This window comes from Cynocephalus volans, chromosome 4, assembly GCF_027409185.1.
Source record: "Cynocephalus volans isolate mCynVol1 chromosome 4, mCynVol1.pri, whole genome shotgun sequence".
Lineage (NCBI taxonomy): Eukaryota > Metazoa > Chordata > Mammalia > Dermoptera > Cynocephalidae > Cynocephalus > Cynocephalus volans.
The window spans coordinates 154,898,597-154,970,685 of record NC_084463.1 but is presented as its reverse complement, the minus strand read 5'-3'; the positions used below and the strand labels follow the sequence as shown (position 1 = coordinate 154,970,685).

Below are 72,089 nucleotides of genomic sequence, written 5' to 3'. Positions count from 1 at the left end.
TGCTTTCCCTGACAATAACACTAGCCTTTACTGCCTCTTCACAAATGCCAACAGTTTGAGAAATAGACCAATTAGAATTTCATCTTCTTTAACTCTCTCTCTCTTCCCCATAAGAGGGAAGAAATGTGAATTTTCAATGTTAAAGCCTAGCCGAGATGGACCTTCATAAGGTTGCAACTGGAAAATCAGTCCTTGGAGACTATGAATGGATTGCCCGGTGGCAACCTTGAGGTTCTGCCTTTGTCTAAACTCATCACAGGAATGTGAATCTGGCATGTCTAGTTCCTTTTCTTTTTTGTCTAGTTTTGCATTAAGATAAATAACTTTAGGCTGTTATGAGAAATCTTTCCAAGCTTCTTCCCTCCTGATAGGAATCTAGGAAGATAATCAATACGTGTCTATGAAATTTTCAGTAGCTCATGGGCCCATGTGGAATTTAACTAAACAGAGGCAAATTTCTCAATCTGAGATAGTCTGTACATACCCATTTATGTGAATTTCAGAGGCACTGACCATGAAATTCTTCTAGAATAGGATTATAGTGCAATAATGTAATAAATTACATTCATGTATTGAAAGAATAATGGGATGTATTTGAAGATGTCTTCATAATTAACTTGACATGAGACCTTGAACAAATCATTTTATCTGTCTATACTTCTATTTTCTTATATTCTAAATATAGGGGTGGACTTCATTACCCTATTTGCCTTCTACATAGTTGTCTGAATTGACATACTGTTACCTTGGTCTTTGAGTGGAAATACATCAGTGAGCTCAATTCTATAACGCTAGTTACTTCATACTGAGCACAAGCTTGGGTTATCAGTTACCTACTAACTTAAAAAGATAAATGAATGGATACCCAGTCAGTGTTGTTGGTTTATTGACAATGTATTTGAGTCTATAAATATGAATCTATGAAAAAATGATAAAGAAATCATTGGTGAAGAAGAATTGGGGAATTTTTTTCTATTTCCTTTCCAACAGTAGGAGTCTTCTCCTGAGTCTTCTCATGGCTGCCTTCATCTCGTGGTTCCTCAGAGTGTAGATCAAAGGGTTCAGCAGAGGGGAGATGACAGTGAAGGTGACAGAGATGGCCTTATCTGTGGGGAGGGCAGTGAAGGGTCGGGCATAGACATAGATACAAGGCACAAAATGCAGGGTCACCACAGTAATGTGGGTGGTGCAGGTGGAGATGGCTTTCCTCTTTCCCTCTCCTGACTGAGACCTTAGTAATAATAATATGACCAAATAGGACACCAGAAGCAAGAAAAGCCACAGAGTGGTAAGCAGTCCATTATTGGAAATCATCAGTAGTTCAAGTACAAAAATGTCTGTACAGGCGAGTTTGAGAACCTGGGGGACGTCACAGTAGAAAGTGTCAAGGACATTAGGTCCACAGAAGGGGAGAGGAAGCAACAGGGAAATCTGCACGACCGAGTGGACAAAGCCCCCCACCCAGGCAGCCACTGTTAACCCAATGCAACGGTCTCTGCTCATGATGGTAACATAGTGCAGAGGCTTGGAGATGGCCACATATCGATCGAACGCCATCACTGACAAAGAGAATGCATCCACCCCTCCAATAAGGTGGAAGAAAAACATCTGAGTGAAGCAGCCATTGAGGGAGATGGTCTTTGTCTCAGACAGAAGGTCCACCAGAACCTTGGGAGCTGTGATGGAGGAAAAGCAGATATCGGCAACAGATAAATTACGGAGCAAAAAATACATGGGTGTGTGAAGGCGAGATTCCCAGGTCACGGTGACCATGATGAGGAGGTTTCCCAGCAGGGTTGTCATGTACACCAAAAGTAGGAAAAGAAACAAGATCAAGCTCACTTCTCGATTCTGGGTTAGTCCAAGGAAAATAAATTCTGTTACTCTGGTGCAGTTTTTCATCTCCATTGAATCATCCTCTTTTTTGCTCTTTATTTTCAAGCTGTGTCATATGAAAGCACTGGGGTATTTATTTTATTGTCCTCCTAAGCACTAAGAATAGAAATCAGAAGCTTCCCCATGTGGCTGTGGCGTTTGCTATTTGTTGAGCTGTGTGTCCACAATTTTAAGATTACAATCAGTTTAGTGATCAAACTAAATTATCACATGCAAAGTCATTTGGTAATTCTTTAAATTCTTTAAAACTATTTTTGGAAAGAATTAGCATATATGTTTAACATGAGTGACATTTACATAGCATATTTAATTTAATTTATTATTTTTATTTATCATTTATCTTTCATTCCATGCACATTTTTTGAATGTCAAGAATGTCCAAAGCATTAAACACAAAATAAGTAAGACATGGTTCCAGGCATTGGGAAATGTATAGTATACTGGTTTAATATTCGTATTAGCAAACATTCTGTTGATTTCAAGAGGGTTTGCCTTGCTAAAAGAGGATACTGTCCTCTTTCTAATTGCAGTGTTGCTGTGGCATGAGTCAGTTTCCTTGCTCTTGGCTATATTATGTCAAATTTCTTAAAGATGCAGCCCATTATTCCATGTCGTAAACTTATCAGTGTGACTACTTTATACTAATCAGATTATTTGCTTAATAATTATTTGATAATTTTTAAATTAGCTATTAAAGAACAGATTGAAACAATGAGCAAAACCAAATCTCTAATAATATCATCAATTTTTTGATTGTCGCTAGAACACTTAAGATGAGGTCTATCTTAACAAATTTTTTGCTGTACAATAGGGTATTGTTATGTGTAGGCACAGTATTGCACAGCAATTCTCTAGAACGTATTCATCTCATATAAATGAATTTTTATTCTTATTGAACAACAACTCCCCATTTTCTCCTCCCATCAGCCCCTGGCAACTACCCCTCTACTCTCTCTTTCCATGACTGACTCTTTTAGAAGGGAGCTCATGTAGTATTCGTTCTCCTGAAACTGCATAGCATGTTTTAAAAAGATGCCATTACCAAAGATCAATTTGATGCATTTGGTACAAAACTTCCAATCTAATACATCTTTTCTCTGTTTATTCCACTTTAAGAAATTTTTTTCATTTCTTCTTGTCACTTAATGCTGCTATAGGGGGCAAAAGGTTCTGGTTTCCCTAAAAGCAAGTAGTAAAAGTATCATCTGAAGGTTATTTTTTATTTAACTGCTCCTGTTTTATTATGATTACTATCAGTTATTTTTCTACACCTTGCAGAAACACATTATGATAAGAAGCTATGGAAGGTCTGGAACTCTGAAAGATGATTTATTTTTTTCCAAAGGAGGAATTTCCCAGCTGGGAGAGACAGTGAGATGTAATGCAGAGAGCTCTGTATTGGGAGATCGAAGCATTGGTTCCATCTTGTCTTTATTCTGCCATCAACTGGCTGAATGATGGGGACTCTGACTTCTCAATTGTGGACTGTGTGGGATGGATACTGTGGATAATATCAGTGTAAGGCAGCAGAGAGGAGGAGGAATAGGAACCAAGGAGGAGACTCACTTCAGAGGCTGCAAGAGTGAATGAGGGTGCAGATCCCTGGGTCTGGAGACAGGAGCCCCCATTTCAGGCTCTGCCAAAACGCAGGAACCAACTGGTGATCTGCTTTCACTCCCTGTTCTGTTTCTCGTCTGCTTTTCCTGTCTTCACCATCATCAATAGATACATCTGTAGGTGGTTGGAAAAAAACAGTTGTGGAGTTTAATGTCCCCCACACTCTTCAAACCCTGAGAGTTGAAGTGTCTTGTGAATGTCTCTCTTATGTACTGCTCTGCAGAAGGGGTTTTTACTTCTTTTCTAGAGATGAAGAAATAATATTCAGAAAGGTGAGCTCATTTCCCCAAATTCACAATAGTAAAGGGTGCCACTGAACTTTACCATTGGATGTTTGGAGTTCTGTTTAGCTCCAAACTTACATTCTATGTGGTATAATATACAATCATTGTTTCAGCTTTCAATTGAACAGATTTTTCTTTTTGCATTCATTTTAGAATAAAGGTGGCAGAAAAACAGCCCCAGGTGTGTTATTTATATAAAAAGTAAAATTCCAACATTATAGTGGAGTCATTATAGGCTGAACCCAATCTCTCACACCTCTGTGGAACCATCTACATGATTCTGCCAGTATTAGCAAAGTACACATGAGTATGACCAAGTTCTCACGCTGGAGCAATTTTCAATCTGATGAAAAATACAAATATATAAATGTATAAACCAGGATGGGATGAGATACTGGCACAAATGGAGTCCTGTGGGAGCACAGAAGAGCTCTGTTTGTGGCTAGTTTGGGATGGTTTCCTAGAGGAAGTGAGTTTTTAAGTCAGTCTTGATGAATTTTCAAGAAACAGAAGCAGGGATATCTCATTCAAAGGCAAGAGCCCACACAAGGTCAGTCAGTGGTGAGAATGACGTGATTGAACACAGAACAGTGGAAAAAGCAGTGTGCTTGTCACAGAGTGGCGGAGTGTGAAGTGTAAGAAGATTTTTATTAGTAACAGAAGGTCTCTTACCCTATTAATAAAGGATTTATTATTACATTTTATAGTTCTAAGATATTATTTGGTTGTTGAATGATTGACCTAAGCCTACTGATCTTCTTGTTCTTTTATTCAGATTGTAAAACCTAAAATTTTTTTTCTTGGGGGTGTGGGCAATGTCCTTTGACTTCTTTACTCTCACTCTGATCATAACCTTTTTGAGTACACGACAGGGGTGTTCTGAAAAGTGGTGATGGAGGGCTGTGACTCTTGCTTGAGCTTGCGGGAGAGGAAAAGATAGTGACCCTCTTCTGAGAGGTGGCCCATACTATATCAGTCACACTTTCCTCTACTTGTTCCCTCTTTGTACCAAAGCTAAGTGGGTGGAGGGATCATAAGGCAGTGAGAGGCACTGCTGTCTTTAGAATAATGCATGTCTTTCACAAGCCATTGTTCATCATCCAAAAAACTTTTACAATTATTACTTGTTATACCTTATACATAACGAATGAACGTTTGTTAGTCTTTAAATGTATAGGGATAAATTGGACTACATTGTCAATGTTTATAGCCTGACAGAAGTGGATGATTTGTGTAAATTGATGAATGTCTTGCATGATAGAATGTGAGATATGTCATGAGAGAATTAGAGATAGATTTGGGTGGAAAAGAAGATGTGCTAAGGAAAATGATGGTTTTCACTAGTTAAAAATCTTTTATTTTTTGAATGCCTATTATTTCTGAATTGGTATAAAATGTTGATTAATTCTCACCACAATCTGCTAAGCATTAATGTAACGTTACCCTGTTTTTTATATGGAACTAACCACCAATCTATGTTTGGTTTCTGTGGCTACTTCAAAAAGTTCATGGAAAGATTTGCATTATCTTTTAATTGTATTTTTCCATGAGCTTTTTGAAATACCTGCATATGTATAAAATACAAGAGATGGAAATAGGATGGAAGAAAACAATTTTATTTCAATATTCTATATTAGGTCTATGTCTGTATAACAAGAGTGTTTGAAAAAGTCTGCAGATAAGCACTTGACAGAAAGGGGCAATTTGCATCAACTTCAGTCTGAGGTGGCCTCACCAGTTAGCAACTCAAAGGGTCACAGAAAATGTGTGAGGCCTTCCCTCACACCAAATAAACCACATTTCTGCAGACATCTTAACACAACATCCCTTTGCCCAATATTTAACACCCACCTTTATTATTTCTGTCACAGAATGATTATCTTGACTCTGAAGCACTTAATATACCTGAAAAAATCACAAATTGTTTATTTGTAATTAGTAATGACATCTCAATTTCAATATATATAACCTTATCCTTACCTAGCAGGTTGATGTCTTTACCTAGTTCCCTTGATTCTGGAACTTCAGATAGAAATTGTATGCTATTAGGTAAAATGTATAACAGAAGACTGTTGAAATCAATTCTTGAAAATGTTGTCTGATGGTAAAGCCTTTTGGAAGATTAAATATCTTTTTGTCTTTGCTCCATTTTCAGGAGAGAAAGGGTAGACTCAAGGAATTATGCCTTTAAAATTCTTCCACTATCTCCCTGTCTTATGTACAAATCCCTCAGCCTCAGGGTTAATGTTATTAAGAAAATATTATTGGACCAGATAGTGAAAGTAAGTGGCTGATTCCAATTTTGCTGATACAGTTTCAATGGGAGTTATTAAAATGCTGCCAAGACATGCACATATGCACATGTGTGCACATACACACATATGGACAGATTTTGGTCGGTGTCCAAATTGTTAGAGAAAATCTATCCCCTTAACCACAGTTCAATCAGAATCTCGTTAAAACTCGCCAAATGCTGTGCCCAGGAGACTTCAAGAGTCCAATTTTTACAGCTCACAAGGCTCAGAGGACACCATATATATGTAACTTTCAATAAGATTGCCAAAAGACTAGACGAAAACAGGCCTCAAATCATTTCCTATCAGTACAATTTGTAAACAAAAGACGATTATAGCTCCATGATGTTGCTATAAGCTTCCACATAGACAGAAACCCAAGTTAGATAATGTGTAATGAGTACACGTTTCCCCGGCTTTCCAACACCGTACTCATATGGAATCTCTCAATTTGGAGACAGCTGGGTTGGTATAAGTTAGTAACACTGTGCACACAAATACGGAACTTATTTAAAAATGTTAGGGAAGTTGGGAAAAGTTGATGCCTTTCAGTGAAGATAGGAAGAGGGATAAATTGAATTCAAACAAATCTCAATCTCTTTTGGAATTTTAGTAGTGGAGAATGGAGTTTCAAGAATTTAAAATTTAATTTGTAACAAGAATTAATTGTGAGAGAGCACCGAATCCTAACCACTAGACCACCAGGGAAGCTTAGAACAAGAATTAATTGTGAATAGGATGCAGGAAAGGCATTCATGTGAGACAGGGGCTTTGGGATTATATAAACTCTCTGGCATCTGTGATTTACATAAAAAATACAGTAAAGTGTAAAAAGGAATTCACTCAACAGTTATTTATAGAGAGCCAATTTATACTGAAGGCACTGAAAGTATAGCAGAGAACAAAACAGACAAATATATTTACTGTCATAGATAGTGGGAGGATACAGATAATAAATAAAGTCAATAAATAAAATATAGAAAGTATGTTGGTGATAAACAAAACAAAAGCAATTTGGCAGGGCAGTGAGATAAGGAGTGTTGAATAGTCTATAAAAGGGTGTCAGTGCGGAGATGGGGCCTGTGATTGTGACATCAAGGACAGTGTTTAAGAGAAGATGTCAAAAAGTAACTGAAGGGTTCAATTCTGGAGGAACAGTAGGCCTTTGTGAGAATTTGTTTTTATTCTGAGTGAAATTGGAGGGTATTTTAAAACTATTTTTATTTTTTCTTTATTTTTATAGCAGCTTTAGTTTTACAGAAAATTGAAGCAGAAAGTACAGGTAGTTCCCATATTCATCTCCCACCCTTGTATACAGTTTTTTGTGTTATTTATTTATTTTTGTTCTCCTATTATTGACATGCTATATTACTGTGGGACATTTGTTACAATTATTAATTAATATTGATATATTATTGTTATTATTTTTTTACCATGCGATTTTTAAAAATTGAAAGAATTGATTGTACATATCTCTGTTGACACCATGTGATTTTTTAACAGGTATTCAGGCAAGTAATGACAGTGTTTCCCAGTTCTAGTAACCATGTTATCCTATTTAAAAAAAATTCTTTTATTGATTATACATATTCATGAGGCACAGGGCAGATCGTTAACACATGTGCCCAACATGTGGTGAGCAGATCAATACTATCAGCATGCCCACCTCCTCAAATCGCAAATATTCCCCATGTTCCCCACCCAACCTCTCCCAAATCCCTCTCCCCTGCCCCTGGCAACCCTAGGTCTGTTGTCTCTCTCTGCAAATCCAACACACCATCGTGGTCTTTCTTTCCTTCCGTTTTTCTCTCTTAGCTCCCACTTACGAGTGAGGACATGTGGATTTTTTGCCTCTGTTCCTGGCTTATTTTGCTTAACGTAACTTTCTCCAAACTCATCCGTGTTGCTGTGTATGGCAGAATTTCATTTTATTTTTTATGGCCAAGTAGTATTCCACTGTGTATATTAACACATTTCCCTTATCCAGTCTGTTATTGGACATCTAGGTTGGTTCCAGCTCTTGTCTATTGTAAATAGAGCTGCTATGAACATGGGAGTGCACATATCCCTTTGACATGATGATTTCCATTGCTTTGGGTATATACCTAGCAGTGGGATTGCTGGATGATATGGTAGTTCTATCTGTAGTTGTTTGAGAAACCTCCATACTGTTTTCCATAGTGGCTGTGCTAATTTACAGTCCCTCCTCCAAAAGTGAGACTTTCTTCCCCTTTTAATATTTTCTTTAGATGTTTGTTGGTTTTTTTTCTAAAGTCACATTTATTTAGCGTGATGATTAGACTATTACATTTAGCAATCAACAGCATGGCTGCAAAAAAAATTTTTTTACATTAAATCCCTTTGTTTGAATGCTTTATACTTTCCACAGGACAGAAACTAAAATAACCTGCTATACAATCAGTCACAAATACAGTCCTTGAGTTTTTTTGCCCATACACATGAGTATTGTCTAAAACATGTCTTCTTTGTAGCAGGAGGCCCTGCCACCACTGTACTTGGCTGAGTTCACAAATCTGTTGGAAACTGTAGCTTCCCTGTCACTTCTCTGGCTCTTCTCTCCTGCTAAGCTTTGTTTCCTGGAAGTTAATTAGAACTTCCTGCCACTGACATAGCTACTGCTGCTGCTGGAGTCACCATAGCCACCTTGGTTTCATAGTTTGGCAAAATATTGTCCTTCACCACCAAAGGGACCAGAACTTCTGCCTACAAAATTTCCTCCCTTCATGGGTCCACAATTTGAACACTGTTGTAATTGCCAGAATCATTGTAGCTTCCACCACCTCCAAAATCGCTCTCATCATTACCAAATCCATTATAACCATCCCCACAGCCATCACATCCATCACCACCATGGCTGCCACCAGAGCCACCATGACCACCAAAGTTTTCTCCATAACCAAAGTTGTCATTCCCACCAAAACCACCTCCATGACCACCACAAAAGTTTCCAGAGCCACTTTGACCTCTTTGGCTGGATGAAGCACCAGCCATCTCTTGCTTCGACAGAGCTTTCCTTACTTCACAGTTTTGGCCATTCACAGGACGGTATTTCTTTTCTTTTCTTTTTTTTTTTAAAAAATTTTATTTTGTCGATATACATTGTGGCTGATTATTGCTCCCCATCACCAAAACCTCCCTCCCGTCTCTTTCCCCCTCTCCCCCCCAACAATGTCCTTTCTGTTTGCTTGTCGTATCTACTTCAAGTAATTGTGGTTGTTATATCTTCTTTCCCCCCCGTTTTTTTTTTTTTTTTGTGTGTGTGTGTGAATTTATATATTAATTTTTAGTTCCCACCAATAAGTGAGAACATGTGGTATTTCTCTTTCTGTGCCTGACTTGTTTCACTTAATATAATTCCCTCAAGGTCCATCCATGTTGTTGCAAATGGCAGTATTTCATTCGTTTTTATAGCTGAGTAGTATTCCATTGTGTAGATGTACCACATTTTCCGTATCCACTCATCTGATGATGGGCATTTGGGCTGGTTCCAACTCTTGGCTATTGTAATGAGTGCTGTGATGAACATTGGGGAACAGGTATACCTTCGACTTGATGATTTCCATTCCTCTGGGTATATTCCCAACAGTGGGATAGCTGAGTCGTATGGTAGATCTATCTGCAATTGTTTGAGGAACCTCCATACCATTTTCCATAGAGGCTGCACCATTTTGCTACATCACTCAGCATCCGGGAAATGCAAATCAAAACCACATTGAGATACCATCTAACCCCAGTTAGGATGGCTAAAATCCAAAAGACTCTGAACGATAAATGCTGGCGAGGCTGCGGAGAAAAAGGAACTCTCATACATTATTGGTGGGACTGCAAAATGGCACAGGATGGTATTTCTGAATGACAATCTTATCCATGGAGTCATGGTCATCAAAGGTCACAAAAGCAAAGCCCCTCTTATTGCCACTGCCTCTGTCGGTCATGGTTCCAATCACTTCACTTTTCCCACACTGTTCAAAGTAATCTCTCAGATGATGTTCTTCAGTGTCCTCTTTAATGCTGACAACAAAGATCGTTTTAACAATTAAGTAGGCATCTGGCTTTGAGAATCCTCTCTTGAGACAGCCCTCTTTGGTTCCACACTCTTCCATTCACTTTGCGTGGCCTTGCATTTATGGCTGCATCCACCTCCTCCACAGTGGCATATGTGACAAATGCAATGCCCCTGGAGTGCTTAGTGTTTTGATCCCTCATTACCACACAATCCATGAGCATTCCCCATTGCTCAGAATGGCTGCTGAGACTCTCATCAGTTGTTTCAAAGCTGAACCCTCCAGTGAAGAGCTTCCACAGTGTTTTGGGTTCTTTAGGAGACTCTGACTTTGACATGACAGCAGTGGAAAGAGACTTTAATCATGCTTCCTCGGCAGCATCCACAGACAGAAAAGGCATTTATTGGTTTTTTCAGGTGGTAAGATTGAGTTTCTTTTTTCTTTCTCATTAGTATTTTTTGTTTTAGCAGTGAGTTTTGTTCTTTCTTGTGTATTTGTGATAGTGATTATTGTTTTTTGGATTCCAGATGCAGGACACCCTTGAGAATTTCTTGCCGGGCTGGTTATGTGGTGATGAAAACTTGCAGTTTTTGTTTGTCTGGGAAAAACAAAATTTCTCCCTCAGTTCTGAAGGATTGCCTTCCTGGGTGTAGTATTCATGGCTGGCTGTTTCTTTCTGTATTTTGAATATGTCATCCCATTTTCTTCTTGCCTGTAGAGTTTCAGTTGAGAAGTCTGCTGTTAGTCTTATGGGGGCTCCCTTATAAGTGACTTGGTGCTTTTCTCTTGCTGCTTTTAGGATTCTCTCTTCGTCTTTGTGTTTTGCCAGGTTGACTATAATGTGCCTTGGAGAGGATATTTTTGTCAGATCTGTTAGGGGACCTTTGAGTTTCCTGGATCTGAAAGTCTGTGTCTCTCCCTGTACCTGGGAAGTTTTCTGTTATTATTTCATTGAATAGATTCTTTTCTTTCCTTTTATAAATTTTATTTTATTGATTATGCATATTCATGGGGTACAAAGCTGACCTTCACCACCTGCACCAAGGATGTGATGGTCAGATCAATAGTATCAGGATGACCATTACCACAAATTGTGATTATTCTCCATGTTCTCCATCCAGTTAATCCCAACTCCCCACCACCTCACCCATGCAATGCTCTGAATGCTCTCTCCCATCTGCAAGTCTAATGCATCACTGTGGCATTTCTTACCTTCCTTCTTTCTCTTTAGTACTCACATATGAATAAGGTCATGTGGTATTTTTCCCTATGTGCCTGGCTTATTTCACTTCACATAATTTTCTCCAAGCTTATCTATATTGCTGCATATGGCAGAATTTCATTATTTTTTTTATGGTAGAGTATTATTTGATGGTGTATATAACCACATTTTCCTTATCCAGACATCTGTTGATGAACATTTAGGTTACTTCCATGTATTGGCTATTGTAAATAGAGCTGTGATGAACATGGGAGTGCAGGTATCCCCTTCAAAAAGATGATTTCCATTCCCTTGGGTATATACCTAGAAGGGGGTTGCTGGATTGTTTGAACAGAATACCAATGCCTTTACCTTTCTCCTCCTCTTCTGGAACAGCCATGATTTGAATGTTTGTGTGCTCAAGGTTGTCTGCTAGCTCTCTTAGACTTTCTTCAGTTTTTAAAATTCTTTTTTCCTTTTTTTTTTTTTTTTTTTTTGTTCACCTGGGTTATTTCATAAAGACCCTCTTTGAGATGAGTGATTCTTTCTTTTGCTTTGTCTAATCTGCTGCTTACACTCTCAGTTGTTTTTTCTTATTTAACTGAATGAATGCTTCAGTTCCAGGAGTTCTGCTACATTCTTTTTAAAGGTATTAATCTCTTTGTAAATTTCATCTTTCATATCCTGGATATTTGTTTTCATTTCATTGTGTTTTCTGAGTCTTCTCTTATCTCACTGAGTTGCCTTAAGATTGTTACTTGGAATTCCTTTTCAGTAATTTTAAGGGTTTCCTGTTCTGTAGGTCTGGTACTTGAGGATTACTATATTCCTTTTGATATATTATTATTAATTTAATTTTATATTATGGCTTCTTCTTTGTGTTGTGCAGTTCTAATGGTTTTGTGTGATGCATAATGTCATGTATTAACTAGTACATATTGTACAGAATAGTTTTGCTGCTCTAAGAATCCTGTGCCATACCTATTCATCCAACCCTCTCTCCTTCCTTATCCCCTGAAATCCTGCTAACCATTTTTTATTACCTCAAACAGTAATCATTTCTTTGTGTTGGAAACATTCAAGATCTTCTCTTCTAGCCAATGGAAACTATACAATAAATTGTTCTTAATTATAGTCATCCTATAGAGCTATAGAAGATGAGATATCATTCCTCCTATCTAGCTCAACTTTTTCATATTAAGCAATCTTCCACTATTCCCAATTCCCCATACTTTTTTCAGCCTTTGGTAACTCTCATTTTACTCTCTACATCTATATGATCAAACAACTTAGCTTCCACATATGAGTGAGAACACGGGGTTTTCCTAGCTCTCTTCACTTAACGCAGTGTCTTTCCATGCTCATCCATGTTGCCATGAATGACACGATTTCATTCTTTTTTATGGTTGAATAGTATTCCACTGTGTATATATACCACATTTTATTCCTTGTCTTTTTTTTTTATTGATACATAATGGGTTATATATATTTGTGGCATACAGAGTTGACTATCAGTACTTGTTTACAATATGTGATGATCAAATCACGATAGTCGGCATATTCGTCATTAGAAAACATATTGATTCATTGTGTCCGTTAACCAATTTCTCCCTACCCCTCTCCCCTTCCCCCTATCTAATAATCACAGATCTGTTCTCCCCTCTGAAAATTCAATGTATTAAATGTATTATTCATTTATTTCTCTCTCTCTCTCTTTTCCACTTATGAATTTGGGCATACAGCATTTCTCTTAAGTGCCTGGCTTATTTCACTTAACATAATTTTATCTAGGCTCATCCATGCTGCAGAAAATGGCAGAATTTCATTTTTTTATGGCTGAATAGTATCCCATTGTGCACATATACCACATTTCCTTTATGCAGTCATCCATTGGTGGGCATTTAGGTTGGTTCCAACTCTTGACTATTGCAAATAGAGCTGTAATTAACATGGGAATGCAGGTATCCCTTCAGCATGATCATTTCTTCCTTTGGACATATATCCAGTAGTGGGATAGCTGAATCACGTGGTAGTTATATCTATAGTTGTTTGAGAAAACTCCATGCTGTTTTCCATAAAGGTTGTACTAATATACAGCCCGCCGATATTGTAGAAGCTTTGCCCTTTGCATTCTTGCCAGCATTTGTTATTCTGTCTTTTTTGATAATAGCCAGTCTAATTGAGGTGATATGATATCTCAATGTGGTTTTGATTTGCATTTCCCTGCTGATTAGTGAAGTTGAGCAGTTTTCATGTATTTTTTGCCCATTTTATGTCTTTTTTGAGAAATGTCTGTTCAGCACTTTGCCCATTTTTTAATCAGATTTCTTTTTTACAATTTAGTTGTCTTAGTTCCTTGTATATTCTGGATATTAATCACTTGTTGCATACATAATTTGCAAATATTTTCTCCCATTCTGTAGATTGCCTATTCACTCTGTTGTTTGCATCCTTTGCTGTATAGACGCTTTTTAGTTTGATAAAATACCAGTTGTTTATTTTTTTTCTCTTTTTGCCTTTGCTTTTGAGGTCTTATTTATAAAGTCTTTTCCCTGTCCTACATCCTGAAATGTTTCTCCTGTGTTTCCTTCTAGGAGTTTTATAGTTTCAAGTCTTATATTTAAGTCTTTAATCCATTTTGAGTTGATTTTGGTATATGGTGAAGTGTATTGGTCTAATTTCTTTTTTTTTACATTTTTATTTTTTTTTAAATTTTATTTTAACTTCTCAATATATATTGTAGTTGATTGTCATGACCATTTACCCATTCGTCTTTCCCCAATCTCTCTCTCCCCTCCCACCCATTACATCATTTCTATTCACTTGTCTTAACAAGTTCAAGGAATTGTGATTGTTGTGTCTCTTCATCCCTCTACTATTTATTTGTTTGTATATTTACTTATTTATTTATTTTTAGCTCCCACAAATAAGTGAGAACATGTATTTCTCTTTCTGTGCCTGACTTGTTTCACTTGATATAATTTTCTCTAAGTCCATCCATGTCATTGTGAATGGTAGTATTTCATTCTTTTTTAAAGCAGAGTACTATTCCATTGTGTAGATATACCACCTTTTCCTTATCCACTCATCTGATGATGTACGTTTGGGCTGGTTCCAACTCTTGGGTTTTTTTTACTCTTGTTGTAAATAGTGCTTCAATAGACATGGGCATACAAGTATCCCTTTGGCATGATGATTTCCATTCCTTTGGGTATATTCCTAGCAGTGGAATAGCTGGGTCATATGGTAGTTCTATCTATAATTGTTTGACGAATCTCCCTACCATTTTCCATAAAGGCTGCACCATTTTGCAGTCCCATCAACAGTGTATGAGAGTTCCTTTTTCTCTGCAACCTTAACAGCATTTACCTTTCTCAGTCTTTTGGATATTAGCCATCCTAACTTGAGTAAGATGATTTCTCGAAGTGGATATATTCTGGATATTAATCCTTTATCAGATGTATATTTTGTAAATATTTTCTCCCACTCTGTTGGTTGTCTTTTCACTCTGTTGATTGTTTCTTTTGCTGTGCAGAAGGTTTTTAGTTTGATATAATCCCATTTGTTTATTTTTCCTTTGGTTGCTTATGCTTTTGGGGTCATGTTCATGAAGTCTGTACCCACTCCTACTTCCTGGAATGTTTGCCCTATGTTTTCTTTAAGGAGTTTTATTGTTTCTGGATTTCTATTTAATTTTTTAAAACATTTTGAGTTGATTTTGGTATATGGGGAGAAGTATGGGTCTAGTTTTATTCTCCTACATATGAATATCCAGTTATCCATGCACCATTTGCTGAAGAGGCAGTCTCTTCCCCAGTGTGTAGACTTGGTGCCGTTGTCAAAGATTAGATGGCTCTAGGTGTATGGGTTGATATCTGGGTCCTCTATTTATTCCATTCATCCATCTGTCTGTTTTTATGCCAGTACCATGCTGTTTTGGTTATTATAGCTTTGTAGTATAGTTTATAGTCAGGTAGTGTTATGCTTCTAGCTTTATTTTTTTGCTCAGGATTGCTTTGGCTATGCCTGGTCTTTTGTTATTTCATATAAATGTCTGGATAGTTTTTTCCATTTCTGAGAAAAATGTCTTTGGAATTTTGATGGGGATTGCTTTGAATCTGTAGATCACTTTGGGTAACATGGACATTTTCACAATGTTAATGCTTCCAATCCAAGAGCATGGGATATCTTTCCATTTTCTTGTGTCCTCTTTAATTTCTCTCAACAGTGGTTTGTAGTTCTCTTCATAGAGATTTTTCACATTCTTGGTTAACTTTCTTCGTAAGTATTTCATTTTTTTGATGGCTATTGTAAATGGGTTAGCTTTCTTGATTTCTTTTTCTGCATCTTCACTGTAGGAGTAAAGAAATGCTACTGATTTTTGTTTGTTCATTTTGTATCCTGCAACTTTGCTGAAATCATTTATCAACTCCAAGAGTTTTTTCATAGAAGCATTAGGCTGTTTCTCATTTGCTTATTTGCTGTTCCAGTGGGTTTTATTCTTTCTTGTGTATTCATGGTGGTGATGAACTGTTTTTTGATTCCAGATGCAGACTCCTTGAAGTATTTTTGTAGCACTGGTTGTGTGGTGGTGAACTTCTGCATTTTTTGTCTGTCTGGACACTATTTCTCCTTCATTTGTGAAGAATAGCCTTCTGGGAATGGTATTCTTGGCCAGTGGTTTTTTTCTTTTAATATTTTGAATATATCATCCTGTTCCCTCCTGACCTGTGATGTTTCTGCTAAGAAATCTTCTGCTAGTCTGATGGTGACTTTCTTATAGATGACTTGGCACTTTTCTCTTGCTGTTTTTAGATTCTCTTTGTCTTTGACTTTGACAATTTAACTACAATGTTAAACTATCAAAGGTCTTAGAGAGGACCTTTTTGGATTGAATCTGATTGGGGATCTTTGAGCCTCTTGGATCAGGTAGTCCATATTTATCCCAATACCTGGGAAGTTTTCTGCTATTATTTCATTGAATAGGTTTTGAATACCTTTCCCTTTCTCTTCTTCCTGAACAGCCATAATTTGGGTGTTTGCATGCTTAAGGTTGTATGACAGCTCTTGTAGGTTTTTTTCATTTCCTTTTTCTTTTGCCTACCTGGGTTACTTCAAAAAACATGTTTTCAAGGTCAGAATTTCTTTCTTCTGACTTCACTAGTCTGTTGCTTAAGCTCTCAGTTGTATTTTTTATTTCATTGAATAAATTCTTTATTTCCATGAATTCTGCCACGTTCTTTTACAAGATATTCATCCTTCAAATCCTGAGGTTTTTAAATTTATTTGTTTTCATTTCATTGTGTTGTCTACTTGAAGTTTCTTGTATCTCATTGAGTTTCCTAAGATTGTTGCTTGAAATTCCCTTTCAGTCATTTCAAATGTTCCCTGTCATTTGGGGTATGGTAATGGAGAATTATTGTATTCCTTAGGATTGTCATATTTTCTTTCTTTTCCTCCCCCCATATTTCTAGTATCTCTACATTGATGGCTGGGCAACTGACTGAGCAGTTGCTTCTTCTAATACTCAGGAGTGGCTTCTGATGAGGGAGACTTCCTCCTGTGGATGTGTTTTATATTGACCATTGGGTTGTGTGTTTTAGTTTTGTTTCTGTGTAGAAACAGTAGTGTAGACTGTGTGTGGTTATGACTGTATTCTATGTGAGAGTTGTCTGTGAGTGCCTCCTGGCCTATGTGCTGGGGCACTCAGTATTTTCTTGCTGATGTTGGGAATACTGGGTTGGGTCATCAAGGTCATGGGCAAGAACTTGGGTTCTTGTTAGAAGTGCCTGGATACCTTTTTACTCCTTGGCTCAGTGGGTGACCCTTGCTGGCACCCTGGTTAGTATACTATAACCCTGATAGGTGCTCTGGGGTGACCTGAAATTACTCAGCTTAAATGAATGACCTTGGGCAGGGTTCCTGTGGATTGAGATTAGGACCTTAGGCTTTGAGAGGGGATAATGGGGTACTTAGCAACCACTCAGCTACAGTGGGTGACTCAGTGGTGTCATTGGGTTCGGGGCAGAGGTCGATAACCCCCAGGGGAGGTGTCAATGTAGTCTGTAGCTTTGCTGTTGAAGTGAGTGACACTGAGCAGGGTCAGTTGATTTCTGTGTGGTGTCCTGTACCCTCAGGAGAGACACTGGAATGGTCTGAAATACCACTGTTGAACTGGGGTACTCACAATGAGGCATTAGCAGTTTTGGGTGGGAGTCTTCTCCCTCAAGAGGGATGATGGGGTCCTCAATAACTATTCAGCTAGAATGGTCACTTTTAGTGAGGCCGCTGCAGTTGTGGACAGGACTTGTGACCCTAAGAGTGTTGCTGGGACACTCTGAATCTGCTCATCTGGGGTGTGATGTCCTACATGAGGTTGCTGGGGCTGTGTGTAGGCTTCTTTGCACCCAAGAGAGCTACTGGATTTTTCTGCAGCCTCCTTGATGGGGCGGGTTGACTTGGGCAGGCTCACTGGAGCTGTAGTTATGTGTCTGTGCCTGAAAGAATCCTTCACTACCTCCTCATGCCTGCATGAATTACAAGTGTGCCTCACCAAAGAAGGAGGGGTTGTCAGGAGTTCCCAGTACCAGGTGCATGGCCATAGAGTCTGTTGCTCAGAGAGGTATATTTGTTCTCCTTTCCCTCCTCATGGTTCTAAGTATTGTAGGAACATCCCACTAAAGTACGCAGGGTCACCAACCACAGGCAACAGACCTGAATTAGCTGTTTTCAAGATCTGGAGCTTGTGCACACTGACCCCCTCTGTCCTGAAGGTGCCATCCTTGCTGCACTGGACCAGCCTTTCCCAGGATGCAGGGCTGAAGCCAAGTTTTAATGCCAATTCCTAGCTCACTGTAGCAGTCTGGGGCCTGGGGGGTGGAGGAAGCTCTGCATGAGTCCTTCCCCAGGCCAATGCAGCCACACACATGCCTGCAGCAGTTCCTGACACCAAGTGCATGGCTGCACGAGTGGCACAGACTCCCCCACGGGTTGGGTCACTGGTTCTTTCACCTTTCTGTCACAAAATTCCAGAATCCCCATGTAGAGCTAGAGATAGGGTGTGGTGCTCACAGATCCATTGAGCCCATTCATAAACCCTTCACATGCAGGTCTGTGAGCTAGGTAACTGGCAAAGTCCAAAGGAAAACTGAAACTGAGCAGCTGCCAGCAGAGTAAACATGTTCTATTTTTAGATGCTTAGCCATGAGCTCTGAGGTCAGCACTGCTTCACAAAGTGAAGAACACACAAAAGCAATTAACTAGAAAGATACATGGGTGCACATGCACACTAACTCCACCCACACACAAGTTGCTTACAAGAAATGTGCTGCTCCATCCCCCAGACAGACCTGAGCCAAGGGAGCCTGACGAAATTATTCTATTTTCCCCACACCCCACTACTCTGGGTTGAGGAATGGGGTGGTGATGATGGAGAAACTTTTCAATCTCTTTGTGGCTTTCCTGAGTTTCTGTACTCACCCAAGTCTCTGCTACTGCCTTCCTGTGCTCAAGCTCCCTTCTTTAGTTTTTCTAGTCCAAGTGTAGTTGCTCATTTGCTGCATTCTCCATCTTTGTGGGAGAGAGGAGTACTGTCTCTTAGTCTGCCATCTTGCTCTGCCTCCTGATTCCATATCTTGGCTACTGTGAATAGTGCTGCAATAAAAATCGAAGAGCAAATATCTGTTCAATATACTGATTTCCACTCCTTTAGATATATACCTAGTAGTGGGATTGATGGATCATATAGTGACTCTATTTATAGTTTTATATATTTTATAGTTTTTTGATTCTGTTTTCTGTAAATGTTTACTAGTTTACATTCCTACCAACAATGTATAAGAGTTCCCCTTTCTTAGCATTCTTGCCAGCATTTGCTATTTTCTGTCTTTGATTATAGCCATTCTCACTGGAGTGAGGTGATATCTCACTGTGGTTTTGATTTGCATTTCTTTAATAATTAGTGTTGTTGAGCATTTTTCATATACTTGTTGGCCATTTGTACATCTTGAGAAATGCATATTCAGCTCATTTGCCCATATTTTGATGAGATTGTTTTCTTGCTATTGAGTTTGCTATTATCAGTGTCTTGCATTTTTGTTATTCTGGTGGTATTTCATTATGGTGTTAATTTGCATTTTAACTAGGGTTTTATGGTTTCTTATTGTTGGGTCTGCCACCGGCTGACCCGAACAGCCCTAGCCTCGTTCCTTTCAGTGGGCGAGCGAACGGCCCGGGATTCCTCTTTCCCTCCTGTCCCCTTTGGAAGGAGACAGGGGAAGAGAGCTGTGAAGAGAGGTGAGCACAGTGCCATCCCCAACCCAGCCCAGTTAAAGGACACTCAGATGCAGCGGGGGTTCTGTCAAGCAGTTCCGTTTATTATCACACAAGCACTTGCTTTTATAGGCAGATGGGGAAGGGAGGTTTTAACATAATCCTATCAGCTTAAAAGTCAAGGGCATGCATCCTGTCTCAATACCTAGCTATTGCAACCACGCAGTGTTTACGAGTGCAGAAGCATGTATTTGGCCAATAAGGGCTAAGGCAAGTTTCCCACAGACACTCCCACCCTACTTCCTCCTGGGGCCGTCTTACGCTGCCACGTCAATATGCCCTTGTGGGCCCATAATGGCGCCGCTTGTAATGTCACTTAAGGTGGTATTAGTTTTTAAGGCTTGACATCTTACTGGGGTTTTGATTTGAATTTCCTTGATGATTAGTGATGTTGAGAATTTTTTCATATAGCTGTTGGCTATTTGTGTGTCTTATTTTGAGAAATGTTTATTCAGGTATTTCCCCATTTTTAAAAATTGGATTGTTGGCTTTTTTGCTGTTAAGTTGTTTAGGTTACTTGTATATTTTGGATATTAGTCCCTTGTTGAATGAATAGTTTGCAAATATTTTATCCCATTTCACTAGTTGCCTGTTTGCTCTGTTGACTGTTTCTTTTGCTGTGCAGGAAGCTTTTCAGTTTGATATAATCCCATTTGTCTATTTTTGCTTTTGTTGCCAGTGATTTAGAACTCTTCATCTTCTCCATAAAATTTTTGCCCAAATCAATGTCCTATAGTGTTTCCCCTATGTTTTATTCCAGTAGTTTTATAGTTTCAGGTCTTACATTTAAGACTTTAAATCATATTGAATTGATTTTTGTAAATGGTGAGAGATATGGGTCTATTTTCATCCTTCTGCACATGGATATCCAGTTTTCTTAGCACCATTTATTGAAGAAGCTGTGCTTTCCCCAATGTATTCTTTTTGGGGGCATAGCTATTGTAAATGGGATTGCTTTCTTGATTTCTTTTTCAACTTGCTTCTTATTGGTATATAGAAATGCTACTAAGTTTTGAATGTTGATTTTGTATCTTGCAACTTTGCTGAATTTGTTAATCAGTTCTAAGAGTTTTTTTTTGTGTGTGTGTGTGTGTAAATTCTTTAGTTTTTCTCTCTATAAAATCATGTTGTCTTCAAACAGGGACAATTCAACTTCCTCGTTTCTAATTTGGATGCACTCCATTTCTTTCTCTTGCCTGAGTGCTCTGGCTAGAACCTCCAGTACTATGTTGAATAATAGTGGTGAGATTGGGCATCCTTGTCTTATTCCTGTTCTTAGAGGAAAAACTTTTAACTTTTCTCTGTTCAAGATTATGTTAGCTGTGTGTTTGTTATATACGTCCTGTTTTGTGTTGAGATACTTTCCTTGTACACCTAATTTGTTAAGAGTTTTCATTATGAGGGGATGTTGAATTTTATCAAATGCTTTTTTTTCTGTATTTATTGAGTTGGCCATATTGTTTTTGTACTTCATTTTGTTGATATAGTGTATCACATATATTGATCTGTATATATGGAACCATCCTGTATCCCTGGATGAATCTTACTTGATCATTGTGGACAATTTTGTTGATATGTTGTTGAATTCTGTTTGCTAGTACTTTGTTGAGAATTTTTGCATCAATGTTCATCAGGGATATTGGCCTGTAGTTTTCTTTTATTTTATCTTTGTCTGATTTTGGTATTGGGGTAATTCTGGCCTCAAAGAATGAGTTTTGAAGCATACCCTCTGCTTTGATATTTTGGAATAGTTTGAGAAGAATTGGTATTAATTTTTCTTGAAAACTTAGGTAGAATTTAGCAATGAAGTCATTTGATTCTGGGCTTATTTTTGATGAAACACTAGTAATTACTGCTTCGATCTCATACTCGTTATTGGTCTGTTCTGGGTTTCTTTTTCTTTTTGTTTCAGTTTTGGTAGGCTGTATGTGTCCAGATATTTATCAGTTGCCCTCAGATTTTCCAATTCGTTTGCATATTTTTGTTGATAATAGTCTCTTATGGTTATTTGTATTTTTATGTTACCAGCTGAAAGGTGTCCTTCATCCCATTTTATTTTATTTTTCAAACTGAGTACATGTGTTCCAGGATATATTTACAAGAATGTCATATAGTAATTAGCTGTGTAAGAGCCCTAAAGTGGGAACAAACCCAAATGCACATCAATAAAAAGGACCAATAAATTTAGTATATTCATATAATGGAATAGTATCGGAGAGTGAAAACAACATGATACATCTCAAAAAACACATAATTTTGAGCAACAGAAGGAACAATACATGTAGCATGATTCTAAAGATAAAAATAGGCAAATTCAATGAATATTTTCAGGGATAAAGGGAAAACAATAAAGAAAAACAAGGAAGTGAACTATTACAAAGGTGAATATAGAGGTTACATTTAGGGAAAAGAGAGGGTTTATGATCAGGAAGAGGCATTTGGGTGATTTCTGGACCTTAAAAAACTGTATAGCTTGGTCTAGGTCTCACAGACCCTTCGAGCCCATTTACAAACCCTTCACACACAGGTCTATGAGCTAGGTAACAGGAAAAAGGTCCTCGGAGTTGTAGGTGAAGAAATAATAGGCCTTTTTTCTAGATGCAAGCTCTGCAGACCAGCAGTTCAGAGCTGTTGCTTCACACACTCTGAAGAAACACATAGGAATAACAACAAGCTAAAAATACACGGGCACTCATGCACACTAACTCCACCCCCCCCACAACTTGTTTACAGAGAATGTGCTGCACCACCCCCAACTAGACGGGAGGCAACCTAGCCTGATTAAACTACTCTATTTTCCTCACAAAAACCCTATTTCTTTTTTTTTTTATTTATTAAGACATAATTGATTGTACACAACTGTGGGGTACAGCATTGAATATCAATACCTGTGTTCAAACATATGTCGTGCTCAAATCAGGGTAATTAGTATATTCAACATTATACAACGTAATAATGTAATCATTTTTTCTGATTCTTTACCAATTTCTCAATAACCCCCTCCCCCTTCCTTTTTCCCACCTCTGGTAGCCTCGGTTCTGTTCTCTCCTTTTGAAAGTTGAGCATATTATTGCGATTGTTGTATCTTTTGTTTTTTATTTGTTTATTTTTTTAGCTTCCACTTATGAATGAAAATATGTGGTATTTCTCTTTCTGTGTCTAGTTTGTTTCACTTAACATAATTTTCTCTAAGTTCATCCATGTTTCTATGAATGGCAGAATTTCATTTTGTTTTATGGCAGAGTAGTATTCCATTGTGTATATATACCACATTTTCCTTATCCAGTCATTTGTTGATGGATTTTTAGGTTGATTACAACCCTTGGCTATTGCAAATAGAGTTGTGATAAACATGGGCATGCAGGTATCCCTTTGACATGATGATTCCCATTTTGGGGGGTATATACCCAGCAGTGGGATTGCTGGATCTTATGGCAGTTCTATCTGTAGTTGTTTAAGGAACCTCCATATTATTTTCCGTAATGGTTGTACTAATATATAGTTCCACCAACCGTGTAGGAGGGTTCCCTTTCTCTGCATCTGTGCCAGCATTTGTTATTCTCTGTCTTTTTGATAATGGCTAGTCTAACTGGGATGACATGATATTTCAATGTGGTTTTGATTTGCATTTCTCTGATGCTTAGTGATGCTGGACATTTTTTCATGTACCTGTTGGCCATCTGCATAACTTCCTTTGAGAAATGCTTTTTCAGGTCCTTTGCACATTTTAAAATCAGGTTACTTCTTTTTCTACTGTTAAATTGTTTGCGGTCCTTGTATATTCTGGATATTAATCCCTTGTCAGTTGAATGGCTTGCAAATATTTTCCCCCATGGAATGTTCTTCTTTACCTCTAGTAAGATTTCTTGTCTTGAAGACTTACTTTTCTGATATTAATATAGGTCTTCCAGATTTATTATAATTAGTGTTTGCATGGAATATTTTTATTATTTTTAAGAAATCTATGTGTCTTTCTTTTTTAAAAAATTATCTTAGGAAATAGTTTATAACTGGGACTTAATTTTTTATCCAGTCTGACAATCTCTGCCTTTTAATACTTTCCTTTTAATGTACTTTTTAAATAATACTTTTAGATTTACAGAAAAATTGTTGAAATTGTACAGAGACTTCCCATACTTCCCCTATTATTAACATCTTATGTTTGTGTGGTGCATTTGTCTCAATTAATGAAGCAATAATCAAACACATTTATTAACTAAAGCCCATACTTTATTTGGATTTTCTTAGTTTTCACCTAATGTTTCTTTTTTTCTATTTAAGGATCCTGTGCATGACACCACATTACATTTAGTTGTCATCTCCTTAGACTGCTCTAGACTGTGACAGTTTTTCAGATTTTTCTTGTTCTTTATGATCCTGATGATTGAGGGGTCCTGATCAGGTATGTTGTCCAATGTCCCTCTACTGGAATTTGCCTGATGATTTCCTCATGGTTAGACAGGGATTATGAAATTGGAGGAGGAACACTACCTCGGTAAGTTGCCATTCTCATTACATTATATCAAAGGGCACATGCTATTAACATGGCTTATCACTGATGATGTTAATCTTGATCACCTTGCTGAGGCAGTGTTTGTCATTTCCCCATTGTAAAGTTACTTCCCACCCCTTCCATCCATACCATACTCTTTGGAGGAAGTCACTGTATGCAGTGAACATTAAATGACTGGAGAGCTATTCTCCACCTCCTTAAGGATGTAGTATCTACGTAAATTATTTGGAATTTTTCTCCACTAGCTTGACACTCTCTTCCATTTGTTTGTTTATTCAATTGTTTATTTATGTCATCATCTCATGGATATATATTCTGTACCTTACATTATACTCCAACATGATATTATGTGTTTCCTTGCTTGAATTCTTTGAATTTTGGCTACTAGAAGCTCTTTCAGTCTGCTCCTTGTCCTTTTGACAACCCTCACTCTATCACTTTGCATTTTGGCACTAAAAGCCTGTAGATGCTGCAGGCTTATGTTGAATATCCTCTGTGGTAACCCTACAATCCTCCACATCTCTAAGGAGCCCTCTTTCTTTTTATTGGAGAATGATATTAGATAATCAATATTTGGGCATGAGATCTGGTCGCTGCCACAGGAATGTCATTGCTTCTAGATTTTCTCAACTCCACTGACAGAACAAGGAAAGAATATGTATATATAGTATATGTAAATACATACTAACTCATGCATATACACATATCTATAAATATTACACATAACCATCTGTCTTTATATTAAGCTTCATGATTTCATACTGATGTTTCCAACTCTAATCCATTACCCATAGGTAATTTTTGCTTTCTTGTCTTGCTGTGTGTAAACTCCCATTACAACAGTAAGAAATCTGTAACATAATTTCTAATGTTGTTGTGCTTACTTCTACCAATTTGCTATCTTTTTAAAAAATGTCTCCATCTATTCTTGGATCTTTTTTCTTCTTTTCCTGCCTTCTTTTGGAGTAATTCAATATTGTTTAGTGTTCCAATTTATCTAATGCATTGGATTATAAACTATATGTTGTAATTTTATTCTTTAGGGTTACTAAATGCATCTTTAGTTTACAAATATGCATCTTTACATGTGCGTATTTAATTCACACCAGATGGCCTTTGTATATATCATATTATATCACTTCATGTGTAATATGAACCTTACAAAAATACTTATTTTCCCATTTTTGTTTTTTGCCATACATTTTACTTTTACATTTAACTAAAAACAATCGCAATTCCTTGAAGATGTTAAGACAAGTGGACAGATATGAGGTTGATGGGGAGGAGGGGGTAGAAAGTGGGGGGAGGGAGGTTTTGGTAATTGGCCACAAAAATCAACCACATTGTATATTAATAAAATAAAATTAAATAAAAAAAAGAAAGAAAGACACAACAATCACAATAATACATTGAACTCTCAAAAGGAGAACTAAGGTTATCAGAGGTGGGAAAAGGGGAGGGGGTGAAGAAAGGAATTGATAATAGGCAACAAAAAATGATGACATTGTATATTGTTGAATATACTAATTATCCTGATTTGAGTACCACATATTGCACACAGGTTGCATTAGTCCATTTGTGTTGCTATCACAGAAATATCTGAGACTGAGTAATTTATAAAGAACAGAGGTTTATTTGGTTTATGTTTCTGGGACAGCAGCATCAGGCTGCTTCTGCTCATGGTGGAAAGTGGCAGGCAGCGAGTGGGTACAAGCAGATCACATAGCAAGGGGAAGTGAGAGAGAGAGAGAGGAGGTGCCAGGGTCTTTTAGACAACCAGCTCTCATGGGAACTAACAGATTGAGAACTCACTCAGTAATCCCCCCACCTAAGGAGAGCATTAATCCATTCATGAGGGATCTGTCCTCATGACTCAATCAGCTCCCAACACTGTCACACTGGGGATCAGATTTCCACATGAGTTTTGGTGTGGGCAACACATCCTAACTCTATCATTTTGCCCCTGGCCGCTCAAAACTCATGTCTCTCTCACATACAAAATACAATCATTCTATCCCAACAGTCCCAAAAGTCTTAGCTTGTTCCAGCACCAACTTAAAAGCCCAAAGTACAGAGTCTCATCTGAGACCAAAAGCAAAAGTCCTTCCAGCTGTGAAACTGTAAATATCAAAAACAAATTATCTACTGCCAAGATACAATGGTGGAACAGACATTGGGTACGCATTCCCATTTCAAAAGGGAGAAATAGGCCAGAAGAAAGGAGAAACGGGCCCTAAACAAGTCCAAAACCCAGCAGGGCAGACATTATGTCTTAAAGCTCCAAAATAATCTTCTTTGATTCCAAGTCCTGCATCCTGGGCACAACTGGGAATCCAGGCCCCCAAATCCTTGGGCAGCCTCACTCCTCTGCCAGGTGCAATGCTGGTGCCTGTAGCTTTTCCAGGCCAGTGTTGCACGTTGCCAGTGGCTTTATAGTTTTGGGGTCCTGGCAGCAGCCCTGCTGCCTTGGCTGTACTAGACATTTCCCTGGTGGGGGCTCTGACTTCACTTTTCTGGTTGGCATTGCTCTAGTAGATGGCCTCTGGGGTGGCTCCAGCCCTGTGGCAGGTCTCTGCTTGGACCCCAAGTTTTTCCATGCATCTTCTGAAATCTGAGTGGAGGTTGCCATTCCTCCACTGCTCTCATGTCCTACTGGTCTGCAGACTTAACACAATGTGGATGCCACCAAGGTTTCAGGCTTCTACTCTCCAGAATTGCTGCACAAACTACACTTGGGGCTGCTTGAGGCAGGGCTGCTCCAGCCAGATCAGCTGGGATGCAGGTTCCTGAGGGCAGCTGTGCTCCAGTTCTGTCCTCCGGGACAACTCAATCCTTCTAGGCCTCAGGGTCTTTTATGGTAGGGGCACCCTTTCAGTCTTCTGAAATGCCTGTAGGGCTTTTTTCCCATTGTCCTGGTTATTAGCATCTGGCTGCCTCACTGCCAAGCTAATGTCTTTAGTAACCTGTTTATCTGCTTCACTCTTGCATTTTTTTCCAACTCTCTGCTTCTCTACCACCTGGCCAGGCTGCAAATTTTCCAAATCTTTACACTCTGCTTCCCTTTTAAATTCTGGCTTTACATCATGCCTTTGCTGCTATAACTCAGAATAGGCTGTTAAAAGTAACCATGCAGCTTCCTTAATGCTTTGCTTCTTGGAAATTTCTTCTGCCAAACATTCTGGTTCACAGCTCTTAAGTCCCACCTTCCACAAAGTTCAAGGGTATGGACACAATGCAGCCAAATTCCTTGCTATGGTGTAGCAACAGTTATCTTTTGTCCAATTCCCAATAAGTTCCTCATTTCTATCTGAGACCTCACCATCCACATGGTCTTTACTGTCCACGTTTCTATCAACATTCTGGTCACAACCATTTAAACAATCTCTAAAATGTTTCAAACTTTCCCTCATCTTTTTGTCTTCTTCTAAGTCCTCCAAACTCCTCCAACCTTTGCCCATTACCCAGTTCCAAAGTTGCATCCACATTTTCAGGTATCTGTATAGCAACACCCCACTCTTTGGTACCAGTTTTCTGTATTAGCCCATTTGTATTGCTATAACTGAAATACCTGGACTGGGTAATTTCTAAAGAACAGAGGTTTATTTGGCTTATGATTCTGGGAATACGCAGGCATTAGATGTAATCAAATTATCACATTACTGATTGTAATAATTTTCTTTGTGATCCAAGCAAGTGACATTGTGATTACAAAGCGATTTCTTTGTGATCGCAAAGTGGCTACTGTACTTGACCTTATGAATACTACAAGAGCTTGAAGGTGGGGTGGCTACTTCTAACTACATTGAATAATTTACATTAAAGAAATGACAAGCTTTGGGTTTTATATTGCTCAGCTGGAGGTAAAGTCTGAGAACTAGAGAGATACTATAAAAGTCTTAAACTACTCACTCATTTCTTGTTGTTACAGGCTGACCTCATTGAGGTAAGACAAATAATATAATTGTGCAGTCTTCTGAATTACTTCAGTAATTGAATTTGCAGTTTTACCGCGTCTCTCTTGTGAAAAGCAAGTAATTCAATTCGCAGTTTTCCTGTGTCTCTCTTGTGAAAAGCTGAGTACTATTGTAAGGTTCATATTACATATAAAGTGATTGGAATGAATACATAGGGTAGCACGTTAATGAATTGCTTATGTTTTACCATTACATAGTTACCATTATAGACCCACGAAAGACTCCACCTTTATATAATATGTATTTCCTTTTGTCTCTATTTACCATTCTCTTTTCCTGGAACTCAGAAACCATTAAGGGAACTCTGGACTAAGAGGTTAAATTTCCACCCACCACAAATTAATAAGAGCTTGAAATGAAAAATGAGTTGTAAAAAAGTAAAAAAATATTGTTTCTTTCATACATAGCAAGAAGAACCCCTGGTATCTGTGAAAAAATATGGGCTAAATGACTAAGGACATGATTGCAGAATTGTGTGAATAACACTTTTCTATTTTATGCAAAGCTTTACACATGTATGTACATGGTGTAAAGTAGCTTCGTGAATTTTTGTCATTTATAGAATCTCACTGACTACAGTGCTTCAGATAAAAGACAACATTCAATCTTTTACCTATTTATTCAACAACTTTTTGTAGAAGTCTTAGTATGTTTCAACTGGTGTACCAGTAAATAAAACATAATCCTTGCCCTTGAACACCTTACAGCCCAGTGAGTAAGAGACAAGACAATAGGAAATTTCAAAACAGAATGCTAAATACAGTACTAGAACTAAACCAAGAGTTCTGAGGGAATGTGGCTGTGGTGGCCAGTGAGCCTGGATTCAAGTAAAGGTAAAGTAATTAATGACCTTGTCCATCATAACTATTATTTAGGGTATGTTTACCTTATGAAAATAATATAGAAAACCAATCCTCAAACTCTGTTATGTTTTGGATATATTGTCACTTTCCTTTCCTTTTATAAAAGTAGAAAGATAATGATGATGTCTGAATACACTTACATTAATTTTCCTTTAAAAATTGGACTGCAAAATCACGTACATATTTGCTAACAATTTTTCCTCTCTTTTCTGGACCATGAAGACTCCATTTAAGTAATTGATATTTCTGCCAATTAAATGCTAATAAGAAGCTTTACTGGGTATATATACCCAATATATAATATTATAGTATACATATGATATTATGTTATAATATTATATACATTACTAATAAAAATAAAGAAAATGCTTAGAAATAATGAGATAAATATATTTGATAGGCAACATTTCCAAAACCTGGAGTCCATGGTAGAAAACTCCGAAAATGAAACGTTGGTGGTGAAGAAGAGGGAGACACTGTTTTATTTCCATTCAGAAGTTCTGAGTCTTTTTGTGACCAGACACTTGAACTATCCATAACCTGTTAACTTAAAAAGAAACGTAATAAGTAGAGTTGGCTTATTGACAGTATACTTGAGCATATGACTATGAATCCATTGGAAAAATAATAAAATGTGCCCTTGGTTTTGAAGAGTTGGGTATTTTTTTTCTATTCCCTTTCAGAACACAGAAGTCTTCTCCTGAGCTTTCTCATGGCTGATTTCATCTCATGATTCCTCAGAGTGTAGATCAAGGGATTCAGCAGAGGGGAGATGACAGTGAAGGTGACAGAGATGGCCTTATCTGTGGGGAGGGCAGTGAAGGGCCGGGCATAGACATAGATACAAGGCACAAAATGCAGGGTCACCACAGTGATGTGGGAGGTGCAGGTGGAGATGGCTTTCCTCCTTTCCTCTCCTGACTGAGACCTTAGTAATAATAATATCACCAAATAGGACACCAAGAGCAGGAAAAACCACAGAGTGGTGAGCAGTCCATTATTGGAAATCATCAACAGTTCAAGTGTGAAAATGTCTGTACAGGTGAGTTTGAGGACCTGGGGGACATCACAGTAGAAAGTGTTGAGGACATTAGGTCCACAGAAGGGGAGAGGAAGCAACAGGGAAATCTGCACGATGGAGTGGACAAAGCCCCCCACCCAGGCAGCCACTGTTAACCCAATGCAACGGTCTCTGCTCATGATGGTCACATAGTGCAGAGGCTTGGAGATGGCCACATATCGATCGAATGCCATCACTGACAAAGAAAATACATCCACCCCTCCAATAAGGTGGAAGAAAAACATCTGAGTGAAGCAGCCATTGAGGGAGATGGTCTTTGTCTCAGACAGAAGGTCCACCAGAACCTTGGGAGCTGTGATGGAGGAAAAGCAGATATCGGCAACAGATAAATTACGGAGCAAAAAATACATGGGTGTGTGAAGGCGAGATTCCCAGGTCACGGTGACCATGATGAGGAGGTTTCCCAGCAGGGTTGTCATGTACACCAAAAGTAGGAAAAGAAACAAGACCAAGCTCACTTCTCGATTCTGGGTTAGTCCAAGGAAAATAAATTCTTCTACCTTGGTATAGTTTTTCAACTCCATCGAATCATCCTCTCTGTCCCCTCCGCCCCCCAAGCGGTGTCATATGAAAGCACTGAACTATTTATTTTATTGTCCTCTTAAGCACTAAGAATGGAAATCAGAAGCTTCCCCTCGTGGCTGTAGAGTCTGCAATTTGTTGAGTTGTGTATCCACATTTTTATGATTGCAGTCAATTTGGTGAGAAAATTTATCATATGTAGTGTCATTCAATAATTCTTTTCCTATAGAACTGTTTTGGAAAAGAAAATATGTTAAGTAGTGACATTAGCATATTTTAAAAAGATACTACTACCAAAGTTCTGTTTGGTACTTTTGGAATAAAACTTCAATGTAATATATCTTTTTCTGTTTATTCTGCTTTAAGAAACACTTTTCATCTCTTCTTGTCACTTATGCTGCTTTGGGGTTCAAAAGGTTCTGGCTTCCCTAAAAGCAGAAAGAGAAAGGATTATCTGCAGGTTCTTATTTTTGTTTTAACTGCTGCTGGTTTATTATTATTATTATTATTATTAATTATTATTATCACCATCATCAGTTATTTTTCTACACTTTGCAGAAGCACATTATAAGAAGCTATGGAGGTTCTGGAAACCTGAAAGGTGATTTATTTTTCTCCAAAAGGAAGAACCTCTCTTCTGCGAGAGACAATGGGATGTAGTGCAGAGAGCTCTGTATTGGAAGATTGAAGCATTTGTTCTTTTTCTTATTCTGCCACCAAATAGCTGAATGATGGTGGTTCTGACTCCTTAACTATGAACTGTGTAGGATGGATACTGTGCACAATATCAGTTTGAGTCAGTAGGGAGGAGGTGGAATCTGAGACAGTAGGGAGATTCACTTGAGAGGTGGTAAGACTGAATGAGGGTGCAGATCCCTGGGTTTGAAGGCAGGTGCCCAATTTCAGGCTCTGACAAAAGGCAGCAACCACCTGGTAATCACATTTTTTCCCCTTCTGTCTGTTACTCTTTCCCCTTTCCATGTCTCCACCATGAGTAGATTCATTTATATGTGGTTGGGAAAAACTAGTTGTGGAGTCATGATGTCCCCTGCAGTCTTCATAGCCCAACACATAACGTGTCTCGCGAATGGCTCTCTTATGTATTCTTGTGAAGAAGGGGTTTTATATTTTCCATACAGTTGTAGACATGATGTTGAGAATGGTGAACTCAATTTCCAAAACTCACAACAGTAGTAAGTGGTGGAACTGAACTTCACATGTGATTCTGTTTACCTCCAAAGCCTATCTTTCACATGCTACCACATACAATCATTGTGTTCAATTGATTAGAATTATTTCTGTTTTTAGATTTGGGTGGCAAAGGAAATAGGATAGGAGATATGATCTTTTATGGCAGCAATAAAACTACTTTTTAAAGTTTTTTGCATGTGTAAAGTGGAAAGAGTTGATTTATTTAATTCTTGCCACCACCTCCTAGTAAGCACTATTGTTAATAATTTTTTTATATGCAATATACCATGAATCTGTGTTGGGTGCAAGGAAGAATATATCATATGGAATAGATGGAAACAGGATGGGCGATATAGTGTTCATCTTATTTTTTCCTTCATATTCAATCTATGTAAGTTCAAATTTTGTACTGCAGTAGCATTTGAAAAAGCCTTTCTGAAGATAAACATCTGGCAGATAGAGGCTCTGAAAACGCTTTTCACATTGACTTTAGTCTAAGCCACGCTCACCAATAAGCAAATCAAAGGGTCACAGCACATGTATAATACCCTCTCTCACACCAAATGGACCACATTTCTGCATCCCTGTTAATACAACATCCCTCTCCCTAGTATTTAACACCCACCTTTGTTGTTACTGTTACTGAGATGATCGTCTTGTCTCTGAAGCATTTAACATACTTGGAAAATACTCAAAGTCAAATTAGTTACACATAATCAATAACAACATCTCAATTTTACTATGAATAACCTTAACCTTAGATAGCAGTTTAATGTCTTTACCTACTTTCTTTGATACTGAAACTCCAAATAAAAATTGCTTGCTGTTAGGTACAGGGCGTAACAACAGTTGACATTAATTCTTAAAAATTCTGTTTCTGAAGCTAAACTCCTTTGGAGGATTAACTATTTTAGTGTCTTTGCTCCATTTGTAGGAGAGGAAAGTCAGATTTGAGGAATTACATCTTTAAGGTTCTTTCACTGTGTCCTGTCTTACATCCAAATCCCTCAGCCTCCAACTTAATATAATAATTGCAAAGGTAATAATATTGGGCAATAAAGTGAAAGTCAAGTGGCTGATTCCAATTTTGGTGAGACAGTTTCAATGGGAGTTATTAAAATGTTGCCAAGACATGAACACCTACACATGTGTGCACATACATACATATGGACAGATTTTGGTTGGTGTCCAAATTCTTTAGAGGCAATAGAAGAAATCTATGCCCTTAACCATGGTTCAATCAGAACCTTGTTAAAACTTGCCAAATGCTGTGCCCGAGAGACTTCAAGAATCCAGTTTTTACAGCTTGCAAGGCTCAAAGGACACCATATACATATGAGTTTCAGCTAGAGGGCCAAAAAGCAGACCTTACATTGTTTGCTACCAGTTCAATTTTTAATTAAACACAGGATGATTATAGCCCATGAATTGCTGTAAGCATCCATGTAAACAGAATCATGAGTTAGATGATGTTTGGGGAATGCACATTTTTTTCTGTTTTCTAACATACTACTTATACAAAATCTCTCAGTTTGGACACAGCTAGGTTGGTATAAGTCAGTAAAACTGTGCACACAAATACAGTACTTATTTTAGATTAACTCAATTCGATGAATGGTTTGACATTATGGAAAACCCGCTTTCACTGTTTCCAGAATGATGATGAATTTAGATTTACTTGTGTTTTCATTTTGTTTTAGTACATTAAGCTAGTTTACAAAGATAAGAACAGCATGAGACAGGTCATGCATGTTGAAATGGGTAATGCTTGGTTTTGCCTTTTCTGGGACCAAGTACCTGGTGCTGGAGCAGATTGAAATTTTGCCTCCATCCTCTTGTGCTCAGTCACCAGGGTCTGACTTCAATGAGCAGCAGCAGATATAAGGAAAGAAATAGGACCAAAGAAATGAAAGGAGCAAGGATGTGCTTGACCTAAAATCTTTATGGCTGAATCGTGTTAACATGTATGGAGACTGTTGATTCAGACATATCAAATGGGCAGAGAATCTGAGAGAAGTTTTAGTGAAGGCAGTGAGAAGGATGAATTGGATTCATACAAATCTGAATCTCTTTTCTAATTTTATTAGTGAGAAATGAAGTTTCAAGATTTGAAATTTAATTTGGAGCAAGAATTGATTGTGAGTAGGATGCAGGAACAGCATTCATGTGAAATAAGTACATTGTGCTTACATAAGCTCTCTGGCATCTGTGTTTTCTATCAAATATACAGTACAGTATAAAAAGCTATCCACTAAACAGTCATTTCTCGAGAGTCTGTTTTATACCCAAGGCACTGAAAATACAGAAGTGAACAAAACACTGTCCTCAAGGAGCTTGTGTTCTAGTGGGAGGATAAAGATAATGAATAAAGTAAATTAATACAATATATTTGCCTTTGTTGGTGATAAACAGAATGAAAACAACTTGGCAGGGCAGTGAGATAGGGAGCACTGGGCAGAAGCTGCAATTCATAAAACGGTGTTATAGGGGAGACGGGACATGTTTTTGGAACATCAAGGAGGCAAGTGTTTAGCAGATGATGTCAAAAGGTAACTGGAGGATCAGATTTTGTAGGAACGTAGGCCATTGTGAGAACTTTGGTTCTTATTCTGAATGAAATTGGAGATTTTAAGCACAGAACTGACATAATTTGTCATACAGAATCATTCTTGTGGCTGTTTAGACTGAAGAGAAGCAATGGAAACCTATGTAACCCTATCAAGATATGTAAGTGTTAATATTTTGACAAGCAATTTCAGTTCCATTTTAAAAAGTCAATTTTTTAAAGTTATAGTAAAGAGGGATTCTTTTGTGTTTTACTTTTTTCTTATGTTCTTGAGATTCATCCATGTTGTTGCATGCATTAGTTCCTGTTTATTGCAGAGTCGTGTTCTACTGAATAGATGTATCACAATTTTTCAATTATTGACGAATATTTGACTTGTTTCTAGTTTTTAGCTAATATGGGTAAATGTGCTATAGACATACTTGTTCCAGTCTTCTTTGTGGACATAGATTTTCTCTTGGGTAAATACCTAGAGGTGTCAGGACAATTATATGATAAGTATATGTTTAACTTTATAAGAAACTGCCAAACTATTTTTCAAAGTGATTTTACCATTTGAAAGTCCTACCAGCAGTGTTCTAGTTGCTACATTTTCTCCCTGACACTCGATACTGTCAGTGTTATAAATTTTAATTATTCTGATGGATATGTAGTGATATCTCATTATGATGTTTACTTACATTTCCCTGACAACCATGTAGTTATTAAATTATTTTGTTTTTGTGTCCATTCAAATTTGTTGCCATTTAATTTTTTTTTCTTCTTTTTAGTTTTAGGAATTTTTTTCTAAGTAATAGATTTTATTTTTATAGCAGACTTAGGTTATAGGTTAAAAAAGAAATAAAGCATAAAGCACAAATAGTTCCCATACTCCCACCTCCCCCCAACAGTTTTTCCTGTTATTCACATTTTACATTAGTGTACATTTGCTACAATTATGAACCAATATTGGTATATTATTATTAACTCAATTTTTCATTAGAGTTCCCTCTTTGTGTCGTACAGTTCTATGGGTTTTGTGAAATGCGTAATGTCACGTAGTCATCACTATAGTGTCATTCAGAATAGTTTTGCTGCCCTAAAAATCCCCTAAAAAATCTTTATTCCTTAGCGATTCTCTATGTATTTTATATACAAGTTCTTCATTAGAAATATGTATTTGAAATTGTTTTGCCTGGTCTACAGCTTGTTTTAATTTTCTTGATGTATTTTGAATGGTAGAAAATTTATTTATTTATTTATCTGTCATTAAAACTACTTATAATTTTTTATTCATTAATTTTTTTTTTTTTTGCCAGAAGATAGTTCTTTATTTTATTTTTTTGGCAGTTTCTTATAAAGTTAAATATACACATATTTAAATTTATTTATTTTTCTATAGATTTAGAATTTTTTTATATTTTAAAGTTTTGATTGATTATACATATTCGTGGGGCACAGAGCTGATCTTCAGCACGTGTGCCTAAGATGGGATGATCAGATCAATACTATCAGCATGTCCACCACCTCAAATTGCAATTGTCACCCATTTTCCCCACCCAACCTCTCCCAGACCCCTATCTCCTTCCCCCACTGCACCCCCAGCAACCTTAGGTCTCTTCTTTCCCTCTGTAAGTCCAAAGCACCACTGTGGAGTAAGACATCACATGTCAAAAATTACTTTCACCGCGAATGGATTAAATGCCCCAATTAAAAGATGCAGACTGGTTGAATGGTTAAAAAGCATGACCCAGCCATATGCTGCCCTGAAGCAACACACCTAAACCTAACCTATAAAAACACACATAGACTCAAAGCAAAGGCATAGAAAAAGATATCAAACATGGAAAACAAAAATGAGAATGATCAGTTATACTTATAAATATTTAAATCAATATCTGTACAAAGAGATATTTTTTACAGAAGAAGGGCATTATATAATTTAAATAAAGGGATCAATACAACAAGAGGATATAACAATTAAAAATATATAGGCACCCAACACTGGACCACCCAGATATAAAGCAAATATTATCAGCTTGAAAGAGAGAGACAACCACCCGACTCTCAGCACTGAACAGATCATCATACAGAAAATCAATGAAAAAAAATCAGATTCAAATGACATCATAGATCAGATGGATCTAGCAGACATTTACAGAACATTTCATCTAACAGCTACAGAATACACATTCTTCTCATCATCACATGGACCATTCTCCAAGACTGACCTTATGCTAGGCCACAAAACTAGTCTCAACAAGTTCAACAAACTTGAAATCATGTCAATTATTTTTTTCTGACCACAACAGAATAAAACTAGAAACCAATAACATGATGAACTTCCAAACTACACAAATATATGAAAATTATACAACATGATCTTGAATATTATGGTGATACTAAAACCAAGCAAGGACACAACAACAACAGTGTCTCTCTGATGAACATAATTCAAATATCCTCAATAAAATACTAGGAAACCACATCCAACAGCATATAAAAAAGATTACACACCAAGATCAAGCGTGATTTATCTCAGGGTTCCAAGATAGTTTCAACAAATGCAAATCAATAAATGTGATACAACAAATCAACAGAATGAAACAAAAAAACTATATGATCATTTTGATATATACAGAAAAAGCATGTGAGGGATCCACCCCCATGACTCAATCTGTTTCCAACACTGCCACATTGGAGATAAAATTTCCACATGAGTTTTGGAGGGGACAGCACATCCAAACTCCATCAGCTGGTGAGGAGGCAAAGAAAGGGGGACTCACATATTGTTGGTGGGAATGTAAATTAGTACAGCCATTATGGAAAATAATATGGTTATTTCTTTAAAAACTACAAATGTAACTACCATATAATCCAGTAATCCCACTACTTGGTATATATACAAAGGAAAGGAAATCAACATATTGAAGGGATGCCTGCACTCCCATGTTTATCATGGTACTTTTTACAATAACCAAGATATGAAACCAACCTAAATGTCCATCAGCATATGACTGGATGAAGAAAATGTGCTGTATATATGTACACAATGGAATACTACTCAACCATAATAAACAATGAGATTCTGGCATTTGTAGCAACATGGATGAGCTTGGAGAAAATTATGTTAAGTGAAACAAATTGGCACAGAAAGAGAAATACTGCGTGTTCTCCCTATACATGGAAGCTAAAAAAGTTGATCTCATGAAAGCAGAGAATAGAATGGCAATTACCAGAGACCAGGGAGAATAGGAAAGAGAGGGATATATGGACAGATGTTGTTTAATGGACACAAAATTGTAGTTAGATGGGATGAATAAGATCTAGAGTTCTATAAGGGGGACTACCGTCAACAACAAATTATTGTATAACTTTAAGTAGCTAGTAAAGAGAATTTTGATTGTTTCCAACACAAAGACATGACAAATGTTTGAGGTGCTGGATATGCTAATTACCCCAATATGATCACGGCACATTGTATAAATGTACCCAAATGTCACATTATACTGCATAAATATATTCAATTTTCATGAGTCAATTAAGAAAAAATAAATTAAATAGAAAAAAGAGGTTAATATTCAGAAATGATAAGGATCTCAAACAAATTTATAGCAGAAACAACAAATAAACCTACTGAAAATGGGAAAAAAGACCTGAGTAAACATCTCTCTCAAGAAGATAAACATCTCTGCACCAGCCAGCAGCCAAAAAAAAAAAAAAAAAAAAAAAAGAAAAGACAAACAAGTGGCCAACAGGTACATGAAGAAATTCTCAGCATCACTAACCATCAGAAAAATGCAAATCAAAACCACAGTGAGATACCAATTTTCCACTGTTAGAACGGCTGTCATTAAGAAAACAAAACATAATAAATGCTGGAGAGGATGTGGAGAAAGGAGAACTCTTACATGCTGTTGGTAGGAGTGTAAATTAGTACAGTCATTACGGAAAACAGTATTAAGAATACTTATGAAATTGAAAATAGAACTACCATATGATTCAGCAATCCCAGTAATGGGTACATATCCAAAAGAAAGAAAATCAGTATGTCAAAGAGATATCTGCACAACCACGTTTATTGCAACAATATTCAAGATATGCAGTCAATCTACATGCCCATCAAAGTATGAATGCATAAAAACCAAAACGTGTCTCTGGTTCTTTGAGATTTATCTTGAGGTTGTGAATTTGAAGTCTTTCTATTCTTTTGATGTAGGCTCTTATTGCAATAAACTTCCCTTTTAGTACTGCTTTTGCAGTATCTCAAAGGCTTTAGTAAGTTGTACTCGTAATTTCTTTCGTTTCAAGGAATTTTTTGATTTCCTGCTTTATTTCTTCTTTGACCCATTTGTTGTTCAGGAGCATGTTGTTTAATTTCCATGAATTTGCAATTTCCAAAGTTTTGTTTGTTGTTAACTTATATTTTATTCCATTGTGGTCTGAAAATATACTTGATATGATATCAATCTTTTAACATTTGTTGAGTCTTAATTTGTGACCTAATGTGTGGTCTCTCCTGGAGAATGATCTGCGTGCTGTTGAGAAGAGGGTATATTCTGTCATTGTTGGATGAAATGTTCTGCATATGTCTGTCACATCCATTTGGTCTAAGGTGTTGTTTAAATTTAATATTTCTCTGCTGGCTCTTTTTCTAGATGATGAGAGTGGCATGTTAAAATCCCCAACTATTTCCGTGTTGGGGTCTATTGCATTCCTTAGATCCAATAACAGTTGCCTTATATATCTGGGTGCTCCAATGTTGGGTACATATATATTTATAAATGTTATATCTCTTGCTGCATTGATACTTTTATCATTATATAATGTCCTTCTTTGTCTCTTTTTATAGTTTTTGGTTTGAAGTCTATTTAATCTGATATAAGCAACTCCGGCTTGTTTTTGGTTTCCATTTGCCTGAAATATCTTTTTCTATCCATTCACTATTAGTATATGTGTGTCTTTATTGGTGAAGTGAGTTTCTTGCAGGCAGCATGTAGTTCGGTCTAGTTTAATAATCCATTTAATCAGTCTATATTTTAAAGTGGGGAATTTAGTCCATTCGCATTCAGGTTTGTCATTGAGAGGTATGGCCTTACTCCTGCCATTTTGTTAATTTTTCTGTGGTTGTTTTATATTTCTTATGATCCTTTCTCTGTACTCCATAAATACATATAAATAAAAGTTTGCATAAAGATATTTTAAAAATATGGTATATGTAAACAATGAAATATGATTCAGCCATAAAAAAGATGAAACCTTGTCATTTGTGACAACATGGATGAACTTGGAAGACATTATGTTCACTGAGATAAGCCAGACACAGAAAGACAAATACTGCATGATTTCACTCATATGTTGAATCTAAAACATTAGATTGTACTCCATAAGTATGAAAAATCACAATGCGTTAATTAAAATTAGAAAAAAATATCTCAGAGAAGTTGAAAGTAGAATGATAGTGGCTAGAGACTGGGGTGAACAGGTGAGAAAGGGAGATTGCGGGACGTTGGTCAATGAGTGCACTTATAAGTACATTCTGGTAATCTATTGCATGGTAGGATGGCTATAGTTAACAATAACATATTGTATATTTCAAATAGCTACAAGGGAAGATTTTGAATATTCTCAACACAGAAATAATAAATATTTAGGTGACAGACATGCTAATTATGATCATTTGATCATTACACAATGTATACCTGTATGAAACATCACACTGTGCCCCATTAATATGAGTATGAATGATCATTATGTGTAGGTAAATAAATAAATAAATAAATAAATAAATAAATAAATAAAACAATAAAATCTAAAAAAAAAAAAAGAAAAGATATAGCCATTCTTGCCACATGGTGAAGAAACAGTTAACTAGGTAAGATGATGGATTTGTTAACTGGCTTAACTCTAGTAACCATATACTACATATATGTATCTTCATAACATCATGTCATATTTCTTAAATATATACATATTTATTTTGAAAAAAGATTAAAAATCACTTAGAGTGTGTGGTTTACATCATGACTTCTATTTGTTAATAGTAGATATAGTTTATGTATTCTGATATGAAGATCTTTCCAACATGATTCAGATATTTGTGCAGTTAAGGTTATCTGCTATCTCTCACATTTTCTTCAATTTTCAAAATTCTTTTTTCTTTTTCTTTTTTGGTCCACCTGGGTTATTTTGTCAGCACCACACTCAGCCAGTGAGCGAACCGGCCATCCGTATATGGGATCCGAACCCGGGGCCTTGGTGTTATCAGCACCGCACTCTCCCGAGTGAGCCACAGGCCGGCCCACCTGGGTTATTTTGAAAAGGCCATCTTCAAGATCAGAAATTCTCTCTTCTGCTTGTTCTAACCTGCTCTTAAGCTCTCTGTTGTATTTTTTTATTTTGTTGAATGAATCCTTCTGCTCCACAAGCTCTGCTACATTCTTTTTTAGGACATAAATTTCTTTGTTCATTTCCTCCTTCAGGTCCTGGATACTTTTTCTCATTTCGTTGTGTTGTTTAACCAAGTCTTCTTGTATCTCATTGAATTTCTTTAGGATTGTTGCTCTAAGTTCCTTTTCTGTCATTTCAGGGACTTCCTGTTCTATAGGATCTGATATTTGAGAATTATTTTATTCTTTTGGTGATGTCATATTTTTTTTTCATATTTCTAGTATCTCTACATATCATACAGTTTAGTCATCTGATAAAGCAGTTGCTTTTTATAGTACTCTTGAGTGGTATTTGCAGAGAGGGAATTCCTCTTTTAAATGTGTTTTATGATGATGGTCGAATGGGGTATTTTAGTATTGGTTCCAGGTAGATGCGGTTGTATAATCTATGTGTAGGTACTTCAGCTGAATTCAGGGCTGGAGCTGTGTCAGAGTGCCTTTGCGACCTAGTCCCTAGGACACTTAGTATTTCTTTGCTGAGCTTGGTGACAATATGTTGGTTTGTCAGGCTGTGAGCAAGCTCTCAAATTTTGGGGTGTAGCATCTTGGGTTCTTGTCATTCTTAGGTTATGGTGGGTGTTCCTGGGTGGGACTGTTGGCACCCTGGCTAACTCCCCTAACCTTGATAGGTGCACAGGAGTATACTAGTGATCCTCAATTTGAATGGGTGACTCCGGGTGGGTTTTCTCTTTCTTTTTTCCTCTTTCTCTGGGCTCTGCTGGTGACACTCCTTCTGTCTATGCTGATGAGTGGTCAGCAGGTCACCTGTGAGGTAGCGATGGCTGCTGGTGAGGCAGTGAGCCATCCTTGTGGTGGCAGTTGTTGTGGTGGTGGCTGTCATGGCCCACTCATTCCACACTGGTGTCTGTACCAGTGGCAGGGAGTGTTGCTGATGGCATGGCTGCCTGTTTCTCTGTCAGGGTCCTGGCATAGTTAATCAGGCTCTTGGGGGTGGGGCTGATTGCCCAGGTCCTGTGTGGCTGCTTGTCACTCTGGCAGGGCCTCAGTGGGCGCTGGGTTGGGCTCTTAGCAGTGGGTCCCACTTGCTGGGGTCCTGTGTGGCTGTCTGTCACTCCAATGAGGCCTCAGCCTAATTTAGTTTATCTTTATTTTATTTTATTTTTAAAATTTTATTTACTTATATTTATTTATTTATATTGGTTATGAATATTCATGGAGTGCAAAGCAAGTTGTCACCACTTGTGCCTAAGATGTAATGGCCAGATCCGTACTGGCAGCATGCCCATTACCACAAATTGTGATTATACACTGTGTCCCCCACCCAATAGTTTATTTTTAATTGCAAACATATTTATGGGGTACAAAATGGTATTTTGACAGATGTGAATACAATGGAAATATCAAGTAAGAGTAATCAGCATATCCATCATCTCAAATATTTATTATGTCTCTGTGCTAAGATTGTTTAAAGTCCTCTTTTTTATTTTGAAATTTATAATACATTAATATTAAATATAGTCACCCTGCTGTGCAATAGAGCATCAAAGCTTATTCCTCCTATTTATTATTTATTTTATTTGAACCCACTGACTAATATCTTCCCTTTCCCCATTCACCATCCCCTGTAACCCTGCCTCTGGTAAACCTCACTCTACTCTCTACTTCTATAACTTTGACTTTTTCAGATTCCACATATAAATGAGGTCATATTGTGCCTGGCTTATTTCACTTAACATAATGTCCTCTGGTTTCATTTGTGTCATTGCAAATGGCAGAATTTTCTTTGTTTTAAAATGGCTGAATAGTGTTCTGTTGTGGATATATGTCACATTTTAAAAATTCATTTATCTGTTAATGGACACTTAGGTTGATTCCATATCTTGGCTATTGTAGATAATGCTGCAATGAACATGGAAGTGCAAATATCCCTTTGGCATGCTGATTTCATTTTCTTTGGATTTATGCCCTGTAGTGGCATTGCTAGATCATATAGTAAATCTACTTTTATTTTTTTTGAGTAATCTCTGTACTATTTTCCATCATAGCTGTACTAATTTAAAATACCATCAAGGTGTTTAAGCATTCCCTTTTCTCCACCATCATTGGTCATCTTTTATCTTTTTGATAGTAGCCAGTTTAACAAGTGTGAGGTGATATCCCATGGTTGTAATTTGTATTTCTATAATTAGAAATGTTAAGCAATTTTCATATATATGTTCGCCATTTGTATGTCTTCTTTTGAAAAATGTCTATTCAAGTTCTCTGCCCATTTTTAATAGGGTTTTTTGTTTTCTTGTTATTGAATAGTTTGAGTTCCTTTTATATTTTGAATACTAGTCCCTTATCCGATGTATATCGTTTGAAATTATTTTTTCTCAGTCCATGGATTGTCTCTTCACTTTGCTGTTTCCTTTGCAATGCAGGAACATTTTAGTTTGATGCAATCTCATTTGTATGTTTCTGCTTTTGCTGCTTGTGCTTTTGTGGTCATATCCAAAAAAGTCTCCAAATATGAAATATGACCAGAGCAATGTCATGAAATTTTTCCCCTGTTTTCTTCTACTAGTTTTATAGTTTCAGGTCTTATATTTAACTGTTAAATCATTTTGAATTGATTCTTATATAGGGAATGGGATGAGTCCATTTTCATTTTTCTGTGTGTGAATACTCAGTTGTGAAGGCTGGATATCCACATACCATTTATTGAAGAGACTGCCCTTTCCCCAATGCATGTCTCTTGGCACCTTTGCCAAAAACAATTGACCACAGATGTGTGGGTTTATTTCTGGGATGTCTATCCTATTTGTCAATGTGTCTGTTTTTATGCCCGATACCATGCTATTGTGGTTACTATAGCTTTGTAATAATATCTTTTTTTCCCAGTAATAGAGTTTATTTTTAGAGAACTTTTAGGTTTACAAAGAAATTGATCAGACAGTACAGATAGCTCCCATATTACCATACCCTGTAGCAGTTTCTCCTATTATTAGTCCATTACATTAGTGTGATACCTCTATTGAAATCATGAACCAATGATGATGTTATTATTAACTCAATTTTACATTAGAGTCCTATAATATATAATGAAATCTGAAAGTGTGATGCCTCCAGCTTTGTCCCTTTTGGTAAGGTTGTATGGCTATTTGGGGACTCTTGTGTTTTTATACCAGTCTTAGAATTGTTTTTCCTATTTCTGTGAAGAATAACATTGGTATATTTTTATGGATCACATTAACTCTGTAGTATGCACATTTTAACAAAACTAATTTTTACAATTCATGAACATGGGATATCTTTCCAGTTATTTGTGTCCTTCTTAATTTCTTTTATTAATGTTTTGTAGTTTTTGGTATACAGATCTTTCACTTCTTTTGTTAAATTTACCCCTAAGTATTTTATTTTTTGTGCTATTGTAAATGGAATTGTCTTCTTAATTTCTTTTTCCGACAGTTCATTGTTAATGCATAGAACCTCTACTGATTTTTGTAAGTTGATTTTTATGTTGAAATTTTTCTGTTTGTTTATCAGTTTTAACTGTTTATGGTGGAGTCTTTGGGATTTTTTTGTATATAATATCATGTGGCCAGCAATCACTTTATCTTTTCCTATTTGGGTGCCTTTTATTTCCTTCTTTTGCCTAATATCTTTGCCTAAGAATTCCAGTGCTATGTTGAACACAAGTGGTGAGGGTGGGCATCTTTTTCTGCTTCCTTATCTTAGAGGAAATGCCTTCAGCTTTTCACCACTGAATATAATATTAGCTGTGGGCTTGTCATACATGGCCTTTGTTGTGTTGAGGTATGTTCCTTCCATGCCTAATGTGTTGAAAGTTTTTATCATGAAAAGATGTTGAATTTTGTCAAATACTTTTTCTGCATGATCTTGTGTTTTTTGTCTTTCATTTTGTTAATGTGGTATATCACATTTATTGATCTGTGTATGTTGAAGTAAAATCACATCCCAGTAATAAATCCTACTTGATCATGGTGAATTTTCTTTTTAGTGTACTGCTGAATATGGTTTGTTAGAATTTCATTGAGGAATTTTGCATCTATGTTCATCACTGATAATGGCCTGTAGTTTTCTTTTCCTGTGTCTTTGTTTCTTTAGTATCAAGGGTGATCTTGTGTTAAAAAATGAGTTTGAGTGCATTCTCTCTTCAATTTTTTGGAATAGTTTGAGAAAAAATGGTATTCCTTCTTCTTTCTTTACTTATTTTTATTTTGTCAATATGCAATGTGGTTGATTATTGTAGCCCATTACCAAAATCTCCCTCCCTCCTCCCTCTCCCCACTCCCTCCCAACAATCTCCTTTCTGTTTGCTTGTCTTATCAACTTCAAGGAATTGTAATTGTTGGGTTTTCTTCCCTCCCCCTCTGGTTATTTGTGCGTTTATTTATTTATTTTTTAGCTCCCACAAATAAGTGAGAACATGTGATATTTCTCTTTCTGAGCCTGACTTGTTTCGCTTAATATAATTCTCTCTAGGTCCATCCATGTTGTCACAAAAGGCAGTATTTCATTCTTTTTTATAGCCGAGTAGTATTCCATTGTGTAGATATACCACATTTTCCATATCCACTCATTGGATGATGGGCATTTGGGCTGGTTCCAACTCTTAGCTATCGTAAAGAGTGCTGCAATGAACATTGGGGAACAGGTATATCTTTGACTTGATGATTTCCATTCCTCTGGGTATATTCCCAGCAGTGGGATAGCTGGGTCACATGGTAGATCTATCTGCAATTGTTTGAGGGACCTTCATAACATTTTCTGTAGAGGCTACACTATTTTGCAGTCCCACCAACAATGTATGAGAGTTTGTTTTTCTCCACAACCTCGCCAGCATTTATCATTCACAGTCTTTTGGATTTTAGCCATCCTAACTGGGGTGAGATGGTATCTCAGTGTGGTTATGATTTGCATTTCCTGAATGCCAAGTGATGTTGACCATTTTTTCCTGTGTCTGTTAGCCATTCTTATATCTTCCTTTGAGAAATGCCTACTTAGCTCTTTTGCCCATTTTTTAATTGGGTTACTTGTTTTTTTGTTGTAAAGTTGTTTCAGTTCCTTGTATATTCTGGATATTAATCCTTTGTCCGATGTATATTTTGCAAATATTATCTCCCACTCTGTTGGTTGTCTTTCAACTCTGTTAATGGTTTCTTTTGCTGTGCAGAAGCTTTTTAGTTTGACATAGTCCCATTTGTTTATTTTTCCTTTGGTTGTCCATACTTTTGGGGTCATATTCCTGAAGTCTGTGCCCAGTCCTACTTCCTGAAGTGTTTCTCCTACGTTTTCTATGAGAAGTTTTAATAATGTTTCAGGGTGTATATTTAATTCTTTAATCCATTTTGAGTTGATTTTGGTATATGGTGAGAAGTACGGGTCTAGTTTGATTCTCCTGCAGATGGATATCCAGTTATCCCAGCACCACTTGCTGAAGAGGCAGTCTCTTCCCCAATGTATATGTTGATGCCTTTGTCAAAGATCAGATAGCTGGAGCTGTGTGGGTTGATTTCCGGATTCTCTATTCTATTCCACTGATCATCGTGTCTGTTTTTATGCCAGTACCATGCTGTTTTGGTTATTACAGCTTTGTAGTATTGATTAAAATCAGGCAGTGTTATGCCTCCAGCTTTATTTATTTTCCTCAGGATTGCTTTGGCTATGCGTGGTCTTTTGTTATTTCATATAAATGTCTGGATAGTTTTTTCCATTTCTGAGCAAAATATCATTGGAATTTTGATGGGGATTGCATTGAATTTGCAGATCACTTTGGATAGTATGGACATTTTCACAATGTTGATTCTTCCAATACAAGAGCATGGGATACCTTTCCATTTTCTTGTACCCTTTTTAATTTCTCTCACCAGTGTTTTGTAATTCTCATTATAGAGATTTTTCACCTCCTTGGTTAACTCAATTCCTAAGTATTTTATTTTTTTTGGTGGCTATTGTAAACGAGCAAGCTTTCTTGATTTCTCTTTCTGCATGTTCACTATTGGAGAATAGAAATGCTACTGATTTTTGTGTGTTGATTTTGTATCCTGCTACTTTTCTGAAATCATTTGTCAACTCCAAGAGGTTTTTCATAGAGGCTTTAGGCTGCTTGATATATATGATCATGTCATCTGCAAAGAGGGACATTATGACTTCATCTTTTCCAATCTGTATGCCCTTTATTTTCTTCTCTTCTCTGATTGCTCTGGATAGTACTTCCAACACTATGTTGAATAGAAGTGATGAGAGTGGACATCCTTGTCTAGTTCCTGTTCTTAAAGGAAAAGCTTTCAGCTTTTCCCCATTCAAGATGATATTGGCAGTGGGTTTATCATATAGGGCTCTAATTATGTTGAGATACTTTCCATGTATACCTAACTTATAGAGAGTCTTTATCATGAATGAGTGTTGAATTTTATCAAATGCTTTTTCAGCATCTATAGAGATGATCATATTGTCCTTGTGTTTGATTTCATAGATATGGTGTATCACATTTATTGATTTGTGTATGTTGAACCAACCTTGCATCCCTGGGATGAATCCCACTTGATCATGGTGTATAATTTTGCATATGTGTTGCTGTATTCTGTTAGCTAGTATTTTATTGAGGATTTTTGCATCTATATTCATCAAGGATATTGGCCTGTAGTTTTCTGTTTTAGTTGTATCTTTACCTGGTTTTGGTATCAGGGTGATGTTTGCTTCATAGAATGAGTTTGGGAGAATTGCCTCCGTTTCAATCGTTTGGAATAGTTTGTAGAGAATTGGTGCCAATTCCTCTTTGAATGTTAGGTAGAATTCTGTTGTGAATCCATCTGGTCCTGGGCTTTCCTTTGTTGGGAGCCTTCTGATAACAGCTTCAATCTCTTTTTTTGTTATTGGTCTGTTCAGATTTTCTATGTCTTCTTGGCTCAGTTTTTGTAGCTTGTGTGTGTCCAGAAATTTATCCATTTCCTCCAGATTTTCAACTTTGTTGGCATATAGTTGTTTATAGTCGTCTCGAATGATTTCTTGTATTTCAGGCATATCAGTTGTAACATCACCTTTTCATTTCTAATTTTTGTTATTTGCGTTTTCTCTCTTCTTTTCTTAGTTAGCTGTGCTAATGGTTTGTCAATTTTATTTATCTTTTCAAAAAACCAACTCTTTGATTCATTGATCTTTTGTATTGTTTTTTGGGTTTCAATTTCATTAAGTTCTGCTCTGATCTTAATGATTTCTTTCTGCCTGCTAACTTTGGGTTTGGATTGTTTTTGTTGTTCTAGTTCTTTAAGGTGAAGTATTAGGTTGTTTACTTGCCATCTTTCCATTCTTCTGAAGTAAGCATTTAATGTCATAAATTTCCCCCTTAGTACTGCTTTTGCAGTACCCTATATGTTTTGGTATCATGTATCATTGTTTTTATTAGTTTCAATAAATTTTTTAATTTCCTGTTTGATTTGCTCTTGGGCCCATATGTCATTAAGTAGAATGCTGTTTAATTTCCATGTGTTTGTATAGTTTCCAGAATTTCATTTGTTATTGATTTCTAACTTTAATCCATTGTGGTCTGAGAAAATACATGGGATAAGTCCAATTTTTTTAAATTTGTTGAGACTTGATTTGTTACCTAACATGTGATCTGTCCTGGAGAATGATACCTGTGCTGATGAGAAGAATGAATATTCTCAGGTTGTTGGATGGAATGTCCTGTCGATATCAGCCAAGTCCAATCGGTCTGGAGCATTGTTTAGATCTTGTGTTTCTCTGCTGATTCTTTGCCTAGATGATCTGTCCAATATTGACAGTGAGTGTTCAGGTCCCCTGCTATTATGGTATCAGTGTCTATTTCCTTCTTTAAGTCTAATAGTGTTTGCTTTAGAAATCTGGCTGCTGCAACATTGGGTGCATATATATTTATGATTGTTATGTCTTCTTGATGGATCAATCCTTTTATCATTATGTAGTCGCCCTCTTTATCTCTTTTTATGGTTTTTGGTTTAAAGTCTATTTTATCCGATATAAGAATAGCTACTCCAGCTCGTTTTTCATTTCTGTTTGCGTGGTAAATCTTTTTCCATCCTTTCACTGTTAGTCTATGTGAATCTTTATAGGTGAGGTGGGTCTCTCGAAGGCAGCATATAGTTGGGTCCTCCTTTTTAATCCAGTCAGCCAGTCTGTGTCTTTTGATTGGGGAATTTAATCCTTTTATGTTAAGAGTTGTTATCGAATAGTGTTGATTTGCTCCTAGCATGTTTTTGATTTTAGTTTGGATGTCTTAAGCTTCTTTTGTTCCTTTCTTTCTGATTTACTGCTTGTTTTCTGTATTTGTTGGTTCCTTGGGTTGTACATAAACTTTTTTTTCTCTTCATTGTAGGCATTGTTTTTTTACTAGTGGGTTTTGCTTTTTCCTGAGTTTTTATGGCAGTGGTAGTTATTTTTCAGGTACCAAACCCAGTACTCCCTTGAGAATTTCTCGTAAGGGTGGTCATGTAGTAGTGAACTCCCACAGTTTTTGTCTGTCTGAGAAATATACTATTTGCCCTTCATTTCGGAAGGATACCCTTATGGGGTAGAGTATTCTTGGCTGGCAATCTCTGTCTTTTAGTATTTTGTATATATCATCCCATTCCTTTCTGGCTTTTAGGGTTTGTGATGAAAAGTCTGATGTTAGCCTGATTGGGGCTCCCTTATAGGTGATTTGACACTTCTCTCTTGCAGCTTTTAAGATTCTCTCTTTGTCTTTGAGTTTTGCCAATTTGACTATAACATGTCTTGGAAAAGACTTTTTGAGTTGAATACGTTTAGGGATCTACGAGCTTCCTGAATCTGAAGATACGTGTCTTTTCCTATACCTGGGAAGTTTTCTGGCACTATTTTGTTGAATATGTTTTCAATGCAATCTCCTTTTTCCTCCCCTTCTGGAGTACCCATGACTTTGATATTTGAGTGCTTAAGGTTTTCTGATATCCCTCTTAGATTTTCTTCAATGTTTTTAATTCTTTGTTCTTTTTTGTTGTCTACCTGTATTATTTCAAACAGCCCATCTTCAAGGTCAGAAGTTCTCTCTTCTGCTTCTGCAAGCCTGCTGGTTAAACTCTCTGTTGTGTTTTTATTTTGTTGAATGAATTCTTCAGCTACATTCTTTTTCAGAGCATTGATTTCCTTGTACTTTTCTTCTTTTAGGTCCTGTATACTTTACCTCATTTCATTGTGTTGTCTAGCTGAGTTTTCTTTTATCTCATTTAGTTTCCTTAGAATTATTACTGAAAATTCCTTGTCAGACATTTCAAGGGCTTCTTGTTCTATAGGCTCTGGAGCTTGAGACTTATTACTCTTTGGTGGTATACTTTCTTGATTTTTCATATTTCTGGTATCTTTCCTTTGATGTTTAGTCATTGTGGCAGGGGATTTCACGGTCCACTGGTTTTACACTATTGTCTGGGTAGGATGCTGCTGGGACTGCCAATTTGGTATGGCTGCCTCAGTGTCTGCTTGGTTGCCCACTAGTGCTTTGGGTGCATGGTTGCCTTGGATCTTGGGCCTCTCAGGGGAGCCGCCTCTCTGGTCAGCACACACTTGGCTGGGCTGGGGATGGAGTCGGGCGGTGGTCTCAAGGTCTACCTGCTGGGTTACTCTCTGGTAGCACAGGGCATGTGTTCTCCGCAGATCTTGGGCTTCTTCTGCTGGGCACCTCTCTGATCTGTGCACACTCAGCGGGGCTGGGGATGGAGTCAGGCGGCGGTGATGAGGCGTACCTCCAGGGTTGCACACCGCCACCACAGGGCATGTGGTCTCCATAGATCTTGGGCTTCTCCAGCTGGGGGCCTCTCTGATCTGCACACACTTGGTTGGGCTGGGGATGGAGTTGGGTGGTGGAAATGAGGCCTACATGCTGGGTCGTGTGCCGGCACCGCAGGGTGCATAGTCTCCGAGGATCTTGGGCCTCTCAGGCTGGTCTCCTTTCTGATCAGTGTGCACTTGGCAGGGCTGGGGATGGAGTCAGGTGGTGGCAGCGAGGCCTACCTTCTTGGTCATGCACTGGCACTGCAAGGCGTGTACTTTCTGAAGATCTTGGGCCTCTCTGGCTGCTATTCCTTCTTCTTTAAAAGTTTGATAGAATTCAGCCAGGAAGCCATCCAATCCTGAGGTTTTTTCTTTCTTTTTCTTTTTTTGGTGGGAGACATTTAATTACTGATTTCATCTTTTTACTCTCCTCTATATTTCTAGTTTCTTTGTGACTAAGTCTTGGTAGGAATTTATGTAATTCTAGGAATCTATCCATTTCTGTGAGGTTGTCCAATTTATTAGCATATAATCATTTATAGTAGTCTCTTAAGATACTCATATTTCTGTGTTATCAGTTATAATGTCTTCTCTTTCATTTCTGATTGTATTTATTTTAGTCTTCTTTTTTATGAAATAGTCTATTTAAGGACTTCTCAATATTGTTTATCTTTTCCAAAAACTAACATTTAATTTTGTTGACCTCTTCTGTTGTGTTGGATTTTCTATGGTACTGAGGGTCAGGTCTCTGGTACTCGGGTCCTGCCTCCCTAGACACACAGGAAGCCATCATTTCTGAGGTCTTGCATGGCCTCAAGGAATAGACCATAGAGTATGCTCCAGACCCACCTGTGCCCAGAAATTGCTGACTGTGACTTCTTTCTCTCCTCAAGGAACATGCACATCCCTTGATCTTAAGGTGCCTCCTTCCTTCTACCATTCTTTCCTCCAATTCCTTTTTTACAAATTACTTCCTTCTACAGGCTCAAGGGTAGAGTGGAAGGAACAAGGGTTTTGGGGGTAAGCACAGACAAATACTGCCCTCTTCACACTCTCACTCTCTTGTTCTTTCTCTCTCGTTTCCCTCCTCTTTTCTTCTGTTTTTTCTCTTGTTCTCTCATACTCACTCTCTTTCTGTGTTTCTTTTAGAGACCATTGCTATAAAATGTTCTTTTAAAAATTATTTTTAATATTCAGTTTTCTCAGTACCTTTACTGAAGAGGCTGTCCTTTTCCCAATGGATGTTCTTGGTGCCTTTGTTGAAGATCAGTTGTCTGTAAGTTCCTGGGTTGATTTCTCTGATGTCTATTCTGTTTCATTATTTCATGTGTCTGTTTTTCTACTAGTACCATTCTGTAGTAACTTTGTAGTATAGTTGGAAGTAAGGTAGTGAAATGCCTCCAGTTTTATTTATTTTTTTTGCTCAGGATTGCTTTAGCTATTCTGGGTCTTTTGTGGTTCCAAGTAAATTTTAGGAACATTTTTTTTTCTATTTCTGTGAAGAATGCCATTGGTATTTTGATGCGGATTACATCGAATCTGTAGATTGCTTTGGGTAGTATGGACAGTCTCACGTTAATTCTTCCAGTGCATAAACAAGGAATGTCTTTCCATCTTTTGTTGTCCTATTTAATTTTTCTCAGTAGTGTTTTGTAGTTCCCATTTTAGAGATCTTTCAACTCTGGTTATCTACATGAAGAAGAATGCAATGAGATCCATACCTCTTGCCACATACCAAAATCAACTCAAAATGGATTAAAGACTTAAGTATAAGATCTGAAACTATAAAACTCATAAAGAAAACATAGGGGAGACACTTCAGGATGTAGGAGTGGGCAAAGACCTTATGAAAAAGACCACAAAAGCACAAGCAACAAAATGAAAATTTAAAAAAATAGGATTATATCAGATTAAATATCTGCTGCACAGCAAAGGAAACAATCAACATAGTGAAAAGACACTACAGAATGGGAGAAAATATTTGCAAACTATACATCCCACAAGGGATTAATATCCAGAATATACAAGGAACTCAAAAACTTCACAGTAGAAAAACAAATAATCCAATTAAAAAATGGACAAAGGAGCTGAATAGACATTTTTCAAAGGAAGGTATACAAATGGCCAACAGGTATGTGAAAAAAATATTCAACAAAATTAATCATCAAGGAAATGCAAATTAAAACCACATTGAGATATCATCTCACCCCAGCTAGACTGGGTATTATCAAAATGACTGAGAATAACAAATGCCGGGAAGATGTGGAGAAAAGGGAACTCTTATATGCTGTTGGTGGGACTGTAAATTAGTACAGCTATTATGGAAAACATTGTAGATGTTTCTGAAACAACTACAGATAGAACTACCACATGATTCAGCAATCCCACTACTGAGTGTATACACAAGTAAGTGGAAATAATAATGTTGAAGGGAAACCTGCACTCCCATGTTCACTGAAGCTCTATTTACAATGGCCAAGATGTAGAACCAACCACCGATGGATGACTGGATAAAGAAAATGCAATATGTATGCAGAATGGAATCCTACTCAACTATAAAGAAGAATGAAATTCTGCCATTCATAGCAATATGTATAAGCTTGGAGAAAATTATTTTTAATGAAATAATCCAGGCACAGAAACAGAAATATGACGTGTCCTCACTCTAAGTTGGAGCTAAGAAAGAGGGAAAGAAAGAAAGAAAGAAAGAAAGAAAGGAAGGAAGGAAGGAAGGAAGGAAGGAAGGAAGGAAGGAAGGAAGGAAGGAAGGAAGGAAGGAAGGAAGGAAGGAAGAAAGAAAAAGAGAAAGAAAAGACCACAACAATATGTTGAACTTTCAGAAAGAGAGAACAAACCTAAGGATACTGGAGATGGTGAGGAGGGAGGGAGGGTGTTTGGGGTGTGATAGTTTGTGTATAGGGCATAAAGAAAAATCACAATTTGCAATAATGAATAATAATGAAAAATAAAAAGGAAAATTATGAGATAGAGAGAGGGAGGGAGGGAGGGAGGGGGAGAGACAGAGAGACAGAGAGAGAGAGAGAAAGAGAGAGAGAGAGAAACCATAATAAAACATTGAACTTTCAGAAGGAATGAACAGACCTATAGTTAATAGAGGGGGGTTAGGGAATAATCGGGTAGGGAAACAAAGAATAATTCTGATCGTAATAGTGAACATGCTGATAAAATTGATTTGCTCATCACATCCTGTACACAAATACTGACAGTAAATTCTGTACCCAATTAATTTGTAAAATCAGTGATGTTTAAATTCAAAAAATAAATTTAAAAAATTATGTTAAATAATTATACATTTAATTTTATGCAATCTTTGGTTTTATTTTTATTGGAATACAAATAGATGCTCAACAGTAAAATAGAAACTAAAAATTGGTGAAGAAAAGAATAGATTGTGCAGTGTCCCGGGTTTTTGTCATTTCTCTACATATAGTATCTATTGGCATGTCTGATTTCAAAAATACAATCACCTTTATGGCCCAATCTGCCTGGGTTCTCAGAGACCCTTGGAGCCCAGCCTCCGGACTGGGTCACAAACCCTTCACATGCAGGTCTACCAGCTAGGTAACAGGCGAGGGTCCTGGGAGCTGTGGGTGAAGAAACAATAGGCTTTATTTTTAGATGTGAGCTCTGCTGACCAGCAGTTCAGAGCCGCTGCCTCACACACCCAAGAGCACACAAAAATAGCAACCAGCAAAAAGGTAGACGGGTGCGCATGCACGCTAACTCTACTCCCACACGACTTGCTTGCAAAGGATGTGCTGTATTATACCCAGCCAGACCTGAGGCAAGGGGGGCCTGACCAAACGACTTCATTTTCCTCACAGTTCTAATCACAAAAACTGGCTTTCTAAATGGTATTTAATGTCAGTGACACTGCCTGAGACAGATCACTTGGTGGGGACAACTAAACACAATGACACCAAGAATCAAGGAAGCCAGATTCACTTTTCTCTACCTAGCTGTTCCTGTGTTCTGTAAACGGTCACTTCCATAGTCTTACTTCTGTCTTCCTTATAGCAATAAGAATATGTGCCCAAATGTTATTCTTACTGAGGTAAATGCACCACCTCTTTGTCACCGTCCTGAGCACCTCTTTGATGTCCTTGTTCCTCAGACTGTAGATCAGAGGGTTTAACATGGGAACAAATATAGGATAGAAAACAGACAGCACCTTGTGCCTCATGGAGTGGTCAGAGCCAGGATGCATGTACACAGAGAGGGCTGTGCCATAGTACAGTATCACGGCAGCCAGGTGGGAGGCACAGGTGTTCAAGGCCTTGGCAGTTCCTTTAAGTGAGGATATTTTCAGGATGGAAGCTGCAATGAAACCATAGGATAAGAGGATAACAAGCAAAGATCCCAACCCCACAAAAATAGCTACCAGAAAAACCATCATTTGGCACATGAAGGGATTGGAGCAAGACAGAGAAATAATCTGAGGTATGTCACAGAAGAAATGTTGAATGATATTTGGCCCACAGTAGGACAGATGAAAGCAAGGGACTGTTTGAACTAAGCTGCTGAGAAAACCACCACCATAGGCCACAGCAATCATCTTCCAACAGCGGCCAGGGACCATGATAGCTGAGTACTGCAGAGGGCTACCGATCGCAACATATCTGTCATAGGCCATGGTGGCCAAGAGGCAGCACTCAGCCAGACCCATCCAGGCAACGACAAAATACTGAGTGGCACAGGCCATGAAGGAAATTGTTTTCTCATCGCATAAGAAGTCTGAGAGCATCCTTGGGCTGATGGAAGAAGAAAAGCAGATGTCTATAAATGACAGTGAACTGAGAAAAAGGTACATGGGTGTGTGCAGGTTAGAGTTAATCCTGACGAGAATGATAAGACCCAGGTTCCAGATCAGGGTCACAAGGTAGATGCCCAGGAAGACTGGAAAGAGGATGAGCTGCAGCTCTTTCTCATCTGAAAGTCCCAGGAGAATAAACATGGCCACAGAGGTATGGTTTTCAACCCCTTCCATAGATGTGCTTGGTGCCACCTGCTGAGAAAATGGGGAGAGAAAGAAATGATTTCATTCCCCAAAAAGAAAAGAAAAAATAAATACACTTAATTTTTCAGTCAGGCTGCTTGCTAAATGTACAACCTTAAATCATCAAAGTTGAGTTAGTTTGTGGTGTCCATGTATGTTCACCAACCATAACTAAAAAATTCTCGTTAATAAATATTATCATTCTGTCTATGTGGACAAAAGACTTTAAATCATCATCAATATAATACCACATAAAATGTCTTAATTTTATGTTTCCCATGCCAGATTTTGCAAATATAATAGACTTTGGAGATAGGCCAAATGAAGAAAATACTGTCATTTCTCTATATGGTGAAATAGGACAATACTGCTCAGGCATGGAACTTCTATTCACTCGTGCTTTGTGACACCACTGAATTGTGCTGGGCCTCCTGTGTATAATGAGTATGCTCTTTAAAGTATCTTTGAGAACTAATATTCAATTAACTGATAATCAGGGAGTATTGATAATTCTCTAAGTGCCTTTCTGCTTTCATAAAGCTGGGAGAGATACAAGAATAATGTAGCAGGTGGGTGGGAAAAGTCATACATCAAGAAACGGCTTTGAAATGGATGTGACTTAACCAACTAAGTGTCTCTAGGAAAGCACCTGAAGAAGTTAAATAAGAGACTGTTGAAAGAGCCTTTATGCTCCTTCCTTGCAGGTACATAGTTTTCTTTTCTCAAATCCAAGATATTTATGAGGTAAACTTTCTAGGACAGTGATTCTTAATCTTCTTTGCATCCATGTTACTTATAAAAAGCTTTTGTAAACTCTGAACCCTCTTCCCAGAAAACTGCAACCACTTATTATCTTTGCATACAGTCTTTTTTTTTCTTTTCTGGATTCTCAGTTACCCTCAAGTCTATCCTTGGTGCCCAGGTTAAATATTTTACTCCTACAAAGGTGGGTGACTTGAACTCATAAAAAGTTTAAGATACTTATGTAGTTACATGGTGGTTAGGAAACTGAAGCAGGATTTTGGGAAGTTTGTTTCTTTTTTCATTTTGAAGCCAATCTAGGGAAACAAAGCACTAAGTCTTCAGGCCAAAAGAGTATTTTTATATCAGCCACTGTCTGTTTTCTTGAAGATACTGTAGCTGTCATTCTTTCTAGGTAGTCATTAGAACATCCTCTAACCCAAACACATTTTTATTCAGATCAACTCAAGTTACAAAGAAAATTGTGAGAAGCCTTGAGAGGTGGAAAACAGCTGTCAAATACAGCCTGGGAGTTGTGTTTAAAGGTAGAAGTAAAAGTCTTGAACATTTTTCTTGGAAAAGGCTGTGACATTCATGGAATAAAGTATGTCTATGAACTATAATGCCAGCATAAGCCATCCAAAATGTCTTCCTTTTCTCCAACCATTTCCCAGTCTCCTATTTACAAAAATGAGTAAAAAGAAAAAGTCCCCATAAAAACTTAGACTATATTCAGAAAAGTAAAGTCATAGTGTTCTTTTTCCAAAATCAGATCACTCATTGCTTCCTGGTGCACTTTCTGAGACAAATTCTGAAGTAACGAGGTGATTAGTCAAAGAACAAGGTGAAGGTGTTTGCTGTCAACATGGAAGGGCAGAACAGTAGCAGACAGGAAAATCATTTACTATCCCAGAATGAGGGGATGATTCTGTCCAGAGTGAGACTGAATAGAGAGAATCTTGTGGAAAGAGAGCAGGTAATCTTATTTATTATTTTTCTCATCATCATCACCAACAGCCATGACAACAAAATATATTTATTGAGCAGCAACAATCTATACTGATTTATCCTTGTAATCACAAAGATATGCACAACTTACTCTAATTTCCAGTCATTCAATATGGTAAACCTAGGCCTGGTGGGCTGTTTACCAAACAAAGTATTACTGTTCTGAAAATTGCCTGTATGTTTCTATTATATGTCTCTGGAACCAAAATTAGATGTTTGTTGGATCTTCTTGCTCTATCCTACACATCACTAAAACATCCATTATTTATATTTCTCTATTGTGTTCTGTTTTATTTTCACAGATCTCTCTTCCAATAATTTCATTCTATCATAAGTTGTGTTAATTTGCCATTTAACCCATCCGTGTGTTTCACATTTTAATAATAATGATTCATTTTCTCTTCCAGAATTTCCATTTTGTTCTTTTCCAAAATAGTCAATTTTGAAAGTCTCTTGTTCTTTTATCACATTTTCAACAGCAGTCTTTATTTAAACATTAAACATAACTATTTAGATTATCATTTAATAATTAAGTAACTATTTTTGCAAATTTGATTGTACACTTTAACATTACTGATTATTGTTCAAGGTGCACTGTTTATCTGTGTGTTTAGTGAATTTTGATCATAATTTCATGTTCCTTTGAACCTTATCTGCAGGAAGCATTGAAACTTGAGTTTAAAATGGGTTCCTCCAGAGATGAGTTATTTTACATCTATCAGGTACCATGGGGGCAATACCAACCCAGAATCCCTTTAAACAAAAATTTTGAATTTGTGTTTTTCAGGGTCACTATAGTAATAAGATTTAGGCTATGTGTCTAAATAAGAAGAGGTTTGAGGTTAAGAATTATCAGGAGATTTTTTTTTCTTTTTCTCTGTTTCTCATCTAAGGCTGAGAGAGCTGTGCACATTCCTGTCTCATTTTGTGAAGCAGTCTTTTTCTATTTTTTCACAAGAGTGTCACCTTTTGGGATCCCCTGTTTCAGTGGTGTGGGGGGTTGTCTCATCCAACCACACATACTGTTTTGTCACCCACCTCTTATAAACATGCCCATTAAAACCCACCTTAGGCCACCAGAGTTTAGTAGATCCCTCCTGGGAAAATGCTGGCCCCAGTTCACTACCTTCTGGAGTTTGTATTTTCTTATCATCTTTGTATTTCATGAATTTGTTTGATTTCTCACTGCCTGAGACATTAAAAATATGTGTTTTAGATTTTTACCTAGCTTTCTTTTTATTTATGTATTTTTCTTAAAGTTAATTTATTATACGTATATGCTGAGTACAAAGTTGACTTTCAATAGTTGTGTTTAATGTGTGATGATCAGATCAAGATAGCTTATTCATCATTCCAATACATAATCCTTATTTGTGTCTACTAACAAATTTCTTGCTTTTTTTAGTGGTTTCTGTGAATGTATAATCCATAATATTTCCATAAACCTGTCTACAGACCATATTTTTAGTACAAGTCTTGGTAATTCCATTTTATCAGTGGCCGGTTTTTCTAAAAATCCCAAGCTCTTTGATTTGCTTATATATTTTTTGTTCCTAATATGATTAAAGTTGCCTTAAAAGCAAGGTATGGTATTAGATACCTAACATTTATTGAGCGCATAGTCTATGACAGGTAATATTCTGAATCCTTTTATACTTCATCTCCTTTTAATTTGGCCAATAGCCCTATGACGTACGTACTCATTATTCTCCCTTTAGTGATAAGGAGACTGCGGGTCAGAGTGGTAAATGGCACAAGGTTACACAACCCATGAAGGACAAACCTAAGATTCAAATACAGAGGCTCTCGCTCCAGAGCCACGTCTTAAAATACTGTTTTATACTGCCTTACTAAAATATATTAATTGTTGCATTGATCTCATTATTAACCGATACAGAGTACAAAGCACTATATTTGGTGGTTTGCATGAGGCAAAGTGTCTCATAAGGAACCTATAGCCCAGTGAGATGAGAAATGTGCCCATGGAGACATAATACAGCAAGAGATGATGTGTGGAATGAGAGAGACAGAGATAAAATCCTGTGGGAGATCACCAATTGGATGTAGGCAGGGAGTCAGAGACCAGAGAAGGCTCCTGCACATTGTTGGAATCAATTTCTTACAAAGGTCTCTGGAATGGCAGAGTCTATTTCAGAGACATTATTGTACAAATGAACATGGAAAGAACAATGTAATTGAAGCTGGTGACAATAACGCAATCACCACATTTCTTTACATAGATGTTCTTTCAGGAAATGAACAGAAAATTGGTAATGCTGACTGCTTGCTAAGGAAATTAGACATATTGAAGGAGAAACATCTTCCAGGAAGAAAAATGATGAAGAATTAAAATGTTTTCCAAAACGTGCGGGTGTAGCTAGAGACAGGGGAATCTCAGCATGTAGATGGAAACCACTGGAAAGCTTGCTCCTACGGATGCCTAAGAGACAGACTTACCACAGCACAGCCTGCCATACAAAAAGAACTATGTTAATCCAATGATACTGGTGAGAATCTTACAGGCACCTTTTAATTGCCCCATTGTTTTTCTCAACCATTCCAGATCCTACCACTTCTGATTAAACCTTATTTTTGGTTGCCTTTTATTTATCAAGAACTCTTCAGCTTTTTTCTCGTGTTTTGGGAAAACGTTTATTCTGGGATAGACTTTATCTTGCTCTCTTTCTTCAGCTTTTTCTCACACCATCCTTGGTATCATATATTCCTTCTCCCCATGCTTACCTCCACTTAACCTTGCTTATCAAAGGATAAAAGAAGAAAAGATAACATTAAAAAGTGGCCCCTTTGACATACTCCTTTCCTTTAAAATATTTTATCTACAGCAAGCAAAATCTGAAGAGTTTTGTCTATCAGGAACAATGTGGACAGGATTCTTCTCAGAAGACCAAGTATTGCCTTTATTCTTGACTAGCAGTTTCTCTTTTCCTTTAGAACCTGACATGTTCATCAAAGCTGTATTGGATGCGCTCAATTCAGGAACAATACCCTCCAGGGAATCTTCCATAAACTACTTAAATTTAACTTTTTAAATGAAGCAAATCAGGTAGTACAGACCCCTCAGAAGTAATTCACAACTCTTCTTCTGGGTCTATGCTGTCTCACTTTAAACACCAATCGAATTTGTCACAGGTTATTCAGTCCCTATTTCTGCCACTTTATGCTAAAGTGTATTGACACAGCCTGCATATTTACGTCATCCTTCTACAGATTTGTTTTTCAAGGTAAGAAAATTGCCGTGGGAGCAGAAAGGCTATAACCATGGACAAGGCGACTACTCCTCTTACTCCAGCTCCTACAGCTCCCCAGGAGGTGGGGGTGGCTTGGACTGCAACTAGGAGAGCCAGTTCAGCTACAGTAGCAGATGCCAAAGCAGCGAGAACAACTATGTCTCATTAGAGTTGTCCTACAACCCTGGGTCACAGGAGGATTAAGAAGGAGGTTCTGGAGGTGGCTCCTTATCCCAAGCCAAATAAGGAGGCTGCTGGTCACAAACCAAGTACAACTCCTAGGATCTGGCCAGAATTACAGCTGCCCTACCAGCTCTTACCGGTCCTTACAGGGCAGGGAAGGCAGAAATGCAGACCACAGCATGAGATACCAGTACAAATAAAGCCCTCCAGTGTGCAAATATTTGTATTTTCTGCATTTACTCCTCACCTTTTGTTTATTCAGCTCTATGCACCACAGGTAACATATCTGGGCCCTGCAGGCCCTTGCCCCCCATACCATGCACAGTCCCATGTTGTAAGGTGCAGTGAGTCACTACCTGACCTGCCCTGTGACCAATATTTATCGTGTTTGGTACTCTGTGTCTTCAACTGTTTGTTGGTTGTCATTACAATTTTAAGTAGAGTTTTTGAGTTCTTGCAGGTCAATATCCCTCTATTTACAATTGGTGTTAGTGTTAACTCGCTTTTTCTTTAAATAGTTTTGGAAGGGAGAAGTCTTCTGTTAATGCTTTTGCGAAGTGACTTAAATGAGATTTCTGTATTTAAAAATAATTAACAAATAAATAAACAAGCTGCCATGGAAAAGCATCCCTCATTGAACTTAGACTTCAAGGATGATGACACTGAGCTATTTGTGAATCCATGACAATCTGCTTGGATCCTAGGCCTTTGACATCTTTTAGAGCAGTCTGTAGTGACTCACCTAAGAGTTCTGAGAAAGATTTCCTCTCCTGTGATCCAACTCCTTTCACTTTGTGGTGTATCCAGGTGATCAGAAGTAAACAGTTTATTTCAGTTCAGGCTCCTGAGAGTGTTTCACTCCATCATACCCTGAGAGGAGAACACAGTCTACTGTTAGCGATATTTGAAACTCAGCTCCTTCAAAAATCATGTAGCTATACAAGAGGAGGGCCTTAACTGCTTACAGGCCTTTTCCATCACATGTAAGAGAGGACTTGAGAGCACAACCCACAACAAAGAAGGAGGAATTAAAACTGTGCAAGCTGTAAATAACCTCCCTCCTGAGTGACAGAGGGGAGACCAACTCTGTTAATTGGTCCCTTGATTAGGCTCCAAGATATCCCTCGATGGTTTTAATCTTTAGAGACATTTTGATATCAAGAAACCCTCTTTTTACCTTGGAATAATCATGAGGCTGATATAGAGATTACTTCCAACCTTGTTATCCATGAAATAAATTATGTCACCATAGCATGGGAATGATCCTCAGAGACCTCTGTCTGGGAAAAACACCAGGAAGCAGCAAACTCTTGTCAACTCAGAATCAGGCTCTCTGCAGCAGATGGGTTCTCAATTCTCTGCTTTCTTATTCTGGATCAATTCTTTTTTTTTTTTTTTAACATTAGATGAGACTCCATGGATGGATCATGTTCAGAAAGACCTTACAGAAATTTGGAGTAGGGAAGAAGAAACATAAACAGGTCCCTTCTTCTTTCTCATGGCTCCAGCTGCTTAGGTTAAAGGAATAAAAGAGTAGGAGAGAGAGAAGGAGAGAATGATCATATAAAGAAGGGCAGAGAGAAAGAGGAAAAGAGGAAAAACTGGGCAATGTGTGCAGGAAAGTTTGAAAAAATAAATATTATTCAATCTCTCCAAAACAAACAAGAAGAAGGATCCTTTCCACCTCCCCCCACTCATAGAGTTTGGATGTGTTGTCCCCCCAAAACTCATGTGGAAATCTGAGTCCCAATGTGACAGTGTTGGTAGGTGTTTGAGGCATGGGGGTGGATCTCTCATGAATGGATTAATGCTCTCCCTAGCTGGGTTGATTAATGAGTGAGTTCTTGCTCTATTAGTTCCCATGAGAGCTGGTTGTTTATAAAACCTGGCACCTCTCTCTCTTGCTTCCTCTCACCATGTGATCTGCCTGTACCCACCAGCTGCCTGCTGCTTTCCGTTATGACTAGAAGCAGCCTGAGGCCCGCACCAGATGCAGCTGTTCCAGAATCGTAAGCCAAATAAACCTCTTTTCCTTATAAATTACCCAGTCTCAGGTATTTCTGTTATAGCAACACAAAACAGACTAATACACCTACTCTACCGCAATATCTTCTCTCTCCAGATTGAACAGAATGAGAAGCAATTTTGGTTTTGCTGTCCAAGACACTAACAGTGATTAAGCCCATGTCCTGTGGTCCTTCAAGGTCTGGCTTTTCTTTTAGTAAACCCAGTGGACACTACATGGAAAGAACATCCTCAAAAAAATAAGAGGTCAGGCTGTGGAGAAGACCAAACAGCCTTTTAAATACACAAGAAAATATGTTCTCATGTTTCTAAAGTGTCTTTAGTCTCCATTTTTATCCCTATCCAAACCTCTTACCACATGTTCTCACTCATAACTGGGAGCTGAATCTATAAATAAACAAATGAACAATAAAGAAAGACAGAGAGAAAGAAAGAAAGAAACAACAATCACAGTAATTGAACTTTTAGAAAACTAGAGGTGGAAAAGGGGAGGGGAGGGGTGGGGTAGAGGGAGGGGGGCTAATGAGGAATTGGTCAATGGACACAAAGAATGATTGCGTATTACAATGATGAATACGCTAACTATACTGATCTAACCACTACACACATTCTACACAACTACTGAAAATCAATGTTGTACCCCACATGTATGTATAATAATAATAAAAAATTTTACTTAGCTGTATTATAATATTTTTGAAATATTTTCACCTAATATTTCCTTCCCTGAATCTCAGGCTATTCTCTTCTTTTAGGCAAGTAAATTGTTAGGTTCTCAAGCCTCACAGAAGATATCAGATAGCAAAGGTAGTTGAAACAGAAGTGATAAGGTCAAAAACATAAGTGATTCTGCAGAGTGTCTTATAGACAGAGCCCAAGAGACACAGCATAACTGTCACATAAGTTTGGAGACACCAAAAGCAGACAGGCCCTAACTACGTGTAGGGTCTGGTTGGCAGGCAGAAACTTGAGAAAATATGGTTGTGTTGGCGGGCGGGGTCGGGGTCAAGCTAGATAGCCACTGGGCAGTGAGAGTTTGAGTTCTGCGGTTTCCTGTGGCATAGTTAAGGATGGAAACAACAGAACAATTCTCATTTAACCAAGAGTGGCTGTGAGTATCAGAGTCTCAGACCTAATAGGTCTTGAGGATAGGATTACATGGAATTCAGCAGCAACCCACCTGTGATTTGACAGCTGGGGATCTGAGGAGGCAATAGATAGTTCATGAATTGCTGATAGGGAAAGGTCAAGGACCAAATGCCCACAGTGCTTGCCATCATTCACACCCTGTAGAATGTAGACATAAACCTGGGGAGAAGAGGGCAGGATCCTGAATTGGTTACTTTTTCCCAGTGGAGAAAAGGAGAGCATACAGTAGAAATAGACTTATGGAATGATAAGGATTGTGTTTCTTGAGTACCAGAATTGATTGTCAAAACACTTAAGTGCACTGTAAGTATTATTTTCCCTCAGATGTATTATAATAGACCAACTGACTATACCTCAATATATTTAACCATTTTATTCTATTTTTATTTTAAAGCCACAGAGTTTGGTAGTAATTTGTTGCACAGCAATACATAATTAATATACCGAAAGTAGAAACCACTTATTCAAAAGGAGTCATATTTTTGTGATTCTTGACACATATTACAAAACTATTTTCAGACTCAGGAATCTTTCATCTTTAATAGCAGGAAGAAAACTCAAATTGGCTGAAACAATAAAGTGAATTCATTGGCTCATGAAGTGGAAATAGTCAGAGAACATTTAACTCAGTGGCTCAAGCAATTTACCAAATGTCAAATTTCTTTCTTTTTTTTATTTAGTATGCCTTGTGCAATAATTCCATCTGTAGTGGTAGCAAAACTGCTATACAAGTTACAGATCTCACAGTCTCATTTCACATCATCCAAAGGAAGAGAGCATCTCTTCTGGTAGCTACAACAGATGAAAGGTTTTCTTTCCCAGAAGCTCCAGCAAATATCTGCTTTAGTCTTTCCGGCTTTGATTGGTCAATGTCTTCCACTTCTTCCCCAACCTACTTGCAGTGGGTATTGGATGATATCTACTGATTGGCTTAAACCAATCAGGATTCATCCCAGAACCCAGAGTTGGAACCAACCCTACTCAAACAATGATGGCTGAGAGCAGAAAAGGACATCTGCCTCCTAACCCCCCAAAATCTCAAAATACTTCCCTGAGAAAGAATGAATATGGATGCTAGACAGCAAAAATAAATAAACAAATGAACCACCAATTTTTGTAGTTTAACTCTCAATGTAATAAATACCAATTTGTATTTATTGTAAAAAGACAAGTAGTTTCAATACATATAATGAAAAAAAATCTGATTCTATCCCCATTCTTACTCCTTACATAGCACCCTGTTCTTGTTTTAAGAACACAATATCTTCTTTAATCCAAATATATTAACTTTGGAGTTTTATTTTTCACACATTCTTATGCTTCTTGTATCATCTTTTTGTCATCTGACTTCTTTTTTGTTGTTGTTTGTTTATCAAAGAGGATTAGTCTGGTGATCCCTGACTGTTCTTTCACATTGCAGAGTGAGACATTAAAAAGTAAGACCTGAAGCTTGCTGTTCATGATCAGGAATGGTCCTCTGGTGGGATTTTGGCCAGGTGATCCGGCAAGGACTTCACAATTGCTCTGATGGAACCCTGCTGTAATCAGCAGTAGTTACGTTCTCTGGGGAAGGTTTTTCTCAACATTAAATTCTTCAGTCTCCTGCCTAGGAGATGTCAACCCAGCTAAGAGTGTGCTGAGAGCTGAATGAGTGAAAGGAATAGGTGTGTGGTGGAGGGAGGTTCTCAAGCAGAGAGAATCTCTCCTATCAGGATGTAGACATATTCTTAATCTATTTTTGGTTTCCCCCCTTAGATATGTCTGATAGCCCTGAGCTCATAGCACTGGTGCAATTCTCCAGAGAATGAACCTGCAGTCTTCTGCTAGAGAGGGAGAGGGATAACGGAGAGTAGGAGTTGCCTGGATACAAGAGGAGAGAAGGGGTTGTTTTAGGAATCTAGTTGTTTCCTAATAGCTTTTCAACCAAACTGCTGGTTTTAAGCCTCACTCACTCGTGCAAGAACTTAGTGCCTTCAATTTCTGACCCTTTCTGGGGCAGTGTGGTGGGAATCAACTTTGTTCTTCCCGGCCTTTTCTTCCCACCCTATCCAGGGTAGCTTCTCATTTATTGATTTTGGGTTGGTTACTGACCGTACATCTGCTTTCCAGCTTCCAATTTTTGTTGTCATTTCTCCTGTTCTCCACATCTTTGTGGTTTTATAATTTTTTTTTAAACTTTTATTTTCATTTTAGGTGGGCTCCAAAAGGGAGTAAAGACAAATGTGTGGTTTCAGTCCATACGTTTAACTAAATATCACAACTATACTTGCAAATTTTAAAAACCATTTCATATTTTCGCTAGAATAAGTTATTGTATAACATTGCTTATATTTTCCTCAACATTCAGACAATATAATTTGCAAATTAGTTTAGCATTTTTTTTTACTGATATTTCATTAGGTAGAAAAATTGTTTTAATTTCCCTTTATTACCTTTAAAATGAAACTTTTTGTTTTTATGTTTATATATCTTTAATCACATTCATTGTATTCTAATTTTCTATTTATCACCTCTGCTCATAAAAATCTAATTAGCTTGCACTGTTATCTTACTAATTTCTGTAGCCTACTGATTAGTTGCAAACACATCATTTTTTAAGGTTCCTATGGTATTATACCTTATACCTCATAAAAAACATATGAGGATTCTTCAATGTTTATGGAAAAATAGAATTGAAAGATACTACGAATATTTCCATTAAATTTTTGAAGTTAATATATATATGTATGCATATTTAACCTATGAATAAATTACATTTTGCAATCATTCCAAAACTAAAATTCCAAAAATTAAATTATTGTTTTAAAAATTAAATTGTAATCTGTCAGGGTTTATTGAAAAACTGAGATATCCTGTATTCTAAACGTAGAATCCAAAATAAACAACTTCACTTACACACTTTAATTGATCTGAAAAACAAGCCATACCAATACACAATTATGATTAATTTTACTATAAAAAGCCAATTATGTTTAAATCAAAAAATGAATGTATGTTGCTATAATCTATTATAGTTTGAAAATTAAGCAGCTGTGATAACTGTATTTCCCTTAGAAGAACACTATTGCCTGCCACATGAGATATTCTTTGTATTTTTTTTTTTTTAATTTTCTTTTGTCGATATACATTGTGGCTGATTATTGCTCCCCATCACCAAACCCTCCCTCCCTCCTCACTCCCCCCTCCCCCCCCAAAATGTCCTTTCTGTTTGCTTGTCGTATCAACTTCAAGTAATTGTGGTTGTTATATCTTCTTCCCCCCCCGTTTTTTTTTTTTTTTTGTGTGTGTGTGTGTGTGTGTGAATTTAGATATTAATTTTTAGCTCCCATCAATAAGTGAGAATATGTGGTATTTCTCTTTCTATGCCTGACTTGTTTCACTTAATATAATTCTCTCAAGGTCTATCCATGTTGTTGAAAATGGCAGTATTTCATTCGTTTTTATAGTTGAGTAGAATTCCATTGTGTAGATGTACCACATTTTCTGTATCCACTCATCTGATGATGGACATTTGGGCTGGTTCCAACTCTTGGCTATTGTAAAGAGTGCTGTGATGAACATTGGGGAACACGTATACCTTCGACTTGATGATTTCCATTCCTCTGGGTATATTCCCAGCAGTGGGATAGCTGGGTCGTATGGTAGATCTATCTGCAATTGTTTGAGGAACCTCCATACCATTTTCCATAGAGGCTGCACCATTTTGCAGTCCCACCAACAATGTATGAGAGTTCCTTTTTCTCCGCAACCTCGAAAGCATTTATCGTTCAGAGTCTTTTGGATTTTAGCCATCCTAACTGGGGTTAGATGGTATCTCAGTGTAGTTTTGATTTGCATTTCCCGGATGCTGAGTGATGTTGAGCATTTTTTCATATGTCTGTTGGCCATTTGTATATCTTCCTTAGAGAAATGCCTACTTAGCTCTTTTGCCCATTTTTTAATTGGGTTGCTTGTTTTCTTCTTGTAAAGTTGTATGAGTTCCTTATATATTCTGGATATTAATCCTTTGTCAGATGTATATTTTGCAAATATTTTCTCCCACTCTGTTGGTTGTCTTTTAACTCAGTTAATTGTTTCTTTTACTGTGCAGAAGCTTTTTAGTTTGATATAATCCCATTTGTTTATTTTTCCTTTGGTTGCCCGTGCTTTTGGGGTCGTATTCATGAAGTCTGTGCCCAGTCCTATTTCCGGAAGTGTTTCTATGTTTTCTTTAAGAATTTTTATTGTCTCAGGGTGTATATTTAAATCCTTAATCCATTTTGAGTTGATTTTAGTATACGGTGAGAGGTATGGATCTAGTTTCATTCTCCTGCATGTGGATATCCAATTATCCCAGCACCATTTGCTGAAGAGGCAGTCCCTTCCCCAGTGAATAGGCTTGGTGCCTTTGTCAAAGATCAGATGGAGAAATCATTAAGATCAGAGCAGAACTGAATGAAATTGAAACCCAAAAAACAATTCAAAAGATCAAGGAAACAAAAAGTTGTTTTTTTGAAAAGATAAATAAAATCAACAAACCATTAGCATGGCTAACAAAAAAAAGAAGAGAGAAGACTCAAAAAACAAAAATTAGAAATGAAAAAGGCGATATTACAACTGATTCATCTGAAATACAAGGAATCATTCGAGACTACTATAAACAACTATATGCCAACAAATTTGAAAATCTGGAGGAAATGGATAAATTTCTGGACACACACAAGCTCCCAAAACTGAACCATGAAGACGTAGAAAATTTGAACAGACCAATAACAATAAAGGAGATGGAAGCTGTTATCAGAAGGCTCCCAACAAAGAAAAGCCCAGGACCAGATGGATTCACAGCAGAGTTTTACCAAACATTCAAAGAGGAATTGATACCAATTCTTTACAAACTATTCCAAAAGATTGAAACGGACGCAAATCTCCCAAACTCATTCTATGAAGCAAACATCATCCTGGTACCAAAACCAGGTAAAGATATAACCCAAAAAGAAAACTACAGGCCAATATCCTTGATGAATATAGATGCAAAAATCCTCACTAAAATACTAGCAAACAGAATACAGCAACACATATGTAAAATTATTCACCACGATCAAGTGGGATTCATCCCAGGGATGCAAGGTTGGTTCAACATACGCAAATCAATAAATGTGATACACCATATTAATAAACTCAAACACAAGGACCATATGATCATCTCTATAGATGCTGAAAAAGCATTTGATAAAGTTCAGCACTCATTCATGACAAAAACCCTCTATAAGTTAGGTATAGAGGGAAAGTATCTCAACATAATTAAAGCCATATATGACAAACCCACTGCCAATATCATCCTGAATGGGGAAAAGCTTTCAGCTTTTCCTTTAAGAACAGAAACTAGACAAGGATGCCCACTCTCACCACTCCTATTCAACATAGTGTTGGAAGTACTAGCCAGAGCAATCAGAGAAGAGAAGGAAATAAAGGGCATACAGATTGGAAAAGATGAAGTCTAACTGTCCCTGTTTGCAGATGACATGATCCTATATATCGAACAGCCTAAAACCTCTACAAAAAAACTGCTGGAATTGATAAATGATTTCAGCACTGTAGCAGGATACAAAATCAACACACAAAAATCAGTAGCATTTCTTTTCTCCAATAGTGAACATGCAGAATGAGAAATCAAGAATGCCTGCCCATTTACAATAGCCACCAAAAAAATAAAATACTTAGGAATTGAGTTAACCAAGGATGTCAAAAATCTCTATAATGAGAACCACAAACCACTGCTGAGAGAAATTACAGAGGATACAAGAAGATGGAAAGATATCCCATGCTCTTGGATTGAAAGAATCAACATAGTGAAAATGTCCATACTACCCAAAGTGATATACAAATTCAATGCAATCCCCATCAAAATTCCAAAGACATTTTTATCAGATATGGAAAAAACTCTCCAGACATTTATATGGAACAATAAAAGACCACGCATAGCCAAAGCAATGCTGAGCAAAAAAAATAAAGCTGGAGGCATAACACTACCGGAGTTTAAGCTATACTACAAAGCTATAATAACCAAAACAGTATGGTACTGGCATAAAAACAGACACACTGACCAATGGAATAGAATAGAGAATTCTTTGTATTTTTTTAAAGCACTCTCAGTAACTTTGCTTAATGTAAGTAACAAAATAATTTTGACTTAGAACCAAAATACTAAAATTTGTACTAAAATACTAAGGTTATCACCCATCTGACAAATATTGATTAAGTGTGTATGATGTCCCAGGCACTGTTCAGATTATGGAACATGAGGGTCTTGTTATCATTTTTAGAAGCCAAGGTGACTGAGAATGTGCTTTGAAACAATATTCCCCTCCCTCTTTAGAACTCAAAGCAGACAGGTCGATAATGTCACAGAAAATTTTACTCAAGCAAGACTCCTTTGGAAAATGCATATACTTCTCCTTTGCTCAGTTTTGAATTGGGTTATTTGTTTTTATACTGTATAATTGCTTGAGTTCCTTGTATATTATGGATATTAATCACTTGTCAGATGCATAGTTAGCAAAAATTTTCTCCTATCCTGTAGGTTGTTGTTTCACTCTCTTGATGTTTCCTTTGCCGTACAAAAGGTTTTGAGTTTGATATAGTCCCATTTGTTTATTATTTTCTTTTGCTGCTTGTGCTTTTGGGCTCATGTTCATAAAGTCTGTGCCCAGACATAGTTGCTGAAGTGTTTCACCTATATTTTCCCTTTGTAATGTTACAGTTTCAGATCTTATATTTAAGTCTTTAATCCATTTTGAGTTGATTTTAGTGTATGGTGAGAGATGCATATCTAGTTTCATTCTTCTGCATATGGGTATCCCGTTTTCTCAGCACCACTTGTTGAAGATACAGTCATTTCCCCAATGTAGATTTTTGTTGCCTTTGTCCAATATCAGATGGCTGTAAGCCAGAAGGGTGATTTCTGCATTCTCAATTCTACTCCATGGGTCTGAATGTCTATTTTTATACCAGTACCATGCTGTTTTGGTTACAATAGCTTTGTAGTATAATTTGAAGTCAGGTAGTGTTTTGCCTCTGGCTTTATTTATTTATTTTTTTGCTCAGGATTGCTTTGGCTATTCAGGGTCTTTTGTTGTTCCATGTGAAGGTAAGATTGTTTTTTCCATTTCTGTGAAGAATGTCATTGGTACTTTGACTGGGATTGTATTGAATCTGTAGATCACTTTGGGTAGTACAGACATTTTCACAATGTTAATTCGTCCAATCCAAGAGCATGGACTATCTTTCCATTTCTTGGTGTCTTCTTTAATTTCTTTCAGAAGTGGTTTGTAGTACTCATTGTAGAGATATTTCACCTCCTTGGTTAAATTGATCCCTAGGTATTTCATTTTTTTTTCATGATAATTGTAAATGGGCTTACTTTCTTTATTTCTCTTTCTGCAAGTTTATTATTTGAGTATATAAATACAATTCATTTGGGGGAATTTATTTTGTATCCTGTAATGTTACTGAAGTTATTAACCAGCTCTAGTAGTTTTTTGATAGAGTCTTCAGGTTTTTCTATATATAGTATCATGCCATCTGCAAATAGGGAAAGTTTGACTTCATCTTTCCAACCTGGATTCCCTTTATTTCTTTCTCTTGCCTGATTGCTTTGGCTCCTAATTAAAAAATGTGCAAGGGGGCTGAATAGACATTTTTCAAAAAATACATACAAATGGCCAACAGGTACCTGAAAAAATGCTCAACATCATTACTCATTAGGGAAATGCAAATTAAAACTACATTGGCATACCACCTCACCCCAGTTACACTGGCTATAATCAAAAAGATGGTGAATGACAAATGCTGACAAGGGTGTGGAGAGAAGGGAACACTCCTACATGGATGGTGGGACTGTAAATTAGTACAACCACTATGGAAAACAGTATGGAGGTTTCTCAAACAACTACAGATAGATCTTCCATACATTTCAGCATTCCCAGTCCAGGGTATATACCCAGAGGAATAGAAATTATCATGTTGAAGGGATACCTACACTCTCATGTTCATTGCAGCTCTTTTTACAATAGCCAAGACATGGAACCAACCTAAATGCCCATCGATGGATGGTTGGATAAGGAAACTGTGGTATATATACACCATGGAATACTACTCTGCCATAAAAAAGAATGAAATACTCCCATTTGCAATAGCATGGATGAGCCTGGAGAAACTTATGATG

The 72,089-nt window shown here is 37.3% G+C and overlaps 3 protein-coding genes and 1 pseudogene across 3 annotated transcripts; all 4 read right to left on the bottom strand.

Annotated features, from left to right (window-relative positions):
* Window positions 1-972: 972 nt before the first annotated feature.
* LOC134375852 (olfactory receptor 4D10-like) lies at window positions 973-1,908 on the bottom strand. The gene has a single exon (XM_063094607.1). It carries the CDS (start codon window positions 1,906-1,908, stop codon window positions 973-975), a length of 936 nt encoding a protein of 311 aa, XP_062950677.1.
* Window positions 1,909-8,699: 6,791 nt separating this feature from the next.
* Window positions 8,700-10,453, bottom strand: LOC134377022 (heterogeneous nuclear ribonucleoprotein A1-like 3; annotated as a pseudogene).
* Window positions 10,454-29,667: 19,214 nt separating this feature from the next.
* LOC134375851 (olfactory receptor 4D10-like) lies at window positions 29,668-30,603 on the bottom strand. Its single transcript, XM_063094606.1, has one exon. The coding sequence runs from the start codon at window positions 30,601-30,603 to the stop codon at window positions 29,668-29,670; it is 936 nt and encodes a 311-aa protein (XP_062950676.1).
* A 390-nt stretch (window positions 30,604-30,993) lies between these two features.
* Window positions 30,994-55,535, bottom strand: LOC134376650 (olfactory receptor 5A1-like). Its single transcript, XM_063095137.1, has 3 exons — window positions 54,604-55,535; window positions 44,822-44,870; window positions 30,994-31,029 (listed from the first exon to the last, which is right to left on the bottom strand). Exons 1-3 carry the CDS (start codon window positions 55,521-55,523, stop codon window positions 30,994-30,996), a joined length of 1,005 nt encoding a protein of 334 aa, XP_062951207.1. The 5' UTR covers window positions 55,524-55,535.
* Between the last annotated feature and the right edge of the window lie 16,554 nt (window positions 55,536-72,089).

What these genes read in the sequence shown, in the direction of transcription:
- LOC134376650 (XM_063095137.1), bottom strand. Translation starts at nt 55,523, where the DNA reads ATGGAAGGGGTTGAAAACCATACCTCTGTGGCCATGTTTATTCTCCTG. An exon ending in CTCAGGACGGTGACAAAGAG is followed by an intron (nt 44,871 to 54,603) that starts GTGGTGCATTTA and finishes TTTTAACACAAG; the next exon opens with ATCACCCTTGATACTAAAGA. An exon ending in ACAGGAAAAGAAAACTACAG is followed by an intron (nt 31,030 to 44,821) that starts GCCATTATCAGT and finishes TTCTGCTTTTAG; the next exon opens with GGAAGCCAGAACCTTTTGAA.
- LOC134375852 (XM_063094607.1), bottom strand. Translation starts at nt 1,908, where the DNA reads ATGGAGATGAAAAACTGCACCAGAGTAACAGAATTTATTTTCCTTGGA.
- LOC134375851 (XM_063094606.1), bottom strand. Translation starts at nt 30,603, where the DNA reads ATGGAGTTGAAAAACTATACCAAGGTAGAAGAATTTATTTTCCTTGGA.